This window comes from Macaca mulatta, chromosome 15, assembly GCF_049350105.2.
Source record: "Macaca mulatta isolate MMU2019108-1 chromosome 15, T2T-MMU8v2.0, whole genome shotgun sequence".
Classification (NCBI taxonomy): domain Eukaryota; kingdom Metazoa; phylum Chordata; class Mammalia; order Primates; family Cercopithecidae; genus Macaca; species Macaca mulatta.
In genome coordinates, this window is record NC_133420.1 from 39,784,035 (window position 1) to 39,856,123 (window position 72,089).

The 72,089-nt window shown below is 37.6% G+C and overlaps 1 long non-coding RNA gene across 1 annotated transcript; it reads left to right on the plus strand.

Moving 5' to 3' along the window:
- The first annotated feature begins 15,988 nt into the window (after positions 1 to 15,988).
- Positions 15,989 to 44,509, plus strand: LOC114672627 (uncharacterized). Its single transcript, XR_003723025.2, has 3 exons — positions 15,989 to 16,344; positions 35,811 to 35,984; positions 44,020 to 44,509. It is a non-coding gene; the product is annotated as an uncharacterized LOC114672627 (long non-coding RNA).
- Positions 44,510 to 72,089: the final 27,580 nt, after the last annotated feature.

A 72,089-nucleotide genomic window follows, 5' to 3' on the forward strand; every position in this document is an offset into this window, starting at 1 on the left:
AAAACATAAAATATTAGGGAAAAAAAGCAGGGACAAGTCTTTGGGATCCAGATCAAGGAATTGAGTTCTTACACTTGATATGAAAAGCATGATTTGAAAAATTAAAAATAGATAAATTGGACCTTATCAAAATAAAAACTTACACTCTGTTAAAGTCCACCTGAAGATAATGTAAAGACAAGCAACAGAGTGAGAGAAAATATTTGCAAACCATATAGCTGGTGATAACACATATCTAGAATATATTTTAAAACTCTCAAACCTCACAAGAGAAAGAATACAATTAGAAAATCAGCAAAAGATTAGCCATTAGAAAAATATAAATGTAAATTACATTGAGTTATCTCTATACAAGATCAGAATGAATCAAGAAAAGAAACAAAACTAGTGAAAAAATAAAATGCTGGTGAGCATGCAGAGAAACCAGATTGCTCACACATTGCTGGTGGGAATGTAAAGTGATACAGCTATTTTGCATACCATAAAATAGTATAGATTACCTTCAAAACCTTGGGAGTTTCTTCAAAAACTAAACATGGGACACAACAATTGCACTCCTGGGCTTTTATCCCAGAGAAAAGAAAATGTATGTTCACTTAACAATCGGTATGCAAATATTCACAGCAGCTTTATTCTTACAGCCTAAAAACTGGTAACAATAGATAAATAGCCTACAAAAAGTTGTGGTATATCTATGCCATAAAATACTACTCAGCAATAAAAATAAAATAACTATGAATATATAAAACAGGTTGGATGCATCCTGAGGGAATTGCGTGGAGGGAAAAAAATTCAATGTGTAAAGGTTACATACTGTATGATTCAATTTACATAACATGCTCGATATGACAAAACTGTAGAATTAGAGGACCTATTAATGGACTACTCTGTATCTTGACTATATCATTGTCAATATTGTGCCCATGATATTGTACTTCAGTGCAAGATGTTACTATTTGGGGAACTGTGTAAAGGGTATGCTAAATCTCTCTATTTTTTTTTTTTACGACTGCATATAAATCCATAAGTATTTAAAAATATAATGTTTCATTTTTAAAAATTATTTATCTAAGTTATCCTGACAGAGTGGGGGATTAGGTGAGTATTCCACAATGTGATATTTGAAAACACAGTCGAGGCTTTGTCTCCTCCGGGATGCTTGCTGATTGGGATAGTATCACAGACAGCGATTTGCAGTCTCAAAGGTCTCAAAGGTCTGTCAAGAGTCATGGCAATCTAACCTGACAAACCTAACCCTAACTGGAGATGGATCTACTCATGTAATAAAACTGAGAGAAGGCCACAGACTCACCTGTCCTGAAGGCGACTAGATTTAGGACCATGCATGTCAGCAAGATTCTCTCTACCCTTGCTTCTGACCGCTATTTTCTTTTGTTCTCCTTCTGCTTCCATTTTCCCACAGGGTAGGCCACAAAGCTGCCAGTGATTATGGGTTAATAGTTCTAAAAGCCACATGACCAGAGTAGTAAAAGGGCTGTTATCACTGGCTTCACTGGAAAAATCCTAGGGAGTGTTTCTGATTGGCCTATACTGGGTCATGTGTCAACTTCTGGATCAAAATTCTATGACTAGGTAATTGAACTTTATGATTGGTTCAGTCTTGGTCACATGACTATAGTGTGACTTGGACAGAGAGGTTCTGAGATTGGAAGCTTAAGCAGAATTACATTACTGAGGTTAGAGATGATTCCTCAGAATAAGGGAGATACGCTTCCCAGACACTACCTAAAGCACAAAATAATAAATATTGACTAAATAACCATACCTATATTCCCAACACACCCTTTGACCTGATTTTTTTTTTTTTTTTTTTTTTTTTGAGATGGAGTTTTGCTTTTGTTGCCAAGGCTGGAGTGCAATGGTGCGATCTTGGCTCACTGCAACCTCTGCCTCCCTAGTTCAAGTGATTCTCCTGCTTCAGCCTCCTGAGTAGCTGGGATTACAGGCACCTGCCATCACACCTAGCTAATTTTGTATTTTTTTTTTAGTAGAGATGGGATTTCATCATGTTGGCCAGGGTAGTCTCGAACTCCTGACCTCAGGTGACATGCCTGGCTCTTTCTCCAGGCCTGGGATCATCTGATACTGGCTCCAGAAATTGGTGAATAGAAGCTGAGCTTATTCTGCGCTGACACTGTGAAGCCATGGAATATTCCGTTAAGCAAACGAGGTTGGGGGAAAAAAACTGATTTGATTATTGGATATGTTGGAAAGATTTAGAAAATAATTGACTTATATTTTATCTAGTACTTATATCAGTTGGGTTATTTTCTACAGGCAACAGTAAAGAAATCTTGATAATCTCAGCAAAATAGAATTACTAGGAAGTGTATCAAGGAATTTACCATTTTCATGGATATCTGAAGGTCCAACTTTAGAATTCAGGGAGAAACCCTGTGGCAGATGACTAGCAAGCAGAGATACTGCAGAGGTCTAGTATCAGGAATAGTCTGCTGCGAACACTGCATCTATTATACCTGTTTTCTATTTCTCCCACCCCGGAGTCATATGCTCAAATACAAAATCCTAAAGTGAAATGTCTGGTTGGCCAATTTTAGATCATATGCCCGCTACTGTGTGAATGGGAGTAAGGGCAGGAGTATCTAGCCTCTTTGGCTTCGGTAGGGGAAGATGGTGATCCTGAATTAGCCTATGTATTAATTTTCTACTGTTGCATAAAAATTACTACAAACTTAACAGCTAAAAAAAACACCCATTTATTAACTCCCAGCTCTGTAGGTCAAAAGTCTCAGCTCTGTAGGTCAGAAGTCTCTGCTTAGGGTTTCTCAAGGCCAGAATCAAGCTGTCCCCAGGTTAGGCTCTTCTCTGGAGGTTCTGGGGAAGAACTTGTTTCCAAACTCATGCTGTTGTCAACAGAATTCCATTCCTTACAGTTATAGGACTGAGGTCACCATTTTCTTGCTGGCTTCTAGTTAGAGATCACTTTCAACTTTTAAATACCACTCTCCAGTTCTTACTTGTGACTTTCACCATTTTCAGGCCAGCAATTTTCAAACCAGATTCAATTTCAATCTCTTTGACTTTCTCTTCTGTTACCAGTTGGAGGAGGTAGTAGAGGATAGCTTTTAAAGGGCTCCTGTGATTAGATGAGGCCCACCTAAATAATCTCCTTATTTTAAATTACTGGGTTAGCATATTAATTATATCTCCAAAATTCCTACTGCCATGTAACATAATAATTATAGTAGTAACAGGCAGTCATTTAGAATTCTGCCCGCCATATGCTCCTATCCAAAATAAATACAATGACAGAGAAAAAATGCTGACAAAGAACATTAAAGTACAATTCTAAGATTTTTCTGAAGAATCAAACCAGCAATTAAATATGCTAATATCCATTACACTTTCTCAATCTCACTTTAAAAAGGACAGTATGTTTTTGATTGATGTGTATAAATGTAAACATGCATATATGTGATTTACAGTAATAATAATACATGAAACACTAATAAGTACTGCTTTTGGATTGGTTTGCAAGTGATCTCACCTGTGAGAAGTCCAAGGGACTCTGTGGTAATGTAATGGACCACTAAGCCAGGAGTCAGGCAACCTGGATTTAATTCCCTGCTCTAATAATAATGCACCCTATAACCTTGAATAACTCACTGACTTTCTCTAAGACTCTGTTTCTTGAGTTGTAAAATAAGAGAGTTGGGCTGATTATTTCCAGGAATTTTTTGAACTGTAACACCACATTATATTATAAAGCTCTTATGTTTTAAGACTTAGGTGTGGAACGCCTTGTGGTTTAGCTATTAAATTAAATTATAATATAATACATAAGTATATATTATATCTATAATTCTATAGAGGTTACAGTGAAATTGGTACATACACAAATCTGACATCAGTGTGATTTTTATATTCCTTTGGGAAACAATTTTGTAAAGTGAATCCCAAACTATAAAACCATGAATACGGACTTGTTACAAATCACTTTTGGACACCATATCCAAAAGAGAGTCAATGATTTACACTCTGCATTAGTGAAAGATGTTCATTGTGTCATTGTTTACAATAAAGAAAATAGAAATATGGTATAAATATCTCCTAAACAGAGAGTTTTTGGTTGGTTGGTTTGTTTGTTTTTTGAGACAGAGTCTCACTCTGTCACCCAGGCTGGAGTGCAGTGGCGCAATCTCAGCTCACTGCAAGCTCTGCCTCCCGAGTTCACGCCATTCTACTGCCTCAGCCTCCTGAGTAGCTGGGACTACAGGTGCTCGCCACCACACCTGGCTAATTTTTTTGTATTTTTAGTGGAGACAGGGTTTCACCATGTTAACCAGGATGGTCTTGATCTCCCGACCTCGTGATCCACCCGCCTTGGCCTCCCAAAGTGCTGGGATTACAGGCGTAAGCCACTGCACCCGGCCAACAGAAAGTTGTTAATCAACTTATGAAACATTAATGAAATGTGATGCTGACTTGAAGAATTATATCATAAAATCTGCCTTGCAATCTGGAATATGTTTAGGGCATAATAGTATAAGTATATAAATTTCAAGTTGTTAAAATATGTATGAATGTGTATTAATTTTGTAGGAGAACATATAAAATTTAAAGATTGTTAAAGATACTAGGGTGGTTGCTTTTTGCTTATATGTTTTCCAAAACTTTCTAAGACTCCACACACATAGGAAATACGGAATGCTCCTCAGTAAGTGGAACTTACTTAACAAATAGTCTCTATGTCTTACATTTATAAAGTTGTTTTCTCACCTTTAGATCGAACCCACTATCAGAAATCAATTGGTGCCATCAAGACCTTCTTAGAGTGACAATTATGAAATATCGAGAAGAGGAGATACATGTTTGTTGGTGCTGCATTGAGTCTTCAAACAAAGTCCTTCTGATACCAATTTAGGATGTTGTATCATTTTGGTTTTCCAATTTTATGATTTTTACTACAGTTCTTTCTGTTGCAGTTTGACTTCTATTACTTTACTTGTAGCTTCTGGATTTCCTTCTGTATTATGGTGAGCCTTTAGATTCTAGATTCTGCATTTATCCACAGCCTCCTGTATTTCTGCCTTAGGCTTGTTCTCCATGGATTCAAACATCCTCAGTTATCTTCAGTCACCCACTTACAGTTGTCGCCCTTTAGTTCCAAAGGACTCTCTACTGATCCTCTTTCAAACTGAGGCTGTATTTCAAGTACATGAAGTGGACTGTATTGAGATTTGCCAAATTATGGGCCATCATCAGTATGTGAGCCAAGGTCAAGATTCCAGAGATCAGAGCTAAAAGTAAGTTGCAGGAATTAGCTGATTAACTACTAGGACTGACAGAGCGAAAAAACAAACAAACAAAAAAGGGAGTAATGTAGGAATTATCCAAGAAGCTAGTGTTAATAATGAAGCAATGGAAAGAAAAGCAGATAGCTCAGATTTAAGATTTTGAATATTTGATGTCCTCCTCCTCCAGAAATGTCCTCCAGATTTCTGATAAGTAAGTCCTAACAAATATTATACAGCTGGAGAGAGTGTCTTAAAAGGGCTTAAGAAATGAGAATTAGCCCATTGCAGTGATGCACAGTATCCTATGAAGTGGATTCTCTGCAAGCATGATCAGATAGTAAAAACACCCTAGAGGTTAACATACCAGACCTCCCATAATCTCCATGGCTAAACACAATCACCCATGTAACATTTGTATCGCAAATCAAATTCATTCTCCAGAAAACAAAGTCTAACAGATTGAAAATTTATTAGCATCTGCTGTGTTGTGATTATGGCTTTTAAAATGATTCACATCACACGTGTGGAATGCACAAATACATTTCACCATTGCAGAATACATGGCATTTGGTCATATATAATGAAAGATTTTTATCTAACACAGGATGCTGCCTTTTTTTTAATTGCTCCCTGCCAAGAGAATGCCTGGAATGCTATTATTGGTTTAATATAATAATAAAATGAGATTGCACCCAATATGAAAGCCAGAAGGACACCCACACTGAAGAAGGTAAATTAATTGATTTCTCTGAGGACGTAAACTACTCTTTGTGAATTTAACTTTAAGAATGAAGGTTGTTGGCGTAATCACAATTTGAAGTATCCATTCTCCAAATACAGTTTTATTGTAAGTAAAAATTACTCCTTTTTTCCAAGAAACTGAAAGGACTGTATTTGTTTTCATTAAGCCTATATAATTTCCAAGGCCACTCACATCAGTAGTTGAGACTATGAGAATTGTGAATAGGAAACTTTAGAAGAGTAGCCGTGGGTTACAATAAATGTTTGAATTTCATAAAACCTGGTTCCCATTTGTTTGTCTGTAAGTACATCCATAAACGATATGGGTCCATAGTGATATGGACTATTTAAAGCACTGTATCTCTCCTAGGGATTTATAACTGTAAAATACAATGGGTTTCATTGAAATTAAAATTTTTAATAAAATTTATTTTAAAAAAAACATTAGGAAATGAGAAAAGGCATCCAAGTGGTGCTGCAGTACACAGTAGGTGTTTACAAAATGGCTGATATATGAATGGATAAATGAAAAGTAGTGTACTCGCCGGGCGCGGTGGCTCAAGCCTGTAATCCCAGCACTTTGGGAGGCCGAGACGGGCGGATCACGAGGTCAGGAGATCGAGACCATCCTGGCTAACACGGTGAAACCCTGTCTCTACTAAAAATACAAAAAACTAGCCGGGCGAGGTGGCGGCGCCTGTAGTCCCAGGTACTCGGGAGGCTGAGACAGGAGAATGGCGTAAACCCGGGAGGCGGAGCTTGCAGTGAGCTAAGATCCGGCCACTGCACTCCAGCCCGGGTGACAGGGCCAGACTCCGTCTCAAAAAAAAAAAAAAAAAAAAAAAAAAAAAAAAAAAAAAAGAAAAAGAAAAGTAGTGTACACAATGGAGAGAAAATGAATGAGAATATATATTGCTGTTGGTAGAGTACAAAGTTCTTATCCCTAAAGCAGACACTTAAGGCAGGATAACATAAGATGAAAGTGAATGAGAATTTAGATTGCTGTTGGTGTAGGACAAAGTTCCTGCCTCTGAAGTAGATGCTTAAGACAGGATAACATAGTAACTATAGCTTCTAAAGGCAGCCTGCAGGGGTTGAAATCACCAGCCCTGCGTTTTATTAACCATGCCACTTCAGACAAGATGTTTTACCTTTCTGCAACTCTCTCATTTGCAAAACAGGAAATATTAATAATATGTATTATGCATGACTGTTGTAAGATTATGTGAGTTAATGTATGTTAGGTGCTTGGGATGGAATATGACACACAGTAAGCTTCTTGTAAATGTTATCTATAATATTCTTATATAGGAATTCTAGAACTGCCACTTGAGACTGAAACGATTTCTTAATTATCTTCCCTCCTACCTATCACTTTAACTGTACCTGAAGATACTTAACAGGTGAACATTCAAATTATATTTTGTAAACTTGACTGATAGACTTCCAGCTATTTGTGAATGCATAAACTTCCACATTTTTAAAAAGATTTTTAAGTGGTGACTTAAATAGAGCAGGAGGGGGGTCATTGATTTTTTTAGTTCAAAGCTTCTCAAATTTCCATGACTATCAAAAAATTTAGTGCCTTTTTCTATAGAAACTAGCATGCTAAACCCATAAATGTTGAGCCATCCTACTTTTATGTGGAAGTAAATGACTAGAGTTTTATTCCAGTTTCACCTTTGCCCCTTGGGATGACATTTTGAGGCTGTGTATTGACTCTCCACGGGCCTTTCAAGTTGGAAAATGAGCAATACATCCCCAGTTTATCCACTGAGGAAGTTCATGTTCTAAATGCAAAAGTGAAGTCTTACACCAGAAGAAGAACTGCAAAAAGGAGGAAATAATGAATACCCATGGTTTACAGTTTAGTACCATTGTACCCAAATGTGTTTTAAATGTTGACTTTGTATAGGATGTCAAAAATCACGATTCAATTCAGGAGTTAGAATTCTTAACCATGAACCCGTTGTCAGGTTTTAGAAGTACTATTTTTATTTTTAATTTTAAAATAAGCTGATAACTTAAGACTGAATTACCTTGGATATTTGAACAGAAACATTCTCTTTCCAAGTCTAAGATGATTTTTTAATATCATCTTTTAATAATCTTATTTAATTAGCACCCTCTCTGATGTGTGTTAATTTCTATGCCCCTGTGCCTAAGACTTGAGGTTTCCTTGCGTTCTATAATTTATGTTACTGAAACTTGACAGCTATCTTGTGTCATGAAGAATTATTCTTTGTGCTCTATCAGCACAAAGAATTTGACCTAGACTCTCTATTGTGTTTAGTAACCAAGTAAGATGTTTGGTATACTAGATATCTATTTTTTTAACCAGATACACTGACTGCCTTCCACATTAGCTGAGTCCAATCCCAGGTTCAGACATTTTCTCTGCTGAGGTCCACACCGCCCAGCCCTAGATGTAAGTGGACCAAGCTACATCTGAGTTGTTCAGAAATTATAAAGGCAGTGGCCATATCCTCAACACCTGTCCTCATTTTTCCTTACAGGCCAATGCTTATTGATTAGATCTCAAATTGTGAATAGTTAGATATTTACAGGTAAGCTTCCTTAGTAAGTTCGTAAGTCTTCACTCTTGAACCCCTCAGTTTCTTTCAGTCTCTGGAGTAGCCTATTTGGTGAACTCGGAGACAAACAAGGTAGGCTGTGTGTTTTTTGTGTGTCCAAGAATTTAATCTACCCGCCTATTTATTAGAGCCAGCAAAGTAAGAGAAGTAATGGAGAGTTATAAAGGACCACCCCAGACAGGTAGAGAATCAAATTGTAATGAACAAAACTACTTTTAATGGCACATTGCTGCAGCTCAGTTGGCAGCACAGCATTTACGCTATGCTTCCTGTCTGTGGCAGCTTCATTTACTGGAAGGTTTTATGGCCCAAGAGACCTGAAGAGGGTATCTATTGTCGTTGCCCAAATAGGCTGATTAAACATGCACATACACACACACGTGCACACACACACACATTTTGTCCATTTCACTTTAAAAATCCAGAGTAGAAACTGCTTCAAATGATAAAATTTGAACTGTTACATCTCATCACTCAGTGTCATTATTATTCACTGGAGTCTAAAGAATACTGTAGTACAATTGAATGGGTTAGGCAGGAGGAACAAGGCTGGCACTTTCTTACTTTCTTACTCAATGTGGTTCTATTAGAATAATCTTTAGGTCAGTGAATAACCATTCATATGCTTTCATGAGCTTGAAACACATGGTTAGATATATTTATTCATTCAACAAATATTTATTGAAGACTTGACATGCCATTTCCTGTACTTGGTAGTAGAGATACAATGAAGGACAAGAAGGCATCCTATCTTCATGAGACTTGCAATCCATGCAGTTCGTAAGTATTTCCTATGCAACGGATAGGTGTATGCTAGTTTTTCAAACATGGATGGAGTCATCAATCTTCTAGGCCTTCTAAAGCTTAGGGAAATATAAAGGGCAGAGATAGGAGACATCGTACACCCTACTGCAACACGTTTTATTTTAACAATTAACATGGGTGGAGATATACAAGTCTCTTATAAAACTCTATCTGTTTTTATGTTAGCCCTTAGCATACATGATTCTAATTATTCATATCAACACATTCTTCCCTGCTGCACTGTGAGTTCCATGATTATAGGAATTTTGTCTAGCCCATTCACCAGTGCATCCCCTATGTTAGCAGATTTCCTGGCATAAAGTAGATAATTAATAAATTTTGTTAGTATTGATGAATCAATGAAGGTGTAAATGAAGCATTTTCTTGACATGTAATAGAAAGCTTTGAAAAATCACCAAATTAATTGGATGACAGGAAAAGCAAATAATAATGATCACCACTTCTTAGATTTTTACAATATCTGAGACTACCATTTTAGTAATAGTGTACAACTCTAGAGGCAGGTTATTTTTCACATTTTACAAATTTAAAAATGTTAAACTTCAAGACTTTAAGAAACTTTTTTTAGTCGTATAGCTACTTAGAAGCAAAATTAAGATTCAAGCCCAGATCTACTAAACTTAAAATTCTGAGAGTTTTATCAATATACTGAATATACTTGAGCTATTGAAATGACTAGCTTTAACAAGAAAAAAATTAAAGAGAAAAAAATGTAGGGTTTATATTTTTATATTGTAATACTTAAATATAGAAGTAAGAAAAACAGCTGATGGCAAATCATATTTAAAATAAATATAAATATAAATGTAATAAATTTTGTCAAAAATAAACTGAATTTGCATAGCAATACAGTCTACTTACCAAAAATGTTGTTGTAATTAAATCATTACTAATGAACAAACTATGAGTGATGATAGTCTTTTTTTTTTTAATGATGCTTAGACCAGAGCTAGAGAATCATGTCTACTTTTGAGCAGCACACTCATCATCACTCATCATAGAACATTATCCAACTGAAGTGTCTAGAGGAAAATGACCACTATTGGGAAGGAGGTCAATGACTTGTCATAAAAAGAATGAGACTGCTTATCCCGAAGTAGAGCAGACACGGGCTAGGGTTGTCTGATCACAGCCTTACAATAGCTGAAGGGTCATCATAGCCAGAAAGTGCAGACTTATTTTGCCTGGCCTTGAGGAATAAAATTTTGATCTGAATGAAATCTTGAGAAAGAGAGTTTTAGTTCAAATAAGAAAGAGCTATGGAGAGATGGAAATGTTGTCCTTAGACCACTATAATTTTCTTTTTTGCTGGAAATGTTCCGAGAGACCCTAAGTGAGCACAATATAAGATATTGTAGAGGGGATTGAAGTTATGCAGTTGGACGAAATTGGGGTCATCAAATAATTGTCACATACACTGCTATTCTCACCTGCAAACTCATTCAAGGGATATATTATCAGTCGTGACATTATTCATGATGTTTCCTCAGAATCTTTCCAAACACAGAGCTCTAGGAAACTACTTCCAGTTGATCAGAGTTGGCATGTGAAATGAAAACAGCTACTCTGCCGAATTTATGTATATATAGTATAAAATAAGGATTCCAAACCTGGCTGCCCATCAGAATTAGCTGCCATGGCGCTTTTAGAACTTTTGAAAGCTTCAGATTCCCAGGCTCCACTCCAATTCCCCTGAAAAATAAAATGTAAGTTTTCAACCCAGGAATCTGTATAGAAAAAACTATTGCCAGATGACTCAGATGTGCCAAGTCTAACAGAGTGGCAAACTACTACTTATCAACCACTAATAAAAGATCCATTCCAACTCGTTGGATCTGTAACTCTGCAAAATCAAGTGGTTAAGCATAAAAATGGCTGTATGCCCTTGGATACCTAAGCTAATTTTATCTTTGTTTATGTGTGCACGTATTAACTGTGTGTGCAATAGCCATGTTTTCCATATTTTTCTCCCATGAATGAAATTTTGTGCACGTACTATACCACAATGCAGATTTATGTATGCATCAGACTCCTGACTTATATGGACTGGATGAATCACACTACCTGTTAGAATATAAAAGAGCAAACATTAGTAAAATTGATAATACGCCTTGTGGTGGTGACTCAACCAAAGCAAGCACATCTGTCACAGAGGAGCGGCCTGCCAGCTTTTCACCAGGGGAAATGCAATTGAATAATAATGCATCATACATAAAGCAACTTCAGGAAAGCTCTCTGCCAAGTTAAATCCCCTTAAGTTGGAATTGTGTGCATATACTGGGCAAATGTACAGTCACATAATATAAGCAGGCCAAAAATTTGTACTCAGAATATAACTCAGATCTTAAATTCATAGACTCATCCAACAAGTGTCAGGCTTAGTACCAAGAACTGAGGATACAATGTTGAGTACAACAGACTTAGTCCCAGTACTTTCTGTCTTTCAATTAGAGTGGTGAAAACATAGTGTACTATATTTGGAAGTAACAGTTAAAGCTAGTATGGCCCCTGATGGCCTCTCTGTGATGATACCTTCTGAACTGTGCAAGTCGCTCAATGAAGAAAAAGAGTGTCTTGGAATGAACACCCCAAATAAAGGGCACAGCAAGTACAAAGTTCCTGAGGTTGAAGAGTGCTTGGTATGTTTGAGAAATGCAAATAGACAATATAATAGTAACTGGAGAAGAGGAAACCTGGGAGCAGAGAGTAGTAGCAGATAAAACCAAAGAGATAGTCAGAAGCTAGATCTCAGAGGCTTTATAGGTTGAGGTACTGTGCCCATTGAAATATGTATCAATGTATCATTGTGGTAAGCACAGATTCTTTAGAATGGAAAGTAAAAGATCTCAGTTAGCATTTTGAAAATCTTTTCTGATAAATTCATAGACTCTTCTCATCAGAATACAGAGGTTAGTTCATCGCTTTGGATCCCTTTAATCTCGCACTCGCAATTTTTCACTGGGTAAGTATTCATTCATTTATTCATTAATTAATTAAATCACTCATTATTTATAACACTCCCACTATTTGCTGAACATTGTGCTAGTCCCTGGGAACAAATTAGTGTTATAAGCTTCCTTATAACACTAAAGTTCCCCAAGGCATTGATAATTCAATAGAAAATACAAATATACTCATAGGAAATAAAGTGAAGAGTGACAAGAGCTATATGCACAAAAATATTCAGAAATTACATGTGCCTATATATCTCTCCAGTCCACACTCATAGGTGCCCTGGTGTAGGCAACTCTGAGATAGAATTCTGTGATCTACAAAGGTGGTAGAGCCGGTGAATTCAAAGCAAAGCTTTCTTTGCCAAGCCTGGAGAAATTAGCAATAAAAACAGGAAAACATTATTTTGTTGTTTTCAACTAAACTCTATAACTGGAATAATATTACCTTTAATGAGGCTGGGGAACTTCCTCTGAGGAGTCTAAAGCCCTTTACTGATGCTATTCCATTAATTCTCCTTGTGTCTGGAACTTGGCACCTGAAGCACAATGCATTATGCAAAACCAAAGCACACTTTGCATAGAGAAAGGATTTTGTTTCAATGTTTCCCTTGTGCTAAACTTAAAAATGCCAGCAGAGCTCCCACCAGAACATGTTCCTATATCCAAGTTATTGATGTTAAAAACATCCTAAATGGTATCTATCTTGTACACACACATATATATATATGTGTGTGGGTGTGTGTGTGTGTATTTACATGCATGTAGTCTTTGTCAGCTTCATGCTGCTATAACAGAATATGTGAGTCTGGGTAGTTTATTAAGAACAGAAACTTTTCTCTTAAAGCTCTGGAGGCTGGGAAGTCCAAGGTCAACGGCGCTCACATCTGGTGAGAGTCTTTTTGCTGCACCATCCCATGGTGGAAGGCAGAAGGGCAAGAGAGCATGGATGAGAAAGAGAAAGAAGGAAATTGCAAATTATAAAATGTATCCTTTTATAAGAAACACACTTTGGTAAATGCTAACCCACGCTCATACAAATGATATTAGCCCATTAAAAAAGGCAGAGCCCTCATTACCTAACAACATCTTAGAGGTCACACATCTCAACACTGTTGCATTGGGATTGAGTTTCCCCAAACTTTGGGGGATACATACAAACCACTATATAAAATATATATATATATATATATATGAAAGGGAGAGATGAGTTTGAGTTCGTTACACAAGAGCAAAAGTGTATCTCAAATTCTTTATTAGATTTAAAGATAGGATAGGTAGATAGATAGGAAGCATCTAATTCAATAGCACTGTTTACGAAAACTTTTTGTAAAGTTCGATGAGAATGGCATGTGTTAAAATGCTTGATAGATAAATGCATGCACAAGTAAATTTGATACAACAAGGTACCCAGTCTAGTCCTAGACATTTTGAAAAAGGATAAGGAGATCAAGACAAGTTCTGTGTTTCAGGCTGGGAGAAATAACTGCCTTACGTAAAGCGGTTAATTTACAACGCAAAACTAGAGCAAATGCCAGATTAGGCTGTTTAGCCTGTAAGTGCTTCTTGGAGTTCAAAGAAGAAAGAGATCAATGTTGACTGGAAGGATAAGAAAATCTTTATGATGAGCAATAGATCTGAACTGATCTTTGAAGGTGAGGGAGGATTCAGAAAGGTGAATTTGCAATACAGTTCCAGGGATGGAGAGGTTGCCTATAATGCAAATATTCCTAAATCTAAGAGCAACCTGAAGTCTGCTTCAAGTTTCTCCAAGGGTGAATGGGGTAGACTTCATACCATACAATTTCTGGGCCCAGGATTCTTCTTGTAGTTCTAAGCATTTACTGGTGGGTGGTGGAGTTTAAATGATTCTATGAGCTTCTTGTTCTCTTTCAATTTAAACCTTTTTTCTATACTTTTTCTTTATCAGCTCTGAATACTCTGTGGCCCCCAGCTGGTCACACTGACTTCCCCGCTTCTGCCATCATCCTTATGGCCTCTCTCCTCTTTCAACTTTGTTCCTCTTTTGTCTTGATTTAGTTTTAGTCAATGCATAAACCTGATCTCCAGTGCTTCACTGGCCAAACATTTGTAACCCAATGCCTTTGAGGGTGACCTACTTACTTTTCCTGAAAGTTTAGGGATAACAAAGCTGAAAGGAAACACCAAGAAAGAGCTACTTAAAACTGAACCTCGGAAATTGGTACAACTGGAATTAATGAACAATTCATTCTCCATCCTCTCCCTGGGAACCTCTTACTAGTTTCTGGCTCCATGACCCCTAGTCTGTGACCTGTTTTTAAGGCCTTCGCCACACGACCTGGAGCTACCTGGGGTTGTAGCTCAGGGTCATCACTTTCTAGTTGTGAGACTTCGAGCAAGTTACATCTGGAAAATGGAGATAATACCTACCCCAAAGGGTTATGCTAAAGAGTGAATTGAGTTCATATAGGTAAAAGAGTGTCAGGAACATTTTCAAAAGTAACAGAAGGCTATGAGCTATTAACATTGTTATCACTCTCACCAAACTTCTGGGTTTTCCAAGAAACCTAGAGGAACAAAAACTCCCTGTTATTTTCACACTCCAAGGAATTTTACTTCCAGAGTTTCAGTCTCTCCCAGAGAGGTGAAACAAATCCCTCCCTTTTATAACCTTTCATAAGGTCCATTTAAGAATTTTCAAAAGGAAACACGTTTATCCCTAGAAGAAATCTTCCTTAAGTGCTTTTTTTTTCCTTACCAGAGTTGCATGCATAGAGTCATATAATCCTAAAAAATAAGAGATCTCAAATGATCCTTAGAGACTCGTAGAAATCAGCTACCTCATTTCACAGATGAGAAAACTGAGGCCCAGAAAGATGAATGAAATTTTTCAAGGTCATCCAAATAACTAGTAGCAAAGACAGAACTAAACATCGAATTTCTTCCCCCTTCCTCCCAATGTATATCTCTTTCTGGCTCTGTGCCCTTGCTATCTCCTTTCCTCAAGGTGATCTCCTTTCCTACTTGTTTTGAAACCAAAGCATGCTATATTCAGATCATGAGTGTTCAATGTTTTAAATTAATCTTTTAAAACATTTTGGAAGACCACTGACCAAGTGCCTTAGTGTGTTCCCCTCAGCTTGGCTAATTTTAGATAGATTTGTTCCTGATGATAGGCCCCTGACCTCACTTTTCTTATAAAACGTTTAAGTTAGAAAACTTCTCATTGTAATTTTTTTCTCTGTGCCTTTGAAATGTAAACTTTTTCAGCCTCTTGTAATTTTATAACCTAGCAATGTCTTTCTCCAGGACTTGGAGACATGTAACCAAGACATGTAACCAAGGAAGACAGTCCCCCTATCTCCCCATCTTGGTGGGATGGTAGGAGCCTAACTTAAAAGGGGAAAATTAGCAACTACAGATGGCCTGATCACCTTGACCACTAATCTCCAGTAATTTTCCACTAGCTCATTGAAGTCCTAATAAAAGGTCCACCCCTTTTGTTTCAGCGAAATTGAGCTCAGTCCTGTACTGAAGCCTTTCTCATTTTTCTCATCTACTGCGGTAGCCTAGATTAAATCTGTATTGACATTTTTAACGAGTGTTCTGTGCAATTTTTAATTTGACTCCATACAGTCCAGGACAAAAGGTTGCTCCAGCCCTACTTCCCCTTTCATTTGGGAAAGCGCATGCAAGTTGACTGGAAGCAGCCCAAATATTGCCAGTTCATTTGCATTTAAATTGCCCAAATGGCATTTGGCAAGAGCTATTTGATGTCCAAGGAGGCTTTGGAGGCTTTTAAACTTCAAAACAGAAGGTCAGAATTGATCAGCAGGAAAAGAACCTCAGTGCTAAGTGGTGGGGTTGAGCTCTGCGTTTCCACATCTGGGAAGCTGGTTTCAGCTTGAAGTCTGGGGGGAGCAAATCACACGGGCTCACTCCAGGAAGAATGGCCAGAGCTGGACTCAGTGGGTAAGTCTTGGAGTTGTATTTTTTAGAATCCTATGGTGTCCTGTCCCTTTCCATGATTTGCTGGGAAAAGAGCAGGAAACAAAGGATCAAGCATGGATCCTTTAACTTTGTCTTTCCTAGAAAAGTACACATCTAAACCTCTTCATCTAGAGGAAGCTGAAGCACACTAGGTATTGACTGAAAAACTAGCATAATTAGTAGTCAAATATTTATTGTAAAAGATCAATAGTAAATATTCTTATCTCATAAGGTTGACACAGAATAATAACAGTAATAATAGTAATGTGATGATGATGATGATGATGATGATGATTGAGCACTTCCTATGTGCCAGGTACTTATCATTTTTAAAGACCACAGAGTCTAGGGCAAAGTGCTCCTTCATCAAAGCTTCCTTTTTTGCTTATAGAAACCTTATGTGTACATTTTTATTATTCCTATTTACAAACAAACAAACAAACTGAAGCACAGAAAGGTTAAATAACTTGTCGGCCGGTCGCAGTGGCTCACGCCTATAATCCCCACACTTTGGGAGGCCAAGGTGCGTGGATCATGAAGTCAGGAGATCAAGACCAGTCTGGCCAACGTGGTGAAACTCCGTCTCTGCTAAAAATAGAAAAATTAGCTGGGCGTGGTGGCTCGCACCTGTAGTCCCAGCTACTCAGGATGCTGAGGCAGGAGAATCGCTTGAACTCGGGAGGCAGAGGTTGCAGTGCGCTGAGATTGTGCCACTGCACTCCTGCCTGGTGACAGAGCTGGATTCCCTCTCAAAAAAAAAAAAAAAAAAAAAAAAAACTTGTCAAACGTCGCACAGCTTGCAATAACAGGAACATGATACCAACAGGCACATCTGTTCTGGAGAATTAATAGTTGATGTAAAATACTTAAGTTAGCTATTTATTCTATAAGAGGAACTCAAGAAATGGTGATGTTATTATCATAAAAATATAAATTCCAACTGAGCCCTTGTCAAGACTGACATTCCACACTAAACTTAGCCACGACTTTCAACTTCCTATCTAGAGTTTGGCCACATTAATTCTCCCGCTGTGGTTCTCTGCATAAATACCCCGACCCAATTCTAGATCTCAGTGAGACATTTGTTCTTGTCACATGTTTGATGCTGGATTTCCAGCTCCAATCATGACTTCTTTGCTGGCCAAACTATGCAGGAAAAGCAAGGGGAGTAAGGAGTCTGCAAAAGTTAGGGGAAATAGAAAATGAATAAAATGTCCCCTTTTGGTGCTTGACAGGTAAAATGGTATAGGCAAAAGCAATAGCACTGACAGGGTCTTGGGGACAGGATAGTGTAAAACAGAATGGAGGCACGACAATGCTATTCTAGTGAGGCTTGAATATAAAGAATTGGGACGATAGCGGTCAGTGAAAGATGATGCAGAAAATAGAATGTCGGAGACAAATGTTGTTAAATTCTTTGAACACTGTGCTAAAGACTGTAGAAAGATTGAAGTTTTGCTCTCCCAAACACAAGACATTACCAAGATCACCATCACTGATGGAGGGAGGGAGGCTTGAATACCCAGGTTTTAGTCTAACCTGCATGTCATTTAAACACCCTAAGCTTGTGTGATCTGCAGTACATTTATTTGCCACCTGCTCAGTTCTGTGCATTTCTACTTTATCTTGTTTTGCTTATAGAATAAAGGTCCTAAAAACTGTCCTTAGAAATCATCTAGCTCAATTTCTTCACTTTACCAGTAAACACAATTTGGTTTAAAAACATAAAGTGAGGACTGAGTGTGGTGACTCATGCCTGTAATCCCAGCACTTTGGGAGGCAAAGCAGGTGGATCACGAGGTCAGGAGTTTGAGGCAACGTGACCAACATAGTGAAACCCTGTCTCTACTAAAAATACAAAAAATTAGCTGGAGGTGGTGGTAGGTGCCTGTAATCCCAGGTACTTGGGAGGCTGAGGCAGGAGAATTGCTTGAACCCGGGAGGTGGAGGTTGCAGTGAGCAGAGATTGTGCCACTGCACTCCAGCCGGGCGACAGTGTGAGACCCCAGCTAAAAAAAAAAAAAAAAAAAAAAAAAAAAAAATTCTTTTAGGACATAGAATCAGTGGTCATCCTGCAATTATTTGCACTGTATTTTAGGAAAGTGCTTTATTTTTCTCAATAAAATACATGAATCACAAATGTTAAAAACTAATCTTGATTAATTTTTCCAAGAAGATTTCAAGAGGTATATGTAAACTGCATCTATACATCATTTTTTTCACTGATTCATTTAAAAGCCATAATGTGAGAAGAAATCTGGAAAGCAAACAAGCTAAAATAAAATAAATAACCCTTCTGAAGTTCCTTCTGTACACTGAGTAGGGACACATTTCCTAGATATGCTGCAGTGATACTAGAAATGACATAGACAAATTCAAAAAAAGAAGAAGGATTGCTACAGATGCTGTAGTTAACTGCAACTAATACCACATATCCTTTGCTCAAGCATCTGGACCTCTGGTATCAGATCCTCCACAAACTTGCCACTATATGACATCGTTCTTGAGCAATGTGGGTCACAGGAAACAGAGGCATTAACTGGGTTCCACTCTTTTAAAGAGAATTCCAACAGTATTGAAAAAGAAACGGTGACTAGAAAGAAGCAGTGGTCATAACATGGGCTGTACAAATGAAGAGGAGTGTTGAATCCTCTTTAAATCCAACTCAGAGAGGGAAAAATACAATCTCTTTACACTTGGGTGTGTTATGCAAAGGATGGAGATGGTTTAGTTAGACAATAAATATAATAGTAATAATAATCATAATGAAAGCAGAGACTTTGCAAAGACGTAAGGAAATGAAGCAAGAAACTTTGTGGATTCACAAATAAAAATGCAAAGATGAAAATGATTATATAAGAAGCTGAGCCTGATGTATCACCTTATATATTTATTTATTCATATTAATTCATTTCTTATTCAAGAAAAAACAATTAGAGTTCTTACCTGTATCAACTGAATCCTGTGCATGTGTTACCTACCCTTAGAGAGAAAATCTTAAATCAGTACAAGGGCAAGCAGGCACTCATGTCAGAGTTTGAAGGAAGAAAAGCCTTAGAATAGTTTAGCCATACTAACGGAGTAACAGTGGGCAAAAGGCATATTATAATATTATAGGTTTTTTTTTTTTTCTAGGTGGACTTTCTTGTTCCCATTTTACAGAAAAAAAAAAAAAAAAAAAAAGAAAGAAAGAAAGAAGACTTTGAGGGAAGTTAAACAGTTTGCCCAGAGTCACATGGTTAGTATTCCATAGGAAGGATTTAAGGTTGAATCTGTCCAGAAAGCCCAAGTATATTACTGACATGTGGTTACCTCCCAACATTAAAACAACTGCATTTATTGAACTGCTTTATTGCCTATTTTTTATAGTTTCCCCTCTTCCTGAAATATATTTTCCATGCCTCATTGTAAATTCGCATTCTTTGAGACTTGGTTCAAAGTCCATCTTCTCTATAGAGCTTTACCTGAATCTTCTCAATGAATGTAAAAAAAGTAAAGGTTATTTTAAAAAGGTAGCCTCTTCTACCTTTCAGCCCTCATGAAATTTTATAACTACATTTCTTATAATTGTCTCACATTATACTCAGTACCACTGCTGATTATATAATTATTCTATAGTTAATACTTCTGTCTCTCATCTGAGATAGAAAACTCTCATCTTGCTTTGCAAATCTCAAGGTACACGGCAACTTATCAGGGCAGAGATTAGGTAGTATTTGAGCAAGACCTTTGGGCTTGGTGTCAGAAGTACTGCAAGTTCCAGATTTCTCACTACCTTGCAGCGTGCACATCAGTGAATGTCTATGAGCCTCATTTTTCTAATCCCTACCAAAAAAAAGATAAATAAAAATGTCTTTCATCATTTGTGTGAGCATAAAGTTAGTTAAGTTGGTTAAAATATGTTTTTATCAAATATTTATCAAAATATATTTTATCCTGCACTCTTATGTGAAGGAGTGCACTATTGAAGGTAAATGTTTGGCTACTGCAAGAAAGAGACCCCACATACAAAGTTATCCAGAACATGAAAATTTATTTATCTCACATCTAGCATCATGAAGTAGCATTTCAGGTTGGGAAATGCTCTATTCATTAAAGTAATATAGGGGCCTGGGTTGCTTGAAACTTCTTGCTACTTCATTATTGCTGGCCTTGTTTATACCGATGGAGCTGGGTCACAGGCTCACCCATGTTCCAACCAGCAGGAGAGGAAAGATGTGCAGTTATGATAGATTAGTTTTATAAAAGTTCAGGGAGGCAGAAGTCACACACATAACTTCTGACTACAGTCAGTTGGAAATAGCTTAGTTTCCGTGGCCATTCCCAGTTGCAAGGCTCTAGTAAATGAAGGTTCTAGCTGAACAACCTCTATGGATTGAATGTCCTCTCCGAAATTCATGTTGAAATGTAATTGCCATGGTGATGATATTAAGAGGTGGAACCTTTGAGAAGTGAATAGGTCATGAAGGTTCTCCTCATGAATGGATTAGTGCTGTTATCATGAGAGTGAGTTAGTAATGACAGGAGTGGACCCCTGGCAGCTTCCACCCTTCCTCTTTCTGTCTTGTATTCTCACTTGCTGATATGGTGTGGCTCCGTGTCCCCACCCAAATCTCATGTTGAATTGTAATTCCCAATGTTGGGGGAGGGACCTGGTGGGAAGTGATTGAATCATGGGGGAAATCAAGATATCCCCCTTGCTGTTCTCCTGACAGTGAGTGAGTTCTCATGAAATCCAGTTGTCTGAAAGTGTGTAGCACTTCTGCCTTCATGCTTTCTCTCTTTCTCTCCTGTCATGTGAAGATGTGCTTGCTTCCTCTTCACCTTCTACCATGATTGTAAGTTTCCAAAGCCTCCCTAGCCATGCCTCCTGTAAAGCCTGTGGAACTGCGAGTCAATTAAATTTCTTTTCTTTGTAAACTACCTGGTCTAAGGTAGTTCTTTACAGCAATGTGAGAACTAACTAATACACTTTCGCTTTCACCATTGGAGGATGCAGCCCAAAGGCATAGGCTATGTTGTCACCATGCTCTTGGACTTCCAGGCCTCCATTACCATAAGCCAGAAAAACTTACATTATTTAGAATTACCCAGTCTGTGGTATTTGGTTATAGCAGAAGAAAATGGACTAAGACAGTGGCCATGGAGCCAATTTGAACTTCATCATTGTAAAGAATGAGAGAACAAATTTTGGTAGAAAGCTAGCACTTTCTGCCATAGGAAGTGATGACAAAATGAGGTAGCATTATAATATAAACCTAATATAAAAACCTAATGTAAACACCTGTAATCATTGAGACATGAACACTCGATATAGGTCTGACAGTTAGGTTTTATATGGGCAGAAGAATGTGGAAAATCTTTAGTAGTATAGTTCAATATGCATAATAAGGTTAAATGATTTAGAGAGATGATCAGGCTATTTATATATGCTAATTGTGGGTGTCCATGAACAGATCTTAAACTCTCAGGGAGCATGAACAACTGTAGCTTATAGTATACAATCAGTGCCGATGATGCCGCGTCGTTTCCAGATGCACTTTTTTTTTTTTTAAACACTTTTGTAATCTGCAAAAGAAGAGAAACTCACATGTTGCCTGATTTTATAGTTAGGTAATCAGTATGGCTATTACTCACATCACACTCATTACTGGGGATAAAAGTATTTAAAATCACTTAAGTTAGATTCCAAGGAGAGCACCTTGATGAAAGGGTAGTGAGAGATAGTCACACATTATTATTGGAAGGCACACAATAGCCACCTCCGGTGAGAGGCAGGAGGATTGAAGAGACTACCTCCATGAGACACACTTTAAATCAATAAACAGGGATGTGGGCTTGATATAATGAAAACATAGGGAGTTCTTCCAATAAATCTTAGAAACATGATGAGATAAGCACAGAGAGAGGAGAGCAGCTCCATACACTGCAGTGGTAACAGTTATTGTTATTTCTTGTTTATTTCCAGAGAAGAAATGTTTTTGGAAACTGCTAGATAAATTTTAATTATTAACGAAAGTAATAAAAATATTTATAAGAAAACAACTAGAAAGTAAATGAAGGAGCATACCAATGAATTAGCATTTAATTACCAAATATTGCTAGAGACAGCTAAATGCAGGGCATCCGCTGTACAAGCAAATGGGGAAAGAGCCCTAGGACTTGAGTATAAACTCTTCCAGGGATGGGTATTAGATACATGGGGCTAATTTGGAATTTGCTCCCTCCAATAACTAGGGGGAAAATTCTGCTTGTGTTAATTTTCAGGCAAATAAATATCTTTACACCTCAGTGTCAAAGCTTCACTCAAGGTAATTTATCAGCTAGAACTGCCTTTATCTCACAGTGATGTTTTGTTAATGTTTAAGAATCTTCTAATCACTTACTCCATGACTATGGTTAAGTGACTTGCTCTCATTGAGTCTCTGGGCTATTGTGCTACAAAATGAATATAGAGAAGGTAGTGTAGGAAACGAGGGTGGGAACTGACTTGGTTACTTTCAAATATATCAAGACCCTAATATTTTTAGCCTATATTACCTTCAATCATGGATGTTTCAAATTGAGTAAGTGAATTGGTTCTTAGAGGCAGGTTGAAAGAGCTGGTCCAACCCCGTTATGGAAGCTATCTGGGTTATCATGGGCATTTCAGATGCTGATGACTTGGGGAATTCAGTTACCACTGGTATACAGTTGAGTTTTCCTGGGGCTATCTCTGAGAAGGGGATATTTGTTTTTACAGCACTATAACAGTTAATAACTGCAGCTCCAGTATCAGCCAGCCTCTTTTAAAACTTGGTACCACGATTTTTTTATTTGAGTCTTTGGATAAGATATTAACCTCTTCAGTTTACTCATGCTTAAAATGAGATACTAGTGCTACTTATAGGAATTTTGTGAAGATTTCAAGAAATGACTACCTAAAATGTTAGTGCATTGTTAGTCCTTAATAAGCACTAAGTAAATACCTTTTATGATCATTTCAATTCTCATTGAGAGTGATGCTTATCTACAGATAACACAGCAGACAGATGAGGAGTTCACATTTAGAAAATAAGGAAAGATGTCAATCTCAGAATTTTTTTTTGTAAGCTTTAATAGGGCCCCTGTATATACACTTTTCACTGGTGTCTTCCCAGCTCACTGTAACTCTACTTTCTTTGGAAACAGGTGCGTGCTTCACCCACGGGACTGGGCCACTAGTATCCATGTTTATAGAGTTCTGCTCACGATCTCAGCACTTATTTGTCTATAGGATAACAATTAGACTCATGATGAGACAATTCAGTCTTTTGTCATTGGAATTTGGAGTTAGGACTAGTAATCCCTTTATGATTGTTCTCACAACATGAAAATTTGGGACCTGGGCTGTGGCCATGTTTTTAAACATTCCAGCAAAAGAGCTAAAAGGTCATTGGTCTAGATACAAAAATTCAAACAGAAATGTAGTGATGACATAAGGAGAAATAATCCTGGAGCCTTTTTAGGTTCTGCTTCAAATCCAGTGGTTTCTAAATCTGTATGTTTATTAGAATCACTTGAGTATCTTCTAAAATCTCTAAAGCCCAGATTGCACTATAGACTAATGAAATCACAAATTTTCAGGATGGGACAGAGACATCAGTATTTTAAAATCTCTCTGAATAATTTCAATACACAGATATGTTTGGAATCCTTGTTCTAGTCCTTCCTAAGAGTCTATCTATAGAACTACACATAAGTTACAAAATCCATTCATATGTCTTTATAATAATATAAGCTGGGATTTAAGAATTATGTGCATTTACAAGACTAGGTACTAAATAGAGATGAAATTGTACAAACGAGGATACTAGATGGGGATTTAACCATTCATTCTTTATGCATACATTATTATTATAAAAAAACTTTAGAGTTGTATTCAAAGACATATAAAACATTCAAATATAGTATTTATATTGGATGAACAACAAATGAGGATAAACATTAGACTCTTGTAAACCACACATCTGGTAATGATGTTCCAACATTTTTTCCCTTAAGTTTCGTGGTAGCCAAATAGAGAGTGGCAACTAGTTTAGTCACCCAGTTGAATTTACATGTGAAAAAAAGTAAACTACGTAGAAATATAAATGTTCTTTTTTTCTTGGGGGTGTGTATTTGGGAGAAGAGATTCAAGCAATTCCCTAAACCTACTCATTCATAAATGCCCGCCACATTAAATGTCTTCTAAACCCTAGGACTCACTCATAAGGTCAATACAGAGAGAATTCAAGATATATTCTCTGTTGTTTTAGCTGAGTACCCAACCACCTAGTCAATTCCAGCTCTTTTAAAGTTTCTTGGGTATTCAGTTAACTGTCTCTTTTTTAGAACCTCTGTGGACTTTTGAAATACATGATGAAAACACCAGACATTCAAGTGTCTAGTACATATATATATTTATATAAATGATAAATATATATAGCACAGAATATAGTATACATATATAATACTATAGTATATGTATATAGTATACTGTATAGCATATATAGTATGGTACATATCTCTACTATTTACATATACTGTATATATACACTATATACACACTATATATATTCTATATTCTATGTGAATGAATATATATACTATATTTATTTTTAATAAAAATGAGTTAAAATGATTTATGAAAAAAGACCCAGCATATTGCCAGGAATGTAATAAATTTTCCGCAAATATAACCTGCAGGTGAGAATAAAGACGGGGCTATAAGAGTAGTGAAGACACTCTGAAAACTTTCTGCGACAGCATTCTCCATGTCTGATGTAGATTACATCAATATTGCCTGCAGGGTTCAAATATATATGTATTTGGAGAACATTTATTATATTCCTGGCACTATACTGGGTCCTTTTTCATAAATCATTTTAACTCATTTTTATTAAAAACCTTTACGTTAAGTATTATTTTCTCCATTTTTCAAGAAAGGGAACTAAAGCTCAGGGATCTTGAAACTAAAATGAGTGTTTCAAGGTCACAAAAATATATGGCAGTTATAAATAAAAATAAGACACGTTTTCTATTTAAAGAAAAAGACGAGATTTGATTGTGTAGGAATTTTTCTAGCACAGAGTTGTGAATAACACAGAATAATATAGGCCAGTCAATAGCTCATGCCTCAGTTTCTTCATTGTCAAATTAGAGATGGCACTGGTTTTAAACAAAGTTAGAAGACTTCAGGGAAACATGTCCTCCAGGTGCAAAATAAGATTAACATGACAAGAAGCCTAACAAATTGATCAAACTGCCGATTAGATACCCAGAGTTCTCTCAAAACATCATCTTGCAGCACTAAATGCCAATCAATGAGGATTAAGTGGATTGAATTTTCCTTGGAGAAACATGAGTTTTTAAAATGAAAAGGAAAAAGTCTTGGATTAATAGCTACTAAGGGTTTTGCAGACACAATGCTAAAGAAACCAGTCATTTGCTAAACTTACTTTTGAAAAGAAAAGCTTTGAGTTTAGAATCATGAAAATATTAAGTATAAAGTCCAGAAGGAACCTAATATGTGAAACATACTGATCACTAAACAAAATCCACAGTGTATCCAGGATACATTGCAGCAAAAATTAAATAGATTATTTCTCTAAAATTTTTAATATGTAGAAAGCTCTCTAAGGGGGATAGAAAGAAAATACATACACAAACATATAGATACACAAAATTCTGGTAGGAGAGGGAAAACCCCATTTTATTATAATTTAAGGTTAGTATGTTGTACTCGGTCACTCTCAGGACATTAAATTTAGAAAGGTGGACCCCACAAGGGCAACGTTAAGTCAATTGATGAGGCCAATCGAATTACACCAATATAGCCTTTGATTTATCTTTATCACACAGTGCCTGACCAAAGGCTTTACAAGTTATTATCAGGTATTGAGAGGCGCCTGTATGCCCCCTTGGGAAACACCTAACATGAACCAATAAAAGCAATTCCAGCTAACAGAGATGCAGTGTGATAGAATCAACCAGATACTAGATGAGGCCATTTAATGTAGTACTTGTGCCTGTAGCTGCATTTTCTATCCTGGCTCCTCAGTTTGGAGTCCCGTTTTTCTGTGTCACTTCCTGACCTGAAATGTTGACTTCTCCTCCTTTTGAAATGATAGCTTCAACCTGCCACTGTCAACACCTGGCTTTTCTGATCATGGTCTGCAGCTTCCATCTAAATGTTTCTTTCTGGTCCTGACCCTGAGTGTCCCCACTTTAATTTTAATTAGGTATTATTCTCAATAACGGATTAAGATACTCTGTTAAGATATTCCAGATTAAGATCACTCTGCAAAATATACATATATTGTTTTTTACTTTTCAGGGCTCTTAGGTGGGAGAGAGGTACTCTGGGGATACCAACCTGAGTTAGGTTAGCATATTTTCTGTGCTCATGAAACTTACAGCTATAAGAAAGATAGACAATAAGATACCCCTTCTATGAATGTATTAAGCAATCTGGTAGGAACAGTACCAAAAAGTGCCCCAAACATGCTCCATGGGAGTCAGGGGAGGACTCTTGAGGGAGGTGAAGTTGAATCTATGAGTAGAGCAAAGAGGGAGGTAGAGACAACAGAAATAAGTATTCAAGTAGTGAAAGCAGCACATATTCAGGCCTGGAGATAAAGAAGAATCAGTGTCTTAAAGGTGGAGAAGAAAACTCTGAGTGACTTGGAAAAAGATTCAATCAGAGATGTGGCTGAGAAGGATGCTTGAGGTGTGGGCAGGTGGGAGATCTGAAAGAGCCTTGAAATCCATGAAAGGAAGTTAGACTTGATTCCATGTGCAAGAAGGGCGCATTACAGGGTTTTTAGTGGATCAAGTAAGATGGTGAGAAAACTCATTTGAAATGTATTCTTGTGGTATACAAGAATAAAAGGCTTTCTTTCTTCCTGTCCCACAACTGGCAATATTAAAACAAATCCAAACAAGTATCATTGTTGGAAGGGCTGGTCTCCACTGAGGGCTGGCCCACTGGGTCTTCTACTTGGGTACCATTGAAGAACAGTGGATCCGGACCGAGTACACCTTTTACATCATCTTCCTGGTGACAAGACTGGGAAAACCAAGTAAGTGATATCTCTGAACAATAATAATCCCCAAGTGAGCTATGCCATCCCTTACCTAAGCAAGCAAGAAAAGACTGAGACAGGAACCAAAAAACAGACATTTTATATATCATGCCAAAGACCGCTGAGGGTAAGTAAAAATCTAAGAAATGTCATCCATCATCCATCCAGGCAATTGTCTGCTCTGACAGTTTATGCAGGGAGCAAGGACATATTGCTGGAGAGCTTGGCGGAAGGGGGAGCATTCTGTACTTGTGTCCTTAAAGGTGAGCTTTAGACTGGGAACATCATTCAATTTCTCTTCTGCAAGGGTCTATTCATGTAATAGTCATACAAGAGTTTTCTTAACTGATTTTCATTTTAAATTTACATTTAAAATGGTATGAATACTAGCATAAAGTAGTCCAGTAGATTTCAAACTAGAATTTATAGATCTCGTGCTTCAGGGAATGTGCTTTAGAGCCAGGTCCCTACAACCTGCTTCAGCAAGAACAATTACATTATTTCAGTTTACATATTGAGATTTAGTAATATATTTCATGAAATAAAAATATCCACTGTTTTGAAAAAATCCTAGAAAAAAATTTTGTGTAGTGAAAGAGAACCAGGAGATTTGAGATTGATGAGCTGTTTGACCTTTGGCATATCCCTTCTTCTTTCTGAGCCATCTCCTCAGCAAAACATTGAGGAGCCAAAGTAGATAAACTTTATGGTTTCTTTTAGATTAAATATTTTGACATATATATCAAAATTTGAGATATATAAATTAAAATTATATATTTACATATATGTAAATATAAATACATATATATATAGAGAGAGAGAGAGAGAGAAACAGAGACAGAGAGAGACAGAGAGAGAGAGAAAGCCAAAGGAATGCAAAGTAAAATTGTTTACCTTCCTGGAAAAAAAATCTGATTTTATTCTTTATTTCTGAAACATCCTTTTGTTTTAAGCTCATTTCAATCCACAGAATCTGCCTTTAATTTATGATATGATTCTCTTTATTCCAAAATATGTAATTACATTCATATTTTCATGTAGCAGTTTTTAAAATAAGACGAAATTGTGAACTTATACCTCAGTACTACCCACATATATATTCAGCTTTGTATGCAACTTTAGACCCTAGTAAAAACCTTCATGCAAATGTCTTAATAGAACTTCATCTAACTCAATTTATCAGCATTTATTCATCAAATATTTGTAAACTATCAATTATTGGCCACATAATTCTCTAGGCTAGGTTCTGAGGATTTAAAATAAAAGGACACAATTATCTTTATAAAATTATGTGTTTTATTATTGTAGGTGTTCACAGCCCAGAGAAAGAGGCAAATCTGTAAACAAGCCAAAAGCCAAATGGTGGCAGCTATTGTGATATAGAGGTCAGAGAAGGAAACTGACATATCCAAAGTCACACAGCTGATAACTTGCAGACCTGAGTTTCCAGGTCTGTTGGGACTTTGCTCGATGCATTTTTTTTTTTCAACTCAAGTCACAAAAGCTGCTAACATTTGCTTTCTACTTCTTTCCCTCTAAAGGACACTGGAGGTTTTAGAAGACGTTTGATGGTCTTTGACTAGGAGCATTAAGACACTAAATTGTACTGACATGGTCCATAAATCACCAAATGAGTCAGATCCAGACAGTGGGTCAGTATGAACAGGATACATCAAGAGCGATAGCCACCAAGATTGTGTTGGAGATTTGCAGGCTACATACGGGGTCCAGGCCAAGCATGGGAGATGCTTCCTCCTTCTTTGCACATTACCCAGGAAGAAAGAGAGAGGAAGACATTTCTTCTCTAAATCACGATGAGGACTATTACAAAACTGGTCTAGCTCTGGAGTCAGAGTACCTTGTTTCAAATGCACACTTTGCAATTCATTTTGTGACTTTGGACCCCTGACTTCACCTTTTTAGATGCACTTTGTAGGGTGAGCCTACAGATTGAATGAGATAACAGGTGAGGTTTTTAGCTTAGCACTTAGTAGAGTAACTGTTCAGAAGTTGTCAAGCGCATATAATTCTATTTGGTGTCTTTTTAATCTCATCTTGGTTTGGCCCACTTTAGTTTATAATATTTTGCACTGAGGGTGGGAGAAATTCACATCAAAAGTATTTAATCACTGACATTGTTAAAGCACACCAAACTTATTAATAGTCAGATGTGTTATTTTATTTAAATTCTCCACAGATGACACAGCACCTTATTGCCTGTACTTGGGGCAACTACTTCCACCACCACTATCGCCCTCGGCTAACCACTGAAACCTTCTTTTATCATCATTAGTTCACTTGCTTTTCACACCAGTCTTGCTAGTTAGGTAGTGGTATTCAATTTTTTAAATGTTAAAACTGAGGCATGGAGAGATAAGTAATGATAATAACATTAATCATCATCATGATAGCTATTTTTAATAATATTTACTACATGTTCAGCGCAGCACAAATTGCTGAAAATGCATTTTGATAATGAACTCCCATCTAAACTCTATGATGGAAATTGCTTGTTCCCCTGCCTTAGAGAAAGAAACTTAAATTCCAAGAGATTAGTTACCTTGCTAGTAAGGGTGAAACTAGAATAAATTTGTAAGTCTATCTGGAGTTCTAGCCTCACAATGCAGATAAATTTTTCTCCAGGTTACAGAGTTGAGATAGTAACCTGGTGACAATGCCACATTTTGAGTCCAGGTTTCTCCACTCTTTCTGCTTTGACATCCCAGAATTCTTGGGGCATATTAGTTCGCTAGGGCTCCTGTAACAAACTACCAGAGGCTGAGTGGCTTAAACAGCAGAAATGTTCTCAGAGTTCTGGAGGCTACATGTCAGGGATCTGGGTGTTGACAGGGTTAGAGTCTTCTGAAACCTCTTTCCATCGATTATAGATTACCATATTCTCTCTCTGTGTCTTCTCACAGCCTTCCTTCTGTAGGTGCCTGTGTCCTAATCGCCTCTTCTTATAAGGACACCAGTACTATTGGATTAGAGCTGACCCTAATGACTTCTTGCTAACTTAATTACCTGTTTAAAGACTCTATCTCCTAATACATAAATATACTGAAGCACCAGAGATTAGGACTTCAACATATAAATGGGGGAAAGTAGAGCAGGATTCAGCCTATAACCTGGAAACTTTGATTTTTTATACATCTCTGGCCACCATTGTCTCTCTGACAAAATAAATGCTCAAGTTATGACATATATTCCCATATTTTAGAGAATGCATAATCTGTGACCCAAAATGAAGGATAGGATTAACTGTTTAGCAAATAAGTAGTGGTCTTGGATGGGGAAGGTTTAGAAAGGATTGACTAGAAAGTGAATCCATGAAATAAAATAATTCAAAACATACAATCATTGTTATAAACAAGTTACACGTATTATCTAATTAACCCTTGCAATACAGCTATAAGATAATTAGTGTGATAATATGCAGAGAATAGGTAAAAAATTGTCTTAAAATTAATCTACATTAAAATATTTGCCCTTGGTAGAAGATGTGGCTTCATTGATCAAGCTTTTATTGCACATACATGATACCTCAGGCACTGTTCTAGGTGAAGAAGTTGTTGAGGACTTCTGAATAAGGAATACTTCAAGAAGAATCAGAATCAGCACTAAGAAGAGCACAGTCATTAAAAAACAAACAAACAAATGAACAAACAAAAAAACAAACAAAAAAACTACCCTGGTGGCGTGGAATTCCTATACACATCCTAGGGCTACTTGTAAAGGCATTCAACAATGAATCAATTAACTTCATATTTTTCTGGGTGGGTTGTTGTTGCTGTTGTTTTTTGACAAGCGTTTTTTGTTTTGTTTTGTTTTTTGTTTGTTTGTTTTTGTGTGTGTGTTTTTTAAAATTCTCCCATCGGTTAAGACAAATGATTCAGCACAATATTTATTGTATACCTTGGCATTTGAGAGAAAGGGCGTTATCAGGAGTTCCTTAATCCTTTATATCCCATCATACCGTTAGTATGAATTCAAGCTATGGCCTTACCTATCTTTGGTTCCAAGGTCAACTGTGAATGAATAAAACTTGTGGTTAAATTCTCTTTTTCCCACTTATATGTATTGTTGTCATTGATTATCACCTGAGCTTATAGATGGTGCAGAGTTGAGATAGATGGTGGAGCAGGATCTACCTGTCAGAGGACACGTGTTTTAGCAGGTGATAGTACAGTGACAGGGAAGTCATCTGAGAGAGAGAGGAAACTAGACCATGTTCATATGGAGGAGAGCTGACAGTAAAGGAGACAAGATAAATGAAAAGGGTTAGGGAACTTTGATTCTTGGGCAGAAACAATTCACACAGTGCTCTATTTGGGGTCTATATCCTTGTATAGAAACTTGAAATCATTAAGCACTCTTAATCATAAGTGTGAATTGTTGGGCTCTGAATTAGACACAGACTTTAGTAGACGAATGAGGTGTTGAATATGAAGGGTATGAACACCCCACTTGCCATCCCCCAACCCCATTTCTTTTAAATACATGTGTAGCCTGTTTACATTCATAGTACTGACTCTATTTTTCTGATTATTAAGTACTGTGATATTTACCTAGATTCTTAGATTTTTCTATGTTGAAATTTTGTATATGGCCAAGCCCATCCAGCATAGAATTTGGGGAGTTTCATAGGTCAGCCAGCACAAAATGCTCTGTGATTTTCCTTATTATTAAATGTTTTTATATCAGAACAAATTTGTCTTTCAAATTGGTCAAGGTTGCTTACAATTCTAATATGTCTTCCCAAGACTCTGGCTGTAGTTTTTCACATTCTCTGCTTCAAATAGTGCCTTTTTAAAAAAAAATAGGGCAAGCATCATTAAGAATAGGATGAATAGATTCTTGCTGAGGAGGTAAGTCACTCCTGTGGGAAAGAGACATTTATGATCTGGCATATGGTGAACAATTCTCTTCCGTACTAGTGATGGTAGGCGCTTGTTGGGTATAATTCACAATTAATTGTGCCCAACAGTTCAATAATAATTCAGATGGAAACAGAAATGCTAAAGAATTCTTAGTTCCTGGGACTTTATACTTGTCAGTAAATAGCCAGAAACTAAGTTTCACTTTGGGCAGTGCACTGTTATTTATTTATTTAGTTAGTTAGTTAGTTAGTTAGTAGTTAGTTAGTTAGTTTTAATTTTTCTTCCTCTTCTTTTTGTCTGAGCTCCCCTTCCCCCACCCTTGGCTTTTAACTTGTTCCTTCTTTTTCAATCTCTCCTTGAGCTTCTTCTTCAGCTCCTCAGTTTCTTTTTTCATCTTACAGGCCACGGAGCTGTCTCTGAGTAAAGATTTCTCAATCTGGAGAGGCAGACCAAAAATTGTAGCTAGAGCACATCTCTGCATGAGATAATAGGGAGCTGGGAAGAATGAGGTTCTTTTCTGTCTGCATCAACATAAAATACAAACACATACAATTATTTCCTTAATGATAATTTTGCCAATATTCCCTTCTCTAAATGTCCAGAGAAGGTTGGGAGTCTTTGAAAGAGTCAGGAGGGGTTCTTCTTATCCGTCTTAAAGGATGATAGACAACCAACAGACATCTTTTACTCTTTATAATCTGCAGTGAGGAGGAGAGCAAATTCAGCAGTTTTTGCAAAATTACCAACACAGCAAGAAAGGCAGGCAAACAGATTGCTCAGATGGACTGATTTTTAATAACTGCATCTATCAAGTCTCAGATTTGCTGCTTGCTGAGAGACTTCAAAGTGGGTCTGCTTTTAAATATTTGATTTCCCCAAATTAGGAAAAACCCTCTGAAACATTTAGCAGTGTGGGCCACACTTTGAGAGACAGGGAGGCTGACTTTGATGCCATCTTCAACAACATGATTTCACAATTTCTCCAAAGAGTATGCTGTCGTCTTGACTCCCTGTCTTTTGATTTATCCATGAGCCTAGTGTGTTGCCAACATGCCAACTGTTTGTAAGTGCAGATCTGCTCCCTACCCTCCTCAGCCCTGCTCTGTGCCCAGGAGGCTTTTATTGACTGCATCAGTAAGCTCCTTTGCCGACGGCTTCTGGTGGGTTTAGCCAAAGGGAGGTATGACAACAGATTTGGAGGGCACGGGGAAAAAAGGTTGGGGTATTTACTTCTTAGGTCTCTTCCTTTTGGGTTACTGTGGCTTGGCTCCATCCCTTTATTGAAGCAACTACTTGTGTTAGGTGGCCCTTTGCTATTACTTGTTATTAATCTCTCCAGGTTCTTAAAACTGTCTAATCATCTTATCTCTTTAGACTTGGGGCACCAACAGTGCCTGGTTCTTACTAATACTGGGGTACTTTCTCAATCCTTCTTGGTTTCTCATAACCCTATTCACCTGATTATTAACCACGCCTATATTAAACCCTTCTACATACCACTTTTTTGACTGTGTATTACTTGTTTCCTAAAAGTACCATTATTTTGAGACACAAGCATAGGGACTATTCATACAGTCAGATGAGAGATTAAATGAATATCATATGTAAGTAGATTTGAGTTTACATATGTACTGTAGAGGCTTAATGAGGTCAAGTGTTTTGTACAAGGTCACAAAGAAGGTCATTAGTGGGAGCAGGATTAAACCGATCTTACTCAGAATCTATATGACACATAATAGCAAGTATCATCCATGGGCCACTAGTTCCACGGGTTTGCCATAATCTAGAAGATGGAAATAACTATATATAGTATAAATATCACGGGGAGTCACAAAACACATTACCATTTTACAGGCTTTGAGAAATCCTATAGTAAGAAAACTGGTTTAAACCACACATGTTTTACTGCAGAGCCTTTTTTTTTCTTTCTTATAACACCCAATCACATCTCATTGACATAATGGTCTGTGAAATCCAGATTGGATTTCTTTGCTCCCCTAAGCATACTCAGAAAAGAGTACCACTCCAGTGCCTCAGAGTTTACGTCTTTTTCTTTCAACTTTCCAGCACAGAATGAGTTGAATGTCTCAGTTCAGGTCCAACAGTGGGGTTTGGGGAATTACCATTGAGCTTGCCCTGGGTTGGGTCCAATTCAGTGTATTCATATGAAACATGGCTGCTGGCACAGAGCCTTTGAGTTGGGAGGTATGCACAAGGACAGAAGCAAATTCTCGCTTTCACAAATACCCCAAATACAGCTGTATCATTATTTTCTGAAGGTGTGGCCTAATGGTTCTTATAGCCTAAGAAAACAACTAGGCTGGGCATGCTGGTTCACACCTATAATCCCAGCACTTTGGGAGGCCGAGGTGGGTGGATCACCTGAGGTCAGGAGTTCAAGCCCTGTCTGACCAATATGGTGAAACCCCCATCTCTACTAAAAATACAAAAAAGAAAAAAAAAAAATTAGCCAGGCATTGTGGTAGGTACCTATAGTCCCAGCTACTTAGGAGGATGAGGCAGGAGAATTGCCTGAACCTGGGAGGCAGAGGTTGCAGTAAGCTGAGATTGCTCCATTGCACTCCAGCCTGGGTGACAAGAGTGAAACTCCATCTCAAAAACAAAAAACAAAACAGCAACAACAGGCCGGGCGCGGTGGCTCACGCCTGTAATTCCAGCATTTTGGGAGGCCGAGGCTGGCGGATCACGAGGTCAGGAGATCGAGACCATCCTGGCTAACACGGTGAAACCCCGTCTCTACTAAAAATACAAAAAATTAGCCGGGCGAGGTGGCGGGTGCCTGTAGTCCCAGCTACTCGGGAGGCTGAGGCAGGAGAATGGCATGAACCCGGGAGGCGGAGTTTGCAGTGAGCTGAGATCCGGCCACTGCACTCCAGCCTGGGCGACAGAGCGAGACTCCGTCTCAAAAAAAAAAACAAAACAAACAAACAAACAAAAAACAACAACAAAAAGAAACTATTAAATAAAAATTGAACATTTTCATTCACCAACAGTAAAATGAAAACTACCTAAACCTAAATACTTCTTCTGAAAGCCAATACTTGCTTCTCTTTCCCATGCTACAGGTAGATGATTGTCTCTACACACACACACACACACACACACATGCACACACACACATGCGCAATGTTTGGCTCAGTACTTCTTAGACACTGTTCTCTATTTCCTCATGGTCAATAATGCCACTTAGCCTTACTTAATGCAATTTCTGCTTTAGTCATCACAACTCAAGGTGAGGGGAATAAGGAAAGTAACTAGCAAGTATTGAATGCCTATATATGCCACCTCCTTTACATCTCACTTCTTTCATTTATGACTTAGCAGTTCCCACATGAGAAAACTGAGGTTTGGCACATTTATGTTAATTTCCCAACTCTGAAAAGCTAACACAGGTTTCAAACTGCTGCCTTCTTTACCAACATTCATTCTTTTTTTTCTTTTTTTTTTCTTTTTTATCCCACAGACATTCAGTGATGCCTGCTGTTATCCACGCATTGTTGCAGACACTGAGGGTACAAAGGTGTTTTAAAAATTGCGGCAGATCTGACCTAAATGCAATCACTGAATTATATCCATCAGATCATGGAGGCCACAAAAGGGGAAATGGCCAATTCTATAGGAGCAGTTAAAAAAGAAGGTGAGTTTTATAATGAGGCTTGAAAACAGAAAGTATGTTAGTTCAATATAGAGAGGCAGGACATTTCAAGGAGAAGCAGCATGAGTCAAGGTCAAGGCAGATAGCTTGATCTGGCAAGGTGTGTTTAGGAAATTATGATTCATTTAAGTTGATTGAAATAGAAAAAGCAAGAGGGGAGCGTGGAGGGAGATGAATCCGGTTCTGTAGACAAAGTTCTGATCACAGGGGGCTTCACAGACCATGGTAAGAGGGTCATGTAACGTGCAAAATACACAGAGGGAGCCCAGAAAAACAGGCTGCATGATGATTCCAGGACTTATGAATAGCACCCAGAGGAGACAGCATCATGCTGAACCATGATGTAAAACATAAAACAGAAAGAGGATGGTTATAGTAGCACATCCACTCAGTTGCTCAAGCACCTTTTGGCTGAAAGTACACACTTAGAGGGTTGGACTGCATAAGGATTTCTCTTAAGACAAAGAAATTCAATTTGCTTTGCCTAGACCATTCTGTATGAACCTTGAACAAATGACCTGCCCACAATTAACATTTTGCCAGGGTCAAGTCTATAGATCAACCTGGAGAGTTTTGGATGGGTGACAGTTTTCTCTTAACAACACCTAGAGTTTTCCCTCCAAATCAAGCTGTTTTCCAAATGCGTTTACAGAGAAATAAAATTGGTTTGCTTTAGGACCACCAATGGGGAGCTGATATTCTTTGTTCAAGTTCCCCAAAGGGACTATAAACTTGCATGTTTAACATTGCTCCTGCCTATGGGCTGTTGAGCTCTCTCAGGACCTCTTACCCAGAAAGAGCTTCTGCAGTTCTACTTTTGTATGCTAATTGATAATACTTATTTTTTAGTAATGCTTCTTTTTGCATTCTATTTGAATTGGTTGCACTGTAAATTAGAGTGAGGAAGAGAGCAGTGCCAAATATTTGCAGCTAGATACAATCCTCAAAAAGGGTGGCAGATTGTAAAGCTGCAGATTGTAAAACTTGCCTTTGCTTCGAGTTTTCATCTTACAAACCAAAGACAGCATTTTCTTATGAAACCTCAGATAATTTCCAAATTTTACAAAATGGAATTTAGAGAGAAAAAAATAATAAAACCTTTGTTAATGTCTCTCAGTCTTGGCATTTGTTTAATTACTCATTTGCTGGTGAATCTGCCCGATACATAATGAATATTTACTATGTGTCACACATTGAACTAGGCACTGTTAAGTCTCTAGAGCCTAGTGGCACATAGAGGATGTTAGGAATTTAGATGGGGTTTGATAATCTTACCACTCATCTTTTCTTTGGTAGAGGCAAGATAAAACCGTCTTCATGATTTCATCTGAAGGAGCGATACCTGTGGGGAAAAAATGGTTGAAATCGAACACAGTGCTTTTCAATTAATATTCAGGAAGGCATCAGAAAATGTTCACTGCAAAGCTTTGAAACAAGTTGTGAGGGAGAAATGAATTCCACGTCCTTCTCTGAATTCAAGACTGCCTCTGTGGTGAGGTCATGTTACCTATCCAATTGCAGATCATGATTAAAATACAGGAATGGGAGAGTGACAAACCTATCCAAATCTTCCAGGTCCTTACAAAATATTTTGTACATACTGCCTGCGTGAAGATAATGGAGGCTGGAAAGAATGAGAACGTTCAGAAACACTCTGCCAAAATTTACTTACATCGCTTGATCTCACTTGATAGAGTTTAGGAGGGGCTTAAGAGTGGGAATTAATCTTTGAACTCTCAATGGCTTTGCCCATAGGTAAACTGTCACCTAATGAATATCTTAGGCACTGTCCACTAAAAATAAATCCTCCCTTTGATGGGTGTATTAGTCCATTTTTGCATTGCTATAAAGAAATATCTGAAGCTGGGTAATTTACTTTACAAAAAGAGATTTAGTTGGCTCAGGGTTCTACAGGCTGTGTAGCAAGCACAGTGCTGTCATCTGCTTCTGCTGAGGCCTCAGGAAGCTCACAATCATGGCAGAAGGCAAAAGAGGACCAGCATGTCACATGAGCAGAGTACGAGAGCAGCAGCAAGAGAGAGAAGGAGGAGGTCCCAGACACTGTTAAACAACTAGTTTTGCATGAACCAAGTGAGCAAGAACTCACCACCAAGGGAAGGGTGATAAACCATTCATGAGGGATCCACTTCCAGGATTCAATTACCTCCCACCAGACCCCACCTCCAACACTGGGAATCACATTTCAACTTGAGATTTGGAGGGGACAAACATCCAAACCATATCACAGGGCTTTGACTTAGAAGTCTGCGCTTTATTCTGCAGACTCAAAAGAGGTATCACACCTAGTGTGACAACCACAATAAAGGGCAGCACAAGGGAGTTTCTTTGTAATGATGGAACTGTAGTGTTGATTGTAGTGGTGGTTACATACATTTAGCAAAGAACTAAATCGCACACCTGCATAAACACAAACACACGAGTGCATAAAAACTGGTGAAAACTGCATAAGGTCTGAAGTCTAATTACCAGTATTGTACCCATTGTGATTTACTGGTTTTGATATAGTACTAGATTTATATAAGGTGTCACCACTGGGGCAGCTAGGTAAAGGGTTCTTGAGATTCTATGGTTTTGCAACTCCCCTTGAATCTCTAATTAATTTAAAATAAAAATGAGAAAGGAGGGAAAAGAGAGAGAGATTACAGCTCCCCCTTCAATTAAATGCTAAGAGCTATGCTTCAGGAAGTTCAGATTTTGGTAGTAAAATGAGTTGTGATGGGGAAAGAACAGAGGCTATTTCCCCATATGGAATCTCATGTCTTTTTCCCTCTGGTAATACTTTAGCAAAATTCCACTTTCCTAACTAACAAAAAAGTGACTCTAGGGAGAGAGAAGCAAACACATCAATGATGGAATAAAACACTCAAGTGAAAAAATAATTATTTTAATCATGTGTTCAAGCTTTGTACACACACCACAGGAAAGTGGCCTGAAGCCAGGGTAAACCTGTGTGTGACAGATTCCAGGGAGGCTGTGTTTGGAAAATGTCGAATGAATTTCTGTGAAATTAAAGGATGAAGTGAAGGTAGTTGTCAATTTCTCTGTATCGCAGTCTTTGCTACTCTTTAATAGCATGTCACCTTTAGTTAAATGCTTTATGGATACAGGACAAAATATAACCTAGGAGGTAAGCATCACGCAAGAATAATATCTTTATGCAAAGAAGTTTTTAATGTTCTAATGTGGTGTCACTTTTTTCATTTTTACAATTATAATAATTATTTGAGGGAATTACTGATAGGTTCTTTAATTAGTTTTGTTGTAGATAACAATAAATTTGTTCTTTATTAGCTTCTTTTTACTTTGAGGAAAGTGAGGCACAGAATGCTCAAATGTCTGCTACCAGGATGGCACTGAAATTGGCACGCTGACCTCTGAAAGTACAACCACCTTGATCATTATTCTCTGTGACCAGGCTGAGTTTTGCTTTCTAAGAAGAATCAGAACAAACACATTATGCGTAATGATGCATGGAAAAATATAAACCTAACCTATGTGTTATCAGAAAAATGTGAAGATACATATTTTTCACACATTTGGCAAATGAAATAACAGCCATTTGCATGGAACTTTCAAACAGATCTCATTCCAAGAATGTTAAAATAACAGAAGTTGCAGCTGTCTGCAATTGTGTTCAAAGCCAACCTTTAGAGCTGGCTACAAAGTGAAGAATCCTGGAAAAACTAACATACACCACCATTGTCCCTTTCCAAAGACTCCGTTTCCTCAAATGTGTAAAACAATGATAATTTTTAGACAAATTGACCAATAGAAGAGGATATAATTTTACAAATATGGTTACCTAATTTGCTACATTAGTGGCAATACAGTGTTGAGGGAAATATGACCTTATTAATAAAGGATGAAGGGTAAGTTGGATATATTGATACCAAAAAAAAAATGTTGACCTGCTACCTTTTACCATACACTAAATCAATTTCCAGAAGGATTGCTGACCTAAATGTAAAAAAGAAACAACAAAAATTTCAAGAAAATCATAGGAGAAACTTTTTAAGCCCTGGTATAGGCAAACATTTTTAAACAGTAAGATTAAAATAATAATTAGAAGAAATAGTATATTAAACTATCATAAAATTAAGTATCTTTGGTTTTCCAAAAGATAGCATTATGGTAAAGCAACCTTCATGTCAATGTGGAAGAAGGCATTTTTATGCATATTATTAGTAAATGATTCTTCACAGTATCCTACAAATACATAAGAACATCTACAAATACATTTTTTTGAAAAGAATGAGACAGACGAAACAATATATAAATGCAAAAAAACTTGAACTGGTACTTTACAAAAGATTTATCTATCTATCTCTATATATAGAGAGAGACTATATATATATATCTTGTTTATTGACTATATATAGACTATACATAGTTTATTGACTATATATAGATATATATATTTATATAGAAAGTATATATATCTATAAATAGACTATATATTATATATCTTATTTATTGTCTATATATAATCTTCTCTATTGACTATATATAGGCTGTATATAAACTAGTTTATTGACTATCTACAGTCTATATATAGTCTATATATAATATATAATAATATATAATTATATAATATATAAAATATATTATATATAATATATAGACTATTATTATATATTATATAATATATATAATATATTATATATAATATATAGACTATATATAGTCTATATGTAGACTATATATTGACTATATATAGACTATAGTCTATATGTAGACTATATATTGACTATATATAGACTATATATATATAAAAGACTATGTATATATAAGAAAAAAGATTAAGTTCATTGATAATCGGAAATGCAAATGAAAATCATACGGCATCATTATCACCAGAAAAACTAAAAAAAAAAAAGACAAAAAATAACAAATGTTGGTGATACTTTGGATGTGGAACAATTAAAATACTCATATCCTGCCAGTGGGAGTACAAAATAGAACACACACTTTAGGAGACTGCAAGATACTGCTAGTATCTACCGAAACTAAGAATATGTATTACCTGTGATCCACCAAATGGATCTTAGGTATACACACATCAGAAATGCATTCATAATTAAGCTTACCATTAGACATAACCTAGAATGTTCCTAGAAATACGAATAATCACAAACAGTTCCCAAATAGGAAACTGACCTAGTGGCCATCATCAGCATAATTTAATTAACAGAAAAAAATAATATACATCACTGAGAATGAAAGATCCACACAAAAGTTTAAGTGAATTCCTTGGATATCGTATTGAGCAAAACAAATCGATTAGACACAAAGGAATACCTACTTTTTTATGCCTCCATTTATGTAAACTAGAGAAAAAAACAATTAAGCAAACAAAAATAGGTGCAACTAATGCCTCTTCTTAGAAACCAGAACCGTGTCTTCTTTGTGGGGAGATAGTGACAGCCAGAGAATTTTTTTTTTGAGACGGAGTCTAGTCCTGTGGCCCAGGCTGGAGTGCAGTGGCGCGATCTCGGCTCACTGCAAGCTCTGCCTCCCGGGTTCACGCCATTCTTCTTCCTCATCCTCCTAGTAGCTGAGACTACAGGCGCCGCCACCACACTTAGCTAAGTTTTTGTATTTTTAGTAGAGATGGGGTTTCACCGTGTTAGCCAGGATGGTCTCGATCTCCTGACCTCGTGATCCCCCTGCCCTGGCCTCCCAAAGTGTTGGGATTACAGGCGTGAGCCACTGCGCCCGGCCTCAGCCAGAGAATTTTTAAAAGAGATTTGGCGGGTGGAAACAATTTTCTGTCTCTTGATCTGGGAAATGGTTGCATAGGTTTTTATTCAGTTTGTGAAAATTCATGAAACAATATATTTGGAGTAAGTGAACATGTCTGGGTGTATATTACATTTCAATTTTATTTACTTATTTATTTATAGACAAGGTCTCTCTCTGCCACCCAGACTGAAGTGCAGCGGCGCAATCATAGCTCACTGCAGCCTACAACTTGGGGCTCATGCAGTCTTCGGTTGTAGGCTCCCATAGTGCTGTGATTACAGGCGTGCTTTATCTCACCAGGCCCTATTTGTGAATTTTAAAAGTTTATTCCTTGAATATTTTTCAGATTTTTTATTCATTCATCAGATATTTTGAGAACCTTCCGTGTGCAGCTATATTTTCAAGCAATGGGGTTAATGCAGTTAGTAAGCCCTGAGGTTTAGTTATAAGACCCCTCCTATAATCCAGGTTTTCACTATCTCTTACCTGGGTTATTGCAAAAATCTCCTAACTGGTCTCTTTGCTGTGAGTGGCAATCCTCTCAAATCTATTCTCCACGTGATACATAAGATGATATTTCTAAAATACAATACTCATTGTATGTCTCTTGGCACACAAGATAGAATTCAAGTTCCTGGAAAATAATTAAAATAAAATAAAATCAATAATAACATAGCTAACATCTACTGAACTTTTTATGATATGCTTTGATGATGTTCATATTTACCATTTTATTTAATCATGAAAAACTGATCTATTTTGTGGTCTGTGTCATCGATCATAGTTTACAGATGAGGACACTGAGGCACAGAGAGGCTATCCCGCTTGCCTCAAGTAAATAAGTAGAAAAATGAGAATTTAAACTGAGTTAGGTCTGTCTGTGGAATTTATCTCCTAACCTCATTTTACCTATTAGGCACTTCATAGAGTGTCCCTGCTTACCTTTCCTGCCTCAACCCTTTTCCTATCCTTGTGGCCATCATCTACCCTGCTGGCAGTGCCCTGGCTTTTTTCAGCTGCCCCAGTTTTCTGTTCTTGCTGACTTATACTCTTTTCTGCTCATTGGTCAATATGCATTCATCTAGTATCTTTTTCTCAAGCCCTTTCTTCTGTTATAATCAACCTTCCTCAGCATAATTCCTTATGTGGTGTCCTTGTTCAGAAATCTTCCATTGCTTTTTATGCATTCATCTAGTTTCTTTTTCTCAAGCCCTTTCTTTTGTTATAATCACCTTCCTCAGCACAATTTCTTATGTGGTGTCCTTGTTCAGAAATCTTCCATTGCTTTTTTTGCCAATAGGTTAAAGGCCAAAATTTTACATCTAAATATATTGGCCCTTCATAATGTGATCCAATCTTACCCTTCCATACATGTACCCAATTACTCCTATCCACTCATTATACCCTTGTAAGATTCAATGTATTCTTAATTCCTTTTCATTTTCCGTGCCTTTGATCTTCTGACATCACTTTTGTTGAATCCCCTTTCTCCACTGGAGATGTCCATATTCTACCTCTTCTCAAACCCATCAAATATTGCCGCTTCTGAGTCTTTCCTTATGACCAGAGCCTTCCCTAATTCTTCTCAAGTTGCCCCTCCTCCGGTTTTCTGTTGTACTTCTATTTCCATCAAGTATTATACTATTAGAATTATTTCCTTCTATGGTAGCAGGACAGTACAGGGTCTGTACTTTTATACCAACCCCCATTCCACCCCCCACCACATACACAAGTATCTTTAATGCCTAGAATATGGTAGATGCTCAGATCAAATCTGTTGACCTGAATTGGAATAAAGGTGCTGTAGGCACCTAATTTCAGTATCTAATGGGCAAAAATGGACATATACATTTACATAGTGTTTAATGGTTGGACAGTTATCTTCCCATGCCTTATTTCATATGACCTTTTTAGGAACTGCTATCATCATTTATTTTGTTGTGCAACTGAAGTCTGTGAGGTGGATTTACCCAACTAGGGTAAAACAAAGTTACAAAAAGAAACCCAGGCCCTCCAAGGTAGTGGGCTTCTCTGGAAAGCCTACCTTTAGAAATGTTACGTTTGAGAGGAACTCAGAAAATAAACTGAGAAAACACATTTTTCTTTAAAAAAATTTTTTTTTCTCATCTTTGTTCACTGTTGGATCTTTCTGGTCACGTTTCACCAGCTTACAGATAAAAGGTTACTATTATCAAAATTGAGTCTCTGGTGTTTCTTTTTATTAATATTTTCCCTTCCTCTTTAAATTCTTCAGAGTGAATTCTCTAGAATCAAGAGGACCCAAGAGATATTATTTCAGCAGGAGACCATAGAGAGAAGATAAATGACCTGGAAGAAGAGGATTGCAGGAGTCAGATGGATGAGTCTTCCTCCTTCTGAATTCTTAGTGGTAAAAATCTCAGAACATTCATAGGCTCTAGTAAAGAAAGCCGGAACTAGAGAAATCTAATGTGTCTTGTGGGACTGAGAAGCTCAAGATCCAGCCCCCATGCAAGTTGGGAGAGAGTTTAAAAAAAAAAAAAAAAAAAAACACCTACCATACATTGCATTTATTTAGTAACTATTAGGTGCCTAGCATTGTACTAGGTGCCAAACATACAGATTGAGTCTTTAGCTGTCACCTTACCTACAGTCAAATGAGGAGTACAATTCTAAGTGAATTCAATGGCTCAAGCATATAATTATCAAAAGCAATGGTAATACAGCCCAGCAACTCTCTTTCTGGACATTTTCTCCAGAACAATTAAAACATTTGTTCAGACATAAATGTTCATAGATGCTTTATTTTTAATCGTCAAAGACTGGGGAAAAACACAAATTCAGATATTGTTCACTGGTGACAAATGGTTAAACAAACTGTGGTATACCCACACTGTGGGATACAACAAAAAAAGAAAGAGCAATTGATACAGACAAACTCTTGCATTAATCTCTAAAGAGGAATTATTCAGAGGGAAAAAGTCAATTCCAAGTGGTTACATAAACAACAGTTCTATTTACATAACATGCTAAAATGACAAAGTAATTAAAATGAAGAACACACTAGTGGTTGCTAGGGGTTAGGTGAAGGAATCAGGGAAGGCATGAGGAGAGGGAAGTAGATGTGACTATAAAAGGGCAACCACTTACAGTGATACATTATTTTGTGTCTTGACTGTGGTATTAGACATATGAACCTACATATGGGATAAAAGTGTATAGAAATAAGCACATATAAACATATGTAAGTAACATTTGGGCAATATAAATAAGATTGATGAAGTGTGTCAATGTCAATATCCTAGCTGTGCTATTGTATTATGGTTCTGCCAGAGATTACCATTGGGGGAAACTGGGTAAAGGGTACACAAGATCTCACTGTATTATTTCTTATAACTGCATGTGAATTTACAATTATCTCAAAGTAAAACATTTAATTAAAAATGCAATATGAGCTATACAAGAAGACATTTGGTAGGATTAAGGTATGTAACAGAGGGTTTTGATCTAAGTTTGAAGTGATCAGGAAAATCTCTCCAGCAGACAGGACATTTGATGTGAGATCAGAAGGATGGGTATGTGTTAGCAATGCAAATAGCAAAGGGGTTGGTTCCAGTCGGGAGGAGACATGATGTGTTATAAAAACGGAAACTGATTAAACACATGAAGAATATAGAATATTATATGATAAACTAAAGAGCTAAGTGGAATTCTCTATCGTTCAGTCCATTCAAGGCCATTAAAATGATATTATACAAAGAATGTCATGGGGCACTCTGGGAATACTCCAGGGAATAGAACTACCTCCCTTAATATACCAAAGGGGATGATTTTTACTAGAACTTTCAAAAAATCAAAGCTTTCTAAACTCTTTTTCATATGGGGCTGTATTATAAAATAGTGAACTTTCTATCTTTAGAGATATTCAATCAGACTGGTTGACCATTGTGATATAGGACATATATAACAATTAAGAGCAAGATTGAAATAGATGGTTTCTAAGTTCCCTTTCCATTTCTATGAGATTATATCTTAGTGTTCATTTTGCACAGGGTTGAAGGGGACAAAAAAGGCAGACAGAATTTGGGAAAGATATCTAGAAACAGATCATAGTATCTTGGGCTGATTTAAGCAATTGTTCTAATGAGTAATTGTAGCATTCAAGTTGCAAAACCCTGAAGCAGGATGAGTGAGAATAGGCATGACATCACAGAGGACTTTAAACATGGTTCCCTGATCCCTAATCCCCATGGTCATCTCTTCCCCTGGGTGGATGATGAGTCCTCTCTTAATGGTCTGCATTGCAGGCTACTTATTCTGAGTTGGGTTATAAACACAAGCCCTTCTATTAATTTCAAATGATGCATTTCTATCTATGGCTATGAATAAAACAGATCAATGCCACCCGCATGTTTTATTGGGCCTCCTGTGAAATGAATCTGTAGGAAGACAGCCGGCAGGATGGAGCTGACATGCAGATGAGATTTGTAAGTGAGGACATATTGATTATTTCCATCTCAGCTCAAGCAGTAATTCCACCTGACGCCATTTCCCCTGTTTGAGCTCATTATTTATGCCATAAAAACACTATCTCAATGATAATAACAGGCTTCATTTACAAGCCAGAACATAAAGCACCAGCGCTTAGGATTTCAAAAGGTAGGAGAAGAGGGAGAGAGAAATTTAACAAGTCAGAGAGAGATCCAAAACTGCCAAGGCTCACCTTGCTGTTTTTATTCCCTCAAAAAGCGAGAATGAAAGCAGGTGTTCGATTATCAGTCTTTATTAATAACTCCAGTTTGTACAAGGGTTGGATTGGTGAAACACTCAGAAGTTTCTCCATAGTAATGTTTCCTTATTAATCCCTGATATGTAGTGTGCCATACCACTGCCTCTGTTTAACGTGTAGAGAGATCCTTTTAGGAAGGTACCCCCTGAAATGGAATCACACTCAAATGGAATCACATTCAGAAAACGAACCATTCTCCCAAGTAATGTGTTTGATTGTTTGTTTGTTTGTTTGTTTTGTTGTTGTTGTTGTTGTTATTTTGAGACGGAGTCTTGCTCTGTCGCCCAGGCTTGAATACAGTGTAGTGATCTCGGCTCACTGCAAGCTCCGCCTCCCAGGTTCACGCCATTCTCCTGCCTCAGCCTCCCGAGTAGCTGGGACTACAGGCGCCCGCCACCTCGCCCAGCTAATTTTTTGTATTTTTTAGTAGAGACGGGGTTTCACCGTGTTAGCCAGGATGGTCTCCATCTCCTGACCTCGTGATCCGCCCGCCTCGGCCTCCCAAAGTGCTGGGATTACCGACGGGGGCCATCGCGCCCGGCCTCCAAGTGATGTTTTAAATGGGTTAGTTCACTACCTAGCATGGTCTACATCTATGGTTTCACCATCAATACTTTAATAATCTTTTTCTAAAGGCAAAGCCAATAGAAGTCGTTCCACTCAGGTCGCAAACAGTTATTAGGTACACAGGAACCTTGCACTGCTCTTCGCAGCTAGGTGGCTTTCCCAGTAGGATAAAACGCGGTCTCTGCCAACGGAGACTTTATACCTTGAACCAAAGTCACACATACAGCAAGAGGGTCTAAAAACCAGCGGAGGAACAGTCTAGGGAGGGGAGAAATAATAACAGGGAAACATGGGAAGGCTTCCAGGAATAGATGACTCCTTAGCTAGGACTTGAAATTGATAGTATTCTTCTACTAATTTTTTTTCATTAAAAATGATTAATTCCCTTTAGTACACTAGTAATAGGTTTATTAGGGAAATTTGAAAAAACATAGATATGTAGAAAAATAAAAGTAAATGAAAAATAGGTCATTCCATCATCATACAGGGAGATAACTGCCATTGATATTTCCCTGTGTGCTCTTCTACACCTTTGCTATTCAGATTTTATTTACAAAAATAGGTGAATATTTTACACAATGTTTTGTACCTATGTGTTTTCCACTTAAGAATGTGGGCGGGGCACGGTGGCTTCGCCTGTAATCTCAGCACTTTGGGAGACTGAGGCGGGCAGGTCACCTGACGTCAGGAGTTCGAGACCAGCCTGACGTCTCTACTAAAAATACAAAAATTAGCCGGTTGTGGTGGCACATGTCTGTAATCCCGGCTACTCGGGAGACTGAGGCAGGAGAATCGCTTGAACCGGGGAGATGGTGGTTGCAGTGAGCAGAAATTGTGCCACTGCACTCCAGCCTGGCCAACAGAGCAAGGCTCTGTCTCAAAAAAAGAAAAAAAATAGAATGCATCATGGGCATCTTTTTTGGCCATTATACATGCTTCTCTATCATTTTGATGAATACAAAGTTTCTTTTATTGTCTCATACCTTAAAGATGTTTCATACCTTACTTAGCACATATCCTAACAGCAGATGTTTATAACCATCTATTCCAGGAAGCCTTCCCATGTTTCCCTGTTGTCATTATTTCTCCCCTCCCTAGACTGTTCCTCCACAGGTTTTTAGACCTTCTTGCTGTATGTGTGACTTCCGTTCAAGGTATAAAGTCTCTGATGGCAGAGACCATGTCTTATCCTTCTGGGAAAGCCACCTAGCTCCCAAGGGCATTATGATTAAAAAGAATATTCTAAATTAACCTTCTAGAAACCAAGTATTTACTCCCATCCATGACGATTGCTTTATAATAAATCCTAAAACTGAAATTGCCAGGTAAAAAAAGGCATTTTTAAAGTTGTTGAGAGATACAGCTATGCCATCTTTGAGAAATGGTCTATCAATCTTCTTGCCTAGCAGTGGCATAAGAGTATGACTTCTTAGACAGGCAGTTTATTGACAGGCAGAGTTGATGGGTTTTTTTCAACTGACCAAATAATCTTAGGTAGGATAATGTAAATATTTGCTGATATTCAGGCTTCACATCTTGGTGCTAGCTGGAGACAAAGTTGGAAGAGATTTTTGGAACAAGGGAGTAAAAAATGAATTTGCTTTTTTCCTTTTATTCTGTAGCAGCAATCAGGTAGAGAGAAATGTTTTAAATTTGTTTTGTTTTTATCATTATTATTAGAATAATATGTGCACACAATAAAAACAATGCTAAATAATTCAGAGATTATAAAATAAACAGTAACACTTGCTCCAAGTCCTTGATCCTGTTCACTTGCACAAATTCAATTAATAGAAGTTACTTCATCTCTTCAGAAGGATTTGAGTTACTCTGGTATGCTTAGTGGGCTTAGATGGCTTATAACAAAATGAGACTACTTATTGCACTCACTTTGTCTTTTATATTTAATCATATTTCTTGTAGTTCTTTCTTTTGAGCACATACTTGTTGCCACCTGCATTTCAGGGGAGGGGCGAAGCTTTGATCCCAGTCCTGATTTTCAGATATGGGACATGCCATTTCCAAGATCATAGAAGAGAGTGAAATAATTACTCCAAGTCACAATGTCCCCCACTGCTTTTTCCACAAGGTAGCTCCATATATACCTTGATATGGAATTCAGTTAGTAGAACTGTCTGGCTTCCTTCTGCTCCCTTGTGTAGTCCACATACTCCGGAATGGAGTGATTTATAGGACCAGTCAATGCAGGGAGAATGGACTGGGCATGTTTATCTTAGCTTCTTCCTTTAGACTCGTTAGAGAGTGCTGACCCCAGGAGCAAGTTCTGCCCTGTGGGAAACCTATAATGGTCTAAGCCTGCCATAGGTATTTTAGGGAACCAATTTACCTACATATAAAAGCCACATTTTTTAGCATGGCCTTTATTGAATTTTTTAACAAGGATATTGTTGTCTCCACGTGTGCTACCCTTTCTCTTTTTTCTCAATTGATTCTGAATTCAGACAGGGAAATGGTGTGCTATTTGTTGGGCAGTTTCTCACATTTATTTAACCAATTTTCTATTCATGAGCATCAATGATCTTTATAATTGTTTTTTTCTTGAAATCACATACAAAGCTATAAATGCTTTCAGAAATAAATAAGTATGAATATATCTGTGGGGTATAATCTAAAAAAGTGGAGCTACTCTTTGAAAGGCATTCATTTTTAAAGTTTTGATAGAACAAAATTGACTTTTTTTTTTACAGTTATGCAAGATCTGGTTTTCTCAACCACTGGCAATATGTAGTATTCTAAAACTCCAGTCTATACCATTCTGTAGGTGACAAACAGCATCTCATTAAAATTTTAATGTGCTTTTCCTTAACTATGTCTGAGATTGCACTCTTTTTCATGTTTATTGGCCGTTTGGATAATTCTTTTTGTGGACTGCCTGTTCATCTTCTTTGCCCATTTTTATTAGGTCATTTGTCTTTCTCTTATTGATTTTCAAGAGCTCTTTGCATATTAATAAAGTTAGCCTTTCTCTGTATTGTGTGCTCTGAATAATTTCTCAATTTATTGTCTTCTCATTGTGTGTAGACATTTTTGCCTTTTTGTTGAGTATCATGGAATCAAAGTTCCAATTGCTTTCATGACTTATATACCTTAAACTGTTACAGACCAAATGATCTTAAGAGCTGATATTATCTAAACTGGAAAAGGAAATGCTAGAAACACAGACATGAATATTAGAAGAATATTATGATGACATTGATAAATGGTCAAAACTACTGTAATGATAAGGAAATTGAGAAATAAAGGAATATGAGAGTTTTCAGAAGATAGGCACTATTAAGATAAAACTGAGAGTGAAAATCAAGAAGGGTAGAATTCCAAGGTCAGAATGTAGATGGAACTGGAATTTGATACATACATTTTCTCTAAGAAAATTCCTTTGCTTTCCAGTTGTCCATGAACTGTGTTAATCTGGACTTGGAAACAATTCTAATATATTAGACTATTGTCAGTGCACAACACTAGTCCATTATTGAAATGTCTCCCACTTCTTTTCATTTCTTCAGAGAATGAGAAATGTAATAGATTAATGTTGGCATAGTAGAGGATTGTCCTAGGACAATATCAGTTTTATAACTAGAGTATGCTATTATGTATTGATGAATAAATTAATATTATATCTCCTTGATAACCTTAACACTTCAAAATAATGATATATTTACCTGTAACTATTTAACATTGTTCTCACTTAGATAAATGCTTCATGAGGACATCGATTGTGTCTGTTTATTTTTTATTCTCTTACACATACTAGATGTCCAATAAGTCCCTTTAAATGTATGATTAGCAATTTCCATTCATATAAAACTCCTTTACATTTGAATAAGGTTTTGGCTCTGATAAAATATATGCCTGTACAAAATTATACTTGGATGTTGAATGTCACAATAACTCCATGGGTTAGGCTTTATCGCTATTTTATTGAGGAGGAAATTTAGGTTCAGATATGCGACATGACATTTCCAAGATCATAGAAGAGAGTGAAATAATTACTCCAAGTTACAATTCCTCCCAATGCTTTTTCTACACTGTCATGCTTCAAGTTTAGAATCGTATAAACTTCAGTGTGAAAAGGTTAAAAACTTTCTTAATGCAACCAGACTTGGTAGTTTATAAGAACATATGTTTGCTGTGTACAAATAATGAAATGATAATACATCTTCGTTGGGTGGTTTATCCAATCGCTATAGTGACTCAGATAGTCATTATTATTTACTAATACTGTTATTGCCAATACACTCTAAGGGTGATACCGGATTTTTTTTTTTGGAAGCCAGTTTGGAAAGAATGTGTCCTTATGTTATGGAAAGAAGTATTCAAGTTAGTTAGTAAGAGGATATTAGTAATTTATGAGCCATTATGACTAAGTATAATTATTATAACTCTTAGGTGGACCAGATGTACCAAGAGAATAGAGTTTCTTATGACACTGCAAGTTGGACAAGAAGCTACTTCTAACTTCAGCATAGTCTAACCAGCGGGGAAATCTGAAACTCTAAAGTACTCATTCAACAAATACATATTGAGTGCTGGTTTGTGTCAGGCACTCTTTTGAGAGCCAGGGATTCTACCTTAGAGAAGAGGTGCAAAATCTCTGCACTTCGGGAGCATATACATTCTAATAAGATGACAGAGCATAGACAATGAATTCATTAACAACCAGACCATAACAGCTTTTTATTGTTGCTGCAAAGAAAATATATTGGGAGATAAACGAGAAAGTAATCAGGTATGGAGGAAGACATAAAATAGATTGGTCAGGGAAGTTCTCTCTGAGGAGATAACAATTAAGCATGATCTGAATATTAGAATAATATATCCGTTAGAAAAATACCCAAGATAGGGAAAAAAAAAAAAAAAAGAGTGAAAGTCCAGAGGCAGGAAGCTTTATGTTCAGAAAACAGAACAGAGGTTTTGAAGCTAGAGAACAAGAAAAAGTGGGACACAATGCAGTCAAAAAGGCCAACAGGAGCAGGGTCATGCAGGGGCAGAAGAACATGGTCAGAAGTCTGAATTTTCTTCATTAAACGAGAAATCTTTGAAAAGTTTTAAATAGGGATATATTGTAATCTTACACATTTTCTTTTAATCTATGATGTCTGAGACAGAAAAAAAGCAATGATGTTAAGAGATTATGGACATTAACAAAGTTTGATACAATCCTTGCTTCAGGGGGAGCACCAGAGTCCAATGGGAATCAGCAAATTTAGAACTAAATCAAAGAGAGTTCGAAGGGAGGGAGGATGACCTCACTGTCAAGGATTTACTGAAGAGAGAATGCTGCTGAGGGTAAGCTACTGGAAGCACCGTGCTTTGAAGAACCTCTTTTATCCTCTTCTCTATAAAATTGATCACAGCACATCCTGGCCATTCACCCATAAGAAGTCTGAAAATTACCAGTGGAGAATCGAAAGTTTTTTTAAAAAAATTATATTCTTTATTAACCTGAATGGATGAATGAATGAACAAACATTCAAACAAATGATACAAACAAGCAAACAAAACTACTCTCAGGGCTTCAGCTGAAGATGAGATGTAAATTAAAGTACTGATTTCCTATCTTAGCTTGTCAGAATCATTTGCAAAGCTTTGTGTAGTTTAAAATTTCTAGGTTCCACTTGTGCAGATTTTCACCTGCTAATCAGTAGGGCTTTGTGCCCAGGAATCTGTATTTTTAAAAGATCCCCATTAAATGTTGACGTTCAGCCAGATTTAGAAATCTTCGAATTAGATAAGCGCGCCAAGTCCCTTTCAGCCCAATGAGTCTGTAAATTATCAAACTGCAGTGAAACCAACATGGGACTATTGCTAGATGGTGCTAATGTGGATTGCCAAACTGTCTCATTTTAAATTTCATTTGAGGATAAAGCCAAATGATATTAGCAAATAAAAAAAAAAAGTTACTGGTGCCAAATTCTCCCAGCTGCTATGCATTGAAGGCACAAATTACTACATATATTCTAACTGTCTAAGAGAGTAAATGCATCTTCTAGGGAGACTTGACTTATGGTCAACGGGGTGTTTAGGCAGAGGGAGAAAGTATTTAGGATGATCATACATTAGTTTTGTAATATTCCCTCTGTTGTCACTTTGGACAAACTTTTGCTCATTTGCTGCCATGTCTTCTGGCTATAAGTGGTGCTCAATGGTGAGAAAGCTGATGTCAAAGGTATACGATGGGTTCAAGGACACACAATGAATCATTGTCAAAACGGTTTCCAGTCATGGGCTCTACATTCTTAATTATTTAATTAGTCTCCCAAGACAAAGAAATAGCATAAACCAACAGAAAAGTATCTAACTGTTTCAATGGAAATTATATTGCTTTTCTGTACCAGAGTAGTATGCCCTGCTTGGAAAAATGATAGAATCTGGAGGTAAAAGAATTTTGAGAAAGTCTTGCTTTTTCTACCCTCATGTTATAATATTTGAAACGTCACCATTAGTGACTCCTTTTAGAGAGAAAAACTACACTCATATTGGCCATCTGGGTTAGTTTTTTGTTTTGTTTCAGAATTTCTTTGCAAGATATATATTACACCTTTTGCACATGTATTCGCTATTAGACATTCTTTCTATAGAGATTGAATGAATTTTTTAGAACACCTGTTATGTGCCAACCATTATAATAGGCAGTAAAAGTGAAATGATGACCTAGACACCCATCTTACTCTCAAGCTCTTTAGTGTGGTGGCTAAGTCTGTGTTTGTGTAAATATACAGGACTAGGCAACGTAAGACTATTCAGACTTTGTGCCCTTATTCAGTAAAAGAAACATTCTTTCTGGGATGGTCTTTTAACAGATTTTAATTCCCAAACTTGGCCACAAATTAGTCCCCATCTCATATGCTCCCTGCATGCTCCCTTTTGGAACACGTTCTCTTGGAATCCAGCTGTCATTCCCTGAATAGCCCAAGACTCTATGATGAGGCCCCCATATATGTCCTCTGGTCCACTGTGAGAACTGAGCCAAAACTTGGGGACACCCCTGTCCCGATCCACACATGCAAGAAAAGAAGCCTCCAGGTGATTCTAGCCACCAGCTATTCAGCGCTTACCAGCTGAAAGCCCAGACCCCACGGGGCAGATGCCAGCTATCCCTACTACACTCTGGTTGACTTTTTATTTCTTTTTCTTGAGACGGGGTCTTGCCCTGGTGCCCAGGCTGGAGTACGGTGGCACTGTCTTGGCTGAATGCAGCCTCTACTTCCCTGGCTCAAGTGATCCTCCTGAGTAGCTGGGACTATAGACATATACCATCACAAACAGTTAATTTTTGCATTTTTTGTAGAGACGGGTTTCACCATGTTGTCCAGGCTGGTCTCTAACTTCCGAGCTCAAGAGATTTGCATACCTTAGCCTCCCAAAGTGCTGGGATTAAAGGCATGAGCCACAACACCCAGAACTCTAGATGATTTTTAAGAAAATAATAATAGCTAACATTTACTGATCTCTTACTATTTGCCAGGCACTGTGCCAAGGGATTTGTATAACTAACTCATAGCTTGTTTAATTGTTAAAATGACCAAGCAACATTTGTTACTCTCCTCATTCCCATTTTACAGTTGACAAAGCAGAGGCTTATAGAGAATATGATTCTACATCCCAAGGTGATGTAGCTAGTAAATAGTAGAGCTGAGACTGAAACTCAAATATAGTTGCCTGTCTACATGCTGCCACTATATTTTATTTTAGCCAACAATCAACTCGATTTATATATTTGTACAAATACATGACTGAATTTTCAAACTAAAGAATCCATGAGGATAATAAAATAGTTGATGTGTTATCCTACAATATTTGGGGTGCTTTAATACATAGCAACAGCTAACTAGAATAGGTCTTCCCCAATTCTACTGTAAGTTACCAAAAATAAAAAATAAAAATAAAAATCCCCAGCCCTCAGGAACCAGTTTATTGGCCATTATTACAAGACAGGGACAGTGACATTTACAGAGCACCTACAATCCACTAGAGTGTACTATGTGTTTTGCCTTAGGGACATTAGACATTTCCTTTCTTGACCTCATTTTATAGATGACCACTTTCACTTTGAGAATGGAGAAATGCTCAGAGATATTACCTAGAGTGTTCCTTTATCCTGAACTGATCTCTCAGTTTTCAATGCCCTCTTTAGACTGCTTGCCTCACGATTGTCCTCATCATCAGCCTAGATTTAATCTCCCTGGGAAAGTTTCCAGTGGCCCTTAATATTTAACTAGGTGGGCCCCTCTATGTTCCCAAAGCACTATATACCCAGGAATAGCAAGTATTTCTGAATTATAACCATGTACCTGCATATTTTTACTGCTATACTATACAGTCCTTGAGGATGAAAATACAGCTTTGCTCACTGTTTTATGACCATAACTTATCAAGTGACTAGCAAATGAAGATGGCCCATGGAAGTCAGAAATGGTACTCAACTCTTCAGGATCTTGCCTCAAACATCTTTAAAAAACCACCTACCACTTCTACTTCTAATCAATACAAACCTTCAAGAATTTTCTATTGTCATCACCTTCTCTTTCACTCTCACAATCCATTCTAATTTAAAGTCTGGAATAGTGACTGACTGACTGATATTTAGATCAAGAAGAGGAGTAGGGAGGGAGGCCAAGGAGAGAGTGACAGGTGACCCATGGGATGAGGTAGATCATTTATGTTTGTGGATCCTGTAGTTAGATTATTTTTGTTTAAATCCTGGCTTCATTACCTTCTATCTTGTGAACTTGGTCCATTTGCTGCATCTTACCAAACCTAATTTTTCTCGCTTTTAAAGTGGAGTTAATAGGGATTGTTGGAGAAACAAATGACAAGATGCCCATTGAGTACATGGCAGGATGCATGACTCATGGTAAGTATATTTAGTTATATATTGAGTTATTGTCAGTGATATGATAGACAGCACAGAAATGGTAGCAGGAGGCATAGAAATAATGGAATTTGCACCAGGATATGATTGCAAGTCAACATATAGTTTTCTTCTTTCTGAATCCAAGTCTTTCAGTTTAATGTCTGAGTGACCCTGACACAGTTTTCTTATTGTATTTGGACCCTTTAAGTGTCTATAGAGTTTCACATTAGTAACTTAATTCAAATGATAGAATAATAACATGTTAGAGCCCCAGGAGAAAGAGAAAGGGAATTTCCATTTGTTGAACACTAACTATATGCCAGGCACTTGCTGTGGCTTTTAAACTAGAGGACTTTTAAGTTATTCAAATTCTGAACTCTAGGAAAATAAAATCTAAGGCTGGATAATAAAATCTTATGTGTGATATTCTGAACATAGAATTATTATATATAGAGAGAAATATTTCAAAAAAGTCAAGGAGAATAAGAGAGGTGTAGTACCCTTAGGCTTTCTGATGATAACTCACAGATCACGGACTAGACCAAACTTCAGTAGGAAGCTGGAAAGTAAGAATAGGAACTGAAATTCATGAGGAAGGTTTTAAGTAGCTCTTTTCCTCTCAAAAAGCTGACGTTGTAGTGAAGTAAGAAGAACCTCTAAAGACAGCGTTGGGACTATCATTAATTAGAATGAGAGTCCTTGGAGATAGAGAGAAACTATTATGTCTCTCTTCCCTGGGGCCTGGGCTGGGATGATTCCCTACAGGGTTATTTCCAGTTCTGCATGAGTTAATGATTCCATCGTAATCAACCTCAGCCAAAGACAGTACAACATAAAGAACAAACAAAAGAAAATTGTTAGGATTACACATAAACTCTCTTTGGACATATGCCGGCTCACAAAGCTAATGAGCTCCCCATTCAGACTCTCCAGTGGCAGCCTATTGTAATAGCCCTAAACATTCTGAGAAAACTGCTGCCGAAGATGGGGAGAGGGTGGCTATTATGGCTGAATGCTGAAGAATGCAGTTTGATGAGGGAGGAAGGTCTTTCCCCTGTCAGCTGCCTTTCACTAATAGAAAAATGCAAAGCCCAGGAAGGTGAGCCAGATGCTTGGCAAGGCCCCTTTTGGCTTCTGTAAAGTCATAAAGGGGATGGAGAGGGAAGAGGAAGAAAGGAGAGGGGGCATGGGCACACACAGCTCATCCTACCACAGAAGAACTGAGGTCTCCCTTGAGTTTTGAATAGGATACTTGTGGAATAATTCAACTGCATTCAAGGAAGGGCAGTAAATATACAAAACTTATTACACACAGCAAATAGAAATAACACCAAAAAAAGAGATGAATCTGTTGATTACTAATCCCACTTTTTGTAAAGGGAAGGGAGGGATATTTTAGATATATGAAATATTATCATTCTCTCTGGATACAGCAAAACAGGGTAATACAGTTCAAGGTTTTTCACAATTTTTAAAGATATCTTAAGCCATTTATCTGTGAAAACTTGTCAGGAAGTTGAAACCATAAGACACATTAAAACAGTACAAAGAGAAGGCGAAGACTCAGAGTTGGTCCCCTCTCCCCACTTCTTAGCCCCTAGAGTTGCCCTGGAACAACCCCCCCTTGAGACTCAAAGTATCCCAGAAATCCAACTTGAACATCTCTTGGACTGGCTTAGCCATATAGTATCCAAGAAACGGTAGGCAATGTTGCTCAAACGTTTTTTGCCTGTTTCTTCATTGATAAAATGGCAATAATGGAAATCTACCAGGACTGTAGGAAAAGAGTTAAGCAGTTCAGTACCTGGCACCCAGCAAGCTCCCAACCAATGTTACGTTTCTTTTTAACCACTAAACTCAGCATAGATTTTGCATTCTTTGAAAATATTTCTTAGTACTGCAATTATTATTATTAACAAATATAATGGTAGCAGTTACTGGTTCATTAATTATGCACTGTATATACATAAAACAACCCATAAAAATAGTTATTTTTCCCAGTGTAGAGATACAGAAAAAAAAAAAAAAGAAGAAGAAGAAGTTGCAAGGTTAAGTAAGGTATTTCCTAATTAACTCAACTACTGCTGTCCCCTTGGTGGGGAATGGGACATGGTCATGGCACAATTACAATACATGGTGGCAAGGTTGATATGATCCAAGGTTGATAGGAGTCTACTGTGGTCTAGATTTGCTATCCAGTGAGATCCCATGCAATGAATGAGGTGCATAGTCAGGAGCACAAGCAGGGAGTGATAATTGAGGATCGTCAGTGACATTGTTAAGACCCTTGGACACTCACACTTTCCCAACGAGAGTTCTGCATCTGAACCACAGATTCCAAACATGATTTCAGTAGTGATTTTCTAAATTCTTCCAAGGAGAAGATGCATGGGAAAGAAGTTAATTTGTTATGTAATAGGGGTTCCTTGAGGCATTAAGAGTTAATTCTTTTACAGAACCCTGGTTAATACAAACTGAAACTGACAATATTTTCTAGGCTACATGATCAGAAAAAGGGCAAATAAAGCAGTAAAATCTTATGCTGTATGATCAGAAAGTGAGTAGAGATGTCAGAGATTCCGAATCTGTAGAATCAGAAAATGAGTAACATACCTGAGCACTTAGGGTAAATCAGCACTCTCAAGAATCACCTTTGCACTATTTAATCTAGTAGATTATGAAGTCACCCTAAACACTCTAACCTAAAAGCATGTGTTTGCTTTTGTACACTTAAAATGTGCAGTGTAGATTATGTACGTTCCTAAACACTCTAACCTAAAGCATGTTTGCTTTTGTACATTTACAGTGTGCGTGAATGTGCGTGCATTTGTATGTGTGGACACAAGAAGTTTCCAATCTCTATAATGATCTTAGGCCCTGTCGAAAGGCACTAGTTGTGGGATGAGATTACTGGTGTGAGCAAGACTCTTGGTCCATGAATTCTCCCAGATAATCATTAACCTTCAGGCAATGGTCCTTACTAATTCTGAGTTTCCACCTGCTTGGACGATTCTATGATGACCTTACATTGTGAAGAAAATAATCTGTTTAATCAGTATTGCAATGTGCACACTGGCAGCCAGCATGTAAGCCTGTGGTTCTTTGAGCGAGGACACCAGATGAGCCTTATAGTAATGTTGCTTATAAAGTGGCTTGGTGATTTACTGTTGTTTCTGGCCCTAAAACTATTCACTTCTTGTATTAAGTAAGAAATCAGCATAAAGAAATGTGTTGTAAGAGAGAAGAGATCTGGTCTCTTTCTATCCTAGACAGATACCTGTGAGGTGCCATGCACATAATAATTCTTTAATAAATATGTATTTAATTGGATTGAACTTGACTGGCTGTGACTCTAAATGGCTTTATTAATAATATATGTTATTAAATTACATATTTATTTGCTTATCTGTTGTCTGTCTCTTCTCCTAGAATATATACTCCATGAGTTTAAGGTCCTTGACAGTTTTACTTACTACAGTATTCCCAATGCTTAGAATGATTCCCGGCCCCTAGAAGGTGATCAATACATATTTGTTAGATGAATGAACACCTTTTATTGAGATTTCTGAAACATGCCAGGCACTGTGCTAAGCAATTTGATATATATTATGCCATTTGATCAAGTGTGTCTCAAATTTAATGTGCTAATGCATCTCCTGTGATCTTCTTAAATGCAGATTCTATTGAGTGGGTTGGAGGTAGGGCTAAATATTTTGCATATCTAGGAAGTTTCCAGGTGATGACAATGCTACTGGTCCATCTACAACACTTATACTAGTAAGGATCAACTCGTCTTATCACATAGGCATTATTTCCCATTTATTTTTCAGAGAATGAAATTGAGACTTCTGGATGTTCACCAAATTATCTAAGGACACACAGCTAATAAGTAGGAGATTCTGATAAATAACAAAAGCTAACCCCACACTCATTAAGCAGTCCCTCCCCATTCTCTACTCCCTCTAGCCTCTGTCAATAACTAACCTGCTTTCTGTCTCTATTTATTCACTTACTATGAATATTTTATGGAAATGGTAGATCATACATTATATGGTCTTTGTGCCCGGCTTTTTTCACTTAGCACAATGTTTTAATGTTCCTGTGTGTTGCAGCGTGTATCAGTAATTCATTTCTTTTTACAGTTGAATAATATTCTATTGTATAGATATAATGCCACATGGTATTCCATTCATCAATTTGAACATTTAGTCAATTTCTACATTTTGACTCTTATGAACAGTCCCGGCACAAACATTCTTGGATATTGTTTTGTTTATTTATTTGTTTATTTCAAACACATGCTTTCAATTCTTTGGATTACATATGTAGGAGTAGAATTCCTGACTTATATGGCAATTCTATGCTTAATTTCTTGAGGAAATGTCAAACTGTTTGGTTGGACCATTGTACATTCCCAACAGCAGTATACTAGGGTTCCAGTTTTTTTTATATCCTTATCAATGCTTGTTGTTTTCCATTTTTCAATTGTAGCCATCTTAGGGGGGACGCAGCAGTATCTTTGTGATTTTGGTTTGCGTCTCCCTAATGTCGCATGGCTGCATCTAAGACCTTAGTCAAACCCCTGAACTCGCTTTAATGCTCAATCTCTTCATTCTCACAGTTCAGACCTGCTTCTGCCTGTATGCCTTCATTAATAAAGCAAAGTGTGGCTGGCTTGTTGGCATCTTCTCTGTTTCTTCATCAAACATTTTGCCTCTTATTTCTCAGAAGACTCTTTCTGTGTGACGCTTGGAACTCATTTTCAGCCTCTTAGCCTCTAATCACTCACGTCCACCTTGAGGCTGGGTTCCTCTCCCCTCTAGATATCCAATTCAACAGGATCCAAGATCTATCCACCTCCACTTTTTTCATCACGGAAAACACTCTTGCATTCTTGCCTTGATCATCTCAGAAGTGTGTGCTGAGCTCACTCCAGCAACATTCTCATTGTTTAACTGCCAAAGCTGTTGCCCAGCCGTGGTCACCCTGTATTTATCCTGGGCAGGAGTCTCACATTAGGCCATAGTGTCCATCAACCACAGGGACACACATATCAAGCTCTCTGGATGATCCCAAGGAATCTTTCTCTCTCTAGTGGTCTTAAAGGGAATTGGGCCTCACAGCAATTCCCTTTTCTGGCTCTCTATAAATACCCTCTCCTCCCAACACTTTCCTCTCCTTCTCTTCCTCTCTCCCTCTCTCCACCTCTCCCTCTCTACCTCTTTCTCTCTTTCTTTCTTTCTTTGACAGAGTCTAGCTCTATCACCCAGGCTGGAGTGCACTGATGCGATCATGGCTCACTGCAAACTCCACCTCCTGGATTCAAACAATTCTCATGCCTCAGCGTCTCAAGTAGCTAGGATTACAGTTGTGTGCCACCAAGCCTGGCTAATTTTTGTATTTTTAGTAGAGACAGGATTTTGCCATGTTGACCAGGCTGGTGTCAAACTCCCGGCCTCAAGTGATCTGCCCACCACAGCCTCCCGAAGTGCTGAGATCATAGGCTTAAGCCACTGTGTCCAGTCTCAACTCTTTCTTTTTAATATCCTTTCTTTTTGCATGGTCTAAGAGTTGTGAAACCCATTACTTTACTTTTACACTGTAAATTCTCAATAAATTATACCTATGACCATAATGAGGATTTGTTGAATACTTACCTTTATAATGTCCCATGTTATGGGCTGAATTGTGCTTCCCATGCCCCCAAATTCATATGTTGAGATCCTAACCCCCAGAACCTCAGAATGTTACTGTATTTGGAGATAGACCTTTAAAGAGGTGACTAAGTTAAATAAAACAAGGCCTTAAGGATGGGCCTTAATCCAATCTGTCTGGACCTTGTGAGAAAAGAAATTATTCTTCTAAGACTTACAAAAGGCCACTGATGAAGCATGTGCACAAAGAGAAGTTCATGCAATGGGGCAGGAAAAAGGTGGCTATCCACAAGACACAAAGAGAGGTCTCAGAGGGGTTCAAATTCGCTGCCACTTAAATCTTGGACTTGTAGACTCCAAAACCATGAAAAAAACAAATTTCTGTTGTTTAAGCTGGCTAGTCTATGATGTTTTGTTATTGTAGCCCTGGCAAACTAACACAGCCTCTCAGTGAAAACCTATATAGGAAGTGGCCCATTCCAACGTCCTGTAACATGTAGGAAACTTGGTGATCACTGATGCTCTGCACTGAACATTCGTGTCCCACCAGGATTCAGGCATTGAAGCCTAATCCCCAATGTAATGGTATTTGGAGGTGGGGCCTTTGGTAAGTAATTAGGTCATGAGGGTGGATTCCTTATGAATGGGATAAAGACACTTATAGAAACAGACATGAGAGAGTTTGCTTCCTCTTTCTCTGCTCATTACCTCGTGGGGATTTCAAGGAGATGACAACGATCTGCTAATCAATTACCAAGCCCTCACCAGACACCAGATCTGCTGGCACCTAGATTCTGGGACTTCCCAGCCTCCAGAACTGTGGGAAATAAAAGTTTGTTGTTAAGATCACCTAGTCTATGTTATATTTGTTACAGCAGCCTGAACTGACAAGACACTGGCTGTGGAATTCCATATATTTTATTTGGGACTGGCTTGAACCCTTACTAACTAAGTGCCCTCAGGCAATTAACCTTGGTTCTTCAAAACTATTTCCACATGTATAATATGGGAATATTAATGGGAAAATTGTAGTCATCCTCCTTTCTTGAGGGTTTTAAATCAATACATAGCCATTAATTTGCTCATGTGAATCTCACTTTGTAGGATTGTGAGGCTCAAATGAATCTATGTGAAAGTGCTTTCTAAATTCTAAAGTGTTATAAAATGTTCATTAATACAATCACAACATCTACAAAACTGTTAACGGGAGGGAGAGGAAATCAATTGCTGTGTGATTTTGTTTTGAGCATAGGGTCAGGGTGTAAAGTGGTAAACACTCCCCTTTGCCTGTCAGCAACCAACAATTAATCCATCTCAGGGTATTTTTAAACATTGGGAATCACGTATTTTCCATTCGGCAGTTGGAAGACTGCCATCCAAAACAGCCAGCATCAGCTACCAGTTGAATTAATACTCACTGTTACTAATAACTCAATTTCTCCGCCTCTTCCTTCACTTCCACAAGTTCATGCAAAGCACCCAACATAAAGTTCTCTGGAACTGAGCTTAGGCATATATAGGAAGCCTGAAATTTTGACTCTTATAGCCACAGGATCAAAGATCTATTATCTCTTAAGGATCTTATATGTGCTAGGAAATGTGTTAGACATGCCACATGTATTTTTTTTTTTTTTTCCTCACACAAGGGGTGGGTTCAGTTCTTTGGCAGTTAACAGCCCAATGACCACAACCAAGGACAGTTTAGAAGATGATTTTATAACTTACAGTAAACAAGGAGAGCACCAGAGATAGCTCCCACAGGAGAACCTCCGAGAGCTGGAGGCTGGATCAGGCATTATAAGCATAAAGTAATGAGACATGATCTTGCAATGAGGTGATGCCAGGAGGCATGATCTGACTGGATCCTGCCATGGGGTGGTGCCACAGCTCAAACCAATTGGATCCTGGATCCTGGCATGTGCTTTGGGCTTCTTAATTCAGTCTCCTCCTAGGTTGAAGCACTTAGGTTTCTCCTGCGGCTGCACACTTGTTTTATCTGGGCATGCTCAGGATAGGTGACCTGAGGGTCCACGGCAACCGAAAAACAACTCATCACTTTGTTACAAAAATGTTGAACCAGGTTGGTCTGATGCAGCTACATTTTCTCATGTAAACACTTATAACAGTCCTTTGAAGGAGGAGTTAATAACTCCATCTTAAGTTTAAGTAAATTGAAGTTTAGAGAGGTCAGTGACTTTCCATTCACTCATTTGATGGGTTATTCATTGAGCACTTTCTCTTTGCTAAGTACTGAGTAAATGCTGGAGAATACAACATGGAACTTGCAATCTTAGTGGAAGAATACAACATAAGACTCAAACAAGCAAATCTATATAGAATTTGAGTTCCACAAAGGAAATTCACAACATAGGAACTATATACATGGACCTTAACTCAAACTTAAATCTTAGTTGGGGAGCAGATAACAAACAAATAAACATGCAAATAAACACAGATTTAAGTTCCATGAGCAGCTTCACAGAAAGTGGTAAAAGTACAGGTGGGTGGTTGAGAAAGTATACTTAATAAGAAAACTGAAGCATAAAAAGTAGCCACGTAGCATAAAAGTAGCCATCTGTCTAAAAGAATGACTTGAAGACAAAGCCCTAATGATATAACTTAAACCTCTGTATCTCACCATGAAGGACCCTTGTAATTTTCTGGTATAGGAATTGATACATAATCCTTTTTACTTAAAGTTAAGAATCTTAATATAGACCCAAGGATAAAAGAGCCAAATTGTAAGACCTTTTTGTGACACCAGCTGGTGTCTTGAGGAAATGAATTTTCAACTTTCTGAACTTTCAAAATTGCCTTGTTAAACTTATGCTATTCTGAGGATCAGAGAAGTAGTATAGAAAACATGCTTTTCAATGTGCTACACAAATGTAAGCGATTACTGAAAATACCAACAACTTCCTGCAGGCATGTCACTCAACATGATGTTAATCCAAAAGGTTAAACATCTTTTAGTAGAGTTTACCAAGTTGAATTCTTAACAACAGCTCTGGTCACAAACTCACTAACAGACTCTGGTTAGCTCAGAACTGATTCCCAAATGAGAAATATGCCACCTGGTCTGACATTCTCCCCTCCTACTACCATGCCATCGCTAGTACAATGTCCTCATTGTTTCCCAAATTTCCAGTATTTAAAGAATCGTCCAGGGTCTTGTGGAGACTTGATAAGTATCTGAGACCCAGCTTCTAGCTTACTGAATTTCAGATTCAGTAAGCAGATGAAGCCAAGGAAATCTGTGTATATTTAATAGTCAGCACAGGTGACTCACTGGACCCCAAATCGATGTGCATATAAGCATTGCCTGGGGAGTTTATGAAAAAGAAATTCCTGGCAACAGCCTTCAATAAAATGTCTAATTTACTGAGCCTGGGGAACCACCCAGAAGTTGCATGTTTAATAAGCATTCCCCAGCTGTTGACTGTGGTCTGTTGTTCAAGTGTAAAAAATATCATTCATCTAGAAATGAATTTATTGCCATCTCTTGTACCTTCTGAATGTCCACCTTTCCAGCCTTCCCTTCACAGTCTCCTAGCAATCTAAATTCATCTTTTGCAAGTAGTTCTAGAGTTACTGCCCTCTTCTCCACTGCCCTAGGGTTTTCTAAAACATTTTGGGAGAGATACAGACATGCTGAAGTCACTCTGTCTTGTGGCTTGGATCATTATGTCACAAGATCCTTCAGGTGTCATTTCATCAGCTGGAAACCTCTGTGGTTGGCAATGCCTCTGCTTGCATTTTGCCTGCACCCACTGGGCTCATTCCACCCACTCAGCCCAACAAGCTGCACTTGGCTTATGCTACTGGCCCAGATCCCGTGCATGTCAAGGGAAAGCCAGACATGGAGTGGTGAGGGGTGTCAGAGCAAGTGAGCACCGGGTCCAGCCACTGCATGCAGCCAGGCATGCTGGTTGCTGTGGAGGGGTGGGCAGCTCCAGGCACCGGCACCAGTACAGGCACCAGCATAGGCACTGGATCCATGCTAAGCTGTGATGGTACCAGATGCACCACATGCAGCTTCTGCTGAAGGTACCATCATCTGGATGAGGGGAATGTAGTGGTGCCCAAAAGCTCAGAGATTCCAGGAGCTGCAGAGCCCCAAAGAGGGTTTCACAGCATGTCACAGCCCTGCTTCGGGGATTCCCAAGGTCTGGGCTCCCAGAAGGGCCACAGCTCTTCTCTCCTTCTCCTTGCCCACAGTGCAGTGAAGTTGGGGTGGGGGGGTCATGTTTCAGCCTGTTTGTGTTACAACTCTTTCAGTCCCACTGCCTGGCACCAGCCCATGGCTCCTGGGCTGACCTAGGTGACCCCACTTCTGCTTCTTGTTGCATGGAGTGTCCACCTGGTGCCAGTGGAGGGTGGGAGGGCTATAGTGTAATAGCTTGACTTGGGGAATCCTGAGGTCTGGGCTCCCAGAAAGGTCACTATTCTTCACTCCTGCTCCTGCATTCTGGGAACATCCCACCACCCACAGCTCAGGGAGCTGACTAGGAACATGTTACAGCCACTTTTGCTCCCATCATTTGGCAGGTCCGGGTCCGGAGTTCTTGTCTTGAGTTCAGGAAGAAGGAGGTTACACAGACAACTGGAGAGTGAGCAACATGGAGAAGAGCTTTATTGGCGGACCAAACAGCTCTCAAATCCGTCCTTCCTATCTGCAGACAGGTAGTCCTGATGAGTGTCTCAGTCTTGCTGAGTCTGGGGTTTTTATGAGCTCAGAATGGAGGAAGTGCGTGCTGATTAGTTCATAGGCAGGAGGAACTGTGTGCTCACTGGTCCATGGGAGGGCCCAGAAAAAGCACCACTTAATTGGCCGAAAGGCATCAAAGAAATTGTCACTCCTAGTCAGGGCAGGAACTGGCAGTCCAGCCCCCAAGCTTCAGGCCGTCCTTGGCTTGAAGGTGGAATTTCACCTGGGACCCATCCCTTCCTGCCTAAGAGCCCGTTTGCTTTCTGCCACTGTCAATTATTAATTATACATTATAGGGAAAATTAAAGATTTGAAGAAAATTTAAAAGGGAAGGAGGGAGCAAATAAAGAAACAGAATAATTGTGTGTTTTCAGTGCCAGAAATAGGTATGACTATCAAAGGTTCTGGAGTCAGAAAAAGCAAATGTGATGTACTTCTCCTACATTTTAATGGGGAGAACAAATGTAGTGTAAGCTTATTCTACGATAGTGTAAGATATGTGTGCACCGCTACAGAAATTCCTGGCTTCTTGGAGCAGAAAGAATAGATGTTTAGGTAATCCTGAGGTATTGTTCGGGGGACTTTCAATTCACACTTATTATAAGAATTGTAACTCTATTTAAGCAATATATAATTTCTCCTCTGAAGTAGAAACTGGGAAAAAAATGAACAAAAGAAATGGGTAATTGGAAAAAATGTTACAACATTTATCCAGGCAAACTATAATGTTTCCCCAGATCAAATGCAGCCCACATTCAACTTTTCTGAATCATTAAGTCTCCCAATTGCCTGTGTGCAACTTCCCCAACTCAGCTACAATCATCAGTGAGAGAAAACGTGCCTAAGAGCAAATGTGTAAAGTCAGCAGCAGAGGGATTTTAGGGTGGAGTGGTGGGGGATGGTGGTGAGTAAAAACAAAGGCCACCTGCCTGTCCGCACTGTTCCACCAATGATTTCATGGATTCATTCAGACTCAAGTTTGTCACCAGAGACACCTGTGATGCCTGCTGGCATTTCCTTGCAGCCTCAACTGGACTCCCTTCTTAAAAGCTCTCCAGTTTTTCCCCTCTAATGAAACTACTTAATCCTCCCCGCTTCTTTGGGTCCTTTGAAGCATGGAAAAATGGGGACTGAGTCTGACTGTTCACTGCAATTCCTTTCTCTTTAGATCCAAATTAAAAATGGTCCTATTTGCTCCCTGCTACTGATGGAGATAATTTAGGAGTTGTTTTCATTCCAACAAAAACAACTGAAAACTGGTCGATCCACCTGAGTGGTATTTTTTGGAAATACATGTGTTTATATCATGCAAACCATGGGACCCTGCTTTCTCCCATCCCTGATGGACTCGCAGTTTTTAAGGGCTTGAAATGCTCTTCTAATAGAAACTAAACTTACTGAAGAGCCTACAAGGATGTGGACGATGCAGCCTCCATGATCACAGAAGCTTGCCCATTTCCCTCCCTTGCTTGCCATCTCCTATTCACTCACTATTTTACCCCACTCTCTAGCCAAGGTTCTTTAGCCCAGTCTCTAGCCAAAGCTCAGCCAAAATTTCATTTCTTCAAGAAGCTGTTCCCAGGATCCTGCAGGCTCACTGTGGGAAGCTTATGGTCTCTTAGCTCCTGCATTTCTCCTTCATATCACTTATCACAATTATAACTAAAACAATAACAATTACAAAATTTCTTGCTTGATGGTGATTATTAAATTCTTGAGTACAATGCCTACTCCATAAAGATAGGAAGGCACTTTTGTGTTGAACATCTCCAGAGTTTGGTAGGGTGTCAGATGTCAGAGGACCCATAAACATTTTCTAAATGAATTTTAAATGGAGGTGAAGAGTGTTTATAAGAAAAGTCTGTGTTGGTATTGTTTGATGTTCATTTACAAATACACCTCAATTAGTAGTGCAAAAAAAGCCCTCTCTGGTCTTCAAACTCTAAGCTGAATTAGTCAGTGCTCCTAATTCCAAGGGCCTTGGATGTCCAAATGCACTTATCCCCAAGAATTTTCTGTAGATTTTTAGAAAGTATTTTTCTTTTGGGGGACTCTCAGCCTTTAGGTCCTATTGCTGGACCTTCTCTCCTTTGTACCATGCTGAAATTTTAGCTCAAAGATTCACTTCTGTCTTCCAGTTTATAAGTATGTAGACTTTGCCAAAACATTTCTGAATATGGGCAAGATGGCTGAAGACTTCAAGCGTTGGGAAGATGCAACGCAAGTGTTTACATCATAGCAATACAAACAACCTTCAAAGTCTCTGACCACTGCCCCCATCACCATAGTTCCCCACGTCCCCCACCACTAATATTCTGTTTGTTTATTGACTCTTCTCCCAGCATCCCATAATATATATATAGTTTTAAGTACTCATTTCTCCTTACCCATGTCCCCTACTTTATCTCAGAAATTCCAAAGAAAATACTGCCTTAGTCTTCAATAGATACGTTTTCCCTCTCTTTTAATGCCATGACATATTCCAAAAATGAATCTGACCTACTTGAAGTAGTATTTCCAGTTATTTCCTCAACAAAAATAGTCTCCTTCACAAGAGGAATCTCATTCTCAGATAGTAAAATGGTGTTTATTGATTTCGTCTTACTGTTATGTCCTACTTAAAAGTTTAAATTTGTGTCATATTTTCTTCCCAAATGGCTTCTTTTATAGAAGCTTGAGTGAACTCTTCCAAGAGAAAAACAAAGTGATAATGAAATCACATAGAACACTGAGAGCTAAGAAGACAGAAATCTAGGTTAAAATCTCTTTGAATTTGCAACCTGTAGGACTGCAAGTAAGTTATTTAAACTTTCTAACATTCCATTGCACTATCTGTAAAATGAGAATAATAATGATTTGGGATTTTTTTTTTCAGTTACATGGAATAATAAATCACTTCATTGCTTAAGCCAATGTAAAATGCTTTTTTCTTTGCTTACCATCAAAAGCTTGATAAATAATCCACTTTTATTAGTTCATATGTTCATATACAGTTTTCTCTATTTCAGCAGAAGCTCAGTTTGCATCTTTATTTCTGTGTTTGCTAGGATACCACAGCTTGGATTTGAACACTCAGTAAAAATAATGATGAAATTAATAATAAGGAAATTATTAGTTTACTTTTGAAATATTCATAAAATACTATTCAAGCAGTTTTTATTTTATAATCATATTTCACTTGTATCACTTAAAAATAAAATTTTAATCACATACGTGTATTCATATGCATATGCGTGTGTATGTGTGTGTGTGTGTGTGTGTGTGTGTGTGTATATATATATATATAAAAAACTTGCTTTGTCATTGCCTAGCTGACATCCTTTCCATTACACCGTTCCAATTGCATGGTGATTTTCCTCTTGCTAAGCCAGTCTCCTACTACACAGCAGCCTGGTGAGGAGTGGTGTTGACCTTAAACCCTAACCTGGCACAAAATATGTGGCATTCCCCTGACCATAATGTTGATTCATAAGGGTTCAGTTAGCACTAACATAGGATTTTTTGTTTGATAGTGGTGGAAACCTACCCAGTCTGTTACTTATGGACAAGGGGCAACAAAGCCTTAATTGATAATATGTTGCTCTCTTGCAGACATGAGGAAGACCAGTCTGAAATGGGGCTGACATTGAGAAGAAGACAGAGTTAAGAGAACCACAGAGAAATGGAGGTTAAATCTTTGAACAAACTTTACCTGAGCCAATGTAATTTTGAGTTTTCCAGTTTTGTGAAGTAAGCAATTCCTCTTTATCATTGAAGCTAGTCACAAGTAGTTATAATTAACAACCAACCAAAGGCAAGCTAAATAAGACATTCACATTACCTGTGTGATCATATATTTCTATTCAATTTTACTGTTTTATGTTTCTATATTTGCAAAATATTACTATTTTTATTATCTGATAAGACTAGACTGGCCTCATTGATCTTTATTTATTGAATATTGGCCCTTTCACCTAATTACATTGCCAAATGAATATAAAATCATTTAATTAATTTTCAAAGATAAGAAGATTTGGGGTTTGGCTTGAATTAAATTAAATCTAAAAATCATGGTTAATATGATTTTTGACAATTTTCTAATATTTTTTCTTCCCATTCAGGAACCCAGTGTATCCAACCGTCTCATCAAATCTTCTTTTAAATTCTCCCTAATATGATTTTATAGATTTATTTATGACTACATATTGCCTATTCAATTTATGCCTCACCGTTTCACATTTTATTGCTATTATGAAAGGATTATGAAGTATGTTTTCCAAATGGTAATTGTTATTATGATAATATTCTTCTTGGCAGTTCAGAGTCATTTTCAGAATCACAAAGGCTTGGAAGCAGACCACTTGGATCTAATCATGTATCAGCCACTATCTTTATGCCCTTGAGCAATTTATTGCTCCTGTGTCTCAGAACCCCCATCTGTAAAATGGGGCATACCTCTTAGGGATGTTATGAATATTAAATGAGTTAGTACTTTAAAACACTTAGGATAGTACCTGACACATAGTAAGTCCTCTATAAATCTTAGCTATTAATAATTTTTGCTATCATTCATCTAGTTTCAGTTATCTATTACTTTTAAAGGCAGACCTTAGATTGATATTTGCAAACTTCTCACACACTTATTCTCCAACATACATATTATCCTCCTAAACTTTTTTATGTCAATGTATTTGGGAGAATGTATAAAATTTGAAATGACAATAATAATCTTATTGACATGATGATTTATTCATAAGTTTAAAAAGAATCTCTATGAACTTTCTTCATTGGAATCATATTCATCAAATTTGGTTTTAGAGTGTCCCTGTTTGATAATTTAGGGTGGATTCCCTCCCACACACTTCCTTCTTTCGTTTCTGCTTTCCTTCTTCCTTGCTTCCCAAGCACTATATAAATACGTATTTTCCTCTGAAAAATTCAAACAATAACAAAAGATAATAAAATTCAAAACTTTCCCTTCAATTCTGACTTCACATTCTTGTCTTCCACAAAATTTTTCTTTTGAGAATCCAGAATGTACCTTTTAAGTCTTTCATTGTATATTTATTTACATATATAAGTGTATGTATATACACATATGTTAATATAATTTGGAGGGTTTGCTTTTCCTGAAAATTACTTGTTCTGACCTTCAATTTTTGTACAAACTGATTTATAGATTATTTTTAAGTGCTGCATAATATTCCGTGGTAGCTCCATAGTAATTAGTACCAGTATGCTATGTATTTTTTTAATCATCTCCACTTTGCACTACTACAACTAGTGTTATAGCAAACACTTTTGTATGTTTCCTTTGTTTGCTTACATAAGTGATTCATGGAGGAAAAAATCTAAAGGTTTAACTGATGGGGTCATGGATATATTCATTTTTATTTGACAAATGCTTATAAATTGCTTTCTAAAAATTTTTAAAATGTTTTTATTCCTATTTATTTACTTTTTAATTCACAAAAATTGTATATGTTTCTTGTTTATAACATATTGCTTTGAAATATGTATAAATTGTGTTATATCCCTGTTATTAAGGTCATTTCTTAAGAAGAAAGTGCTGTTTGATTTTCTTTATTAACTGCCTTGGGCATACAATTGTTCATGCTTGTGCATCTTCTCATACTCCCTATTACCATGGTTTATTATGTTAGTGTGTTCTCTTAAACTGAATCATTAATATATTCCTATTCAAAAATAGCACACATATTGGAAGATAGAAAATTAATTACTGGAGTGTGGTAAAATGTAAATATTAATAAAA